Source organism: Panthera leo, chromosome C1 (genome assembly GCF_018350215.1).
Source record: "Panthera leo isolate Ple1 chromosome C1, P.leo_Ple1_pat1.1, whole genome shotgun sequence".
Taxonomy (NCBI): domain Eukaryota; kingdom Metazoa; phylum Chordata; class Mammalia; order Carnivora; family Felidae; genus Panthera; species Panthera leo.
Window position 1 is genome coordinate 111,369,553 of NC_056686.1, and position 71,498 is coordinate 111,441,050.

Below are 71,498 nucleotides of genomic sequence, written 5' to 3' on the forward strand. Positions count from 1 at the left end.
TTGTATTGGTGGATGCTAATGTATTAATCACTGAATATTAAGAAATACCTAGGGAAATATGGTGAGGCACCCAGGGAACATATTTGTGTGCTATTAAGTTCTTTTCTGAAGAGAACATATTCTTCTCAATTAGGGATTTTAAGAAGTAGTGGCAATTTCCATGACTTTGGCCTGTGGAAGGAGAAGAGTCCTTCTAGCCCATCTGTCATGACACTAAAAGTGATGTTTTTAAATTTCAAGACTGATTAAGCCTCCTCCTGTCCAGAATCTTCCAGGGTGTCCCAATGATTATTGAGTGAAATGCATACTTCATAGCTTGGCCCTCAAGGCTGTTATTGAACATTATTCTAGCACTTTAGGCATACCAGACCCATTTCTGTCTGTCACCCACCTCTTTTCAAGATTCTCTTTTGTTAATTCAAATGATGGTAACTCAGTAATTCCTACTTTTTTTTTCAGACTGACAAGCAGAGTTCTTCTCCCAGGGACCTTTGCTTGACCGATCCCTCTCTTCTCTTCTATCCCTTCTCCTTCCTTCCCCTTGCTTCTCTCCCACATCCCACTGTCTCCTGGGTCACATACGGAAACATCCTGTGGTCTCCTCTGTCTCTGTATTTAGCAAGATGTATTGAAGTTTTTGAGTTCCTTTCTATCACTATTGGTCTTTGTGACCTCCCTCATTCATCTCTGTAGACCAAATGTCCACATAAGAGCAGGCCACAGAAGGTTCTCTGTACATGCTCTGTGACTCAAAATGAAGGCCTGTTCTACTATGGTGTACAAGTGCTGCTGTGTTCTCTCAGGGTCTCAGGTTTGCTTTGCCTTGGCTGATGAACAAAGCTCCTCAGCTTGCCTCTTGCTCAACACCATCATCAGGGTTTTCCGTTATTCGAAGAACTGAGTGTCTGCATCCAGGTAGGATATTTCTGGAAGGCAGTACCTTTCCCTCTTCTAGTGCCCCATCCCATGCAGACATCCTGGGGGAAGCAGGGCTACCCTGAAGGAACATATACCTTGTGGGGTGTCTCTGAGAATCTATTTGCCTAGCCTCTGGGAGTCTGCTTGGGAAAACACTTACATCAGTCAGAATAAATGCTAGTTCAGGGGCTAGAGATGCTGGCTTGGTTGGGTCAGGGTTGCAGATGAGCCCACTCTCCTCATGCCAGACAAAAAGAGTATTTAGACACTCTTGGATCAATTCTCCTGCAGGCCCACAAACATCAGGCTCCCAGAAACTCAGTGCAGCCCTTTCATTTCAGAATCAGCCCTTTCTGAGAAACTGTGTGCTGATTAAGTTCATGGGCTGAAGGCTGGGTTCAAATCCTGGCTCTCTGCCATGCCATGTCATGCAATCTGGATGACCTTCCGAATGTCCCTGTGTCTCAGTTTCCTCATCTGTAAAAGGGGTTCCTACCTCAAAGAACTGCTGTGAGAGTTAAGTGAGTCAGTAGATCACAATGGGTACACAGTCAGTGATTAGTAAGCTTATAAATGTTAGTCATAGCTCAGTTCCAAGGCATTGTGTTGTATCCGACAAGCCTGTACCCTACGTCTCCTTGGTGTCCCCATCTGTTCAGTGAGAGAGCTGGGCTGTATAACCTCATCTGTGCTTTCTAACAGCAGGGGCCCCCATTGTCTTCTGTCTTGCCACCTCGGTGCGCAGTACTTCCAAACATGGATGGTGTGTTCGTGGAATAGTGTGGCTGGGCATAGGTCTAAATCAATTTTCACAAGGTCTTGTTTGTGGTTTGGGCAATACTCCTGCCCTGTTTCTCTGTTTGGCTCTACAGACCACCTCTCCTGGGTAGATAACCTTCACTGAGGGAATTCACATAGGGATTTGCCCGGGGCTCAGGGAGGAAGGTGGGCTGTAGAATACTCTGCATTTTACAGCAGAGCCGATTCTTGGCTGAGGCTCATTTAATTTATACTACTTTTTTTTATCCTGATTATATAATTTTCGTAGAAGACTTGGAAATGTACTTGATAGGAAAGAAATAGCCGAAAATGATGACTCATACCTGTAACTGCCTGCAGCAGAACCTCTGCTTGTCCAGAGGAGCCAAAGTCCTCTGCAGTCACTGAGACAGAGAGGGAGACTTCCAGTTTGCAGTCTCTCTGTGTGGACTCATGATGTGACAGTGTGGAGCCCTTGACAAGAGACACACAGCAGGGTGAGGGAGCCCACGAAGGTACCGAACCCCGAGGGCGAAGACTGAACAGGCCGCAGTGAAGCTCTGATCTCCACCTCCAAAGGACGAGGAGTCTCAGAAAAGCTTCCTTGATTCTTGTGGAAACTTCTCTCAATGGTCTTAGCACCCGGAGTGGTTATTGTTAGCATGCAGGTGGGCTTTCCTCTCTTTTCTGTGCCTTTTTAGCACGCCTGAGTTTGCACAGGGCAGGGTGGGGGGTGTATCATGTATTTTAATGTGTTCCTCTTAACATTATATCACAAGCATTTCTTGAACTTATTAACAATTCTCTGTAACATCATCTTATTGCTTCAGAATATCTAATTTCAAGTTCACATCATAATTTTCTTAACATTCTCCTAATGATAAACACTTAAGCAGTTTTATATTTCCCTTACTGTAAATAGAGCGATTAAAGATGCTTTTTAACTGAAATCTTGGTCTGCATTTCAAGATAGTTTCTCAGGATAGACTTCTAGAGAGAATTTCAGGGTCAAAGAATGTGAACATTTATGAGATTCTTGGCACACTGCCAAAGGGACTGCCAAGTCTACTCCTTCCAGTGTGGGCCCTTTGTACCCTTAGTGGCTTTGAGTAAGCTTCTTTTAGATAATCTCTGCCTTAATTAATAAAATAAAATGCATATACATATTTCTTTGATTTGCAACTCAGCGGCACATTTTTTCCTCTTAGAATCATTTTTCAATGGCAGGTGATTAATAATAAGTGGGATAAACAAGTTAGAGAACTTCCTTCTACCTCCCTTGGCGGGGAGCTGCTGTTGGCTGCCAAGAATTCCAGTTCAGCTTGGCTGTTGAAACTCTCCAGCTTTGTTATTTTGAAAATCGAACATGTCTGTGTGTAGGTGGGGGGACCCTCCATATGTTTTGCATGGTACGTTTCAACAGGGTATTGGCAAGGACAGGAGGACCGGTGGTGGAGGCTTTCCACCCGTCACACATTAGCAACGCTGTCTCAGCACTGGCTATGCCTACTCCTAATAGTTTCATGAAGCAGGGAAGCTAGGGCTTTTTATTCCCTTTTTACTGATGAGAAAATGAAGACTCAAAGAGGGGAGCCTCCTGATTCGGCTCCACGTCAACTCCCAGGAACCAGCTTATCTTCTTTAGATGGTGGCAAGATGACAGCAAGGTCACTTCCAGTCTGGCTCAGGCTGCCGAGAGTGAGGTGTGGGGAAGATGGTGAAGCCCAGCCTGGTTCCAGTGGAAGAACAACACAATCAGTCAACAATGACTGCCAGGGACATAAGGAGTGGGAAGGCTTCACAGGTGCCCACTTCTGCCCAGGTACCCAGTGGTGCCCAGCTGCCAGTTTTGCTCAGATATCAGTATTGCATATATTCTAGTATTGCACAGGTGCCGGGCATTGCCCAGAGGCTGGTATATGCATAGCTGCTAGTATGGCACAGGTGCTGGTATTTACAAAATATGTGGAGCCTGCCCCCTTTGGAGGCTCCAGTACCCCATTTCTCCTCTCCAAGGGAAATTAGAAGGTTGGACATAAGTATGCAGATTGGTTTCTGTGGCCTTGTCTGGCACATGTGCAGCTATTTTGCTGGACTTCAAGGCACAGCCTCTTTTCTGTATCATAGTCCTCTGTGGGCCAGGGCAAGGTTCTGACCGGAGAAAGGCTTCAGAGCTGAACCTTTGCAAAGTAATTAAGTCAGAAATGTCTTCCTTCTCTGCCCTCCCATCTCTATCCCACCATGCACCGCGCAAACACGTCTCAGCTCCCCATTCTGCTCTCCCACCTCCAGGCTCTCATGCCCTATACCTCTGGTCAGAGACAGGATGTGCAGAGGCTTACCCACCATTTCTCCTGTGCCTGGAAGGATGTGTGTGGCAGAAGGCTTTGCAACTTTTCATCCTAAAGAATAAAACTTGAGTAGCAGAATTTCTGACTTCCTTGGGGTGGGAAGTTTGGGTAGAATGCCTTCCCTGGGCATCTCAAGTGCTCTATGGGCAGGCTTTAAGAGGTAGCCCTTCTGAATCCTTTGTTTTTCTTTCCCCTCTGGGGTTCTAGTCAAGTATCTTTTGTCCCAGAGGAGTTGCAGATGTGACTGTAGGATGCCAGAAGACCTTGATTCATTCTTTGTAGATTTTAATGACAATGGCTGATGAACAGTCTGCATCTACAAACCCAATAAATCTGGTATGAACTTCCGCTCCAGGGGCTATAGTTTTCTGTGTGCATGGCATGCCATAACCAATACAGAGTCAGGTGAATTCACAACTGTGTCAAGAGAGAATTTTACTTTGATCCCAAGGGATCTGTTACAAGGTGCTTTTCCTTATCCAGGCCTCAACAATTTCTAAGCCATCTTTCTCCCCAGGCCTCTAATTCATCTTCACCTCTGGCTACCAATGTAATGTGCAAATCGGACCACATCTACACCCCATTTCCTCCTGTAAGCCCCTCCAAGGGCTCTCCATCACCTACAAGATGACATCCAGGCTCCACAGTATGATGGCCAGACCCCTCATTACTTGGTTCTTTGCAGTCTCTGGGTCCAGCCTCATCCTTCACTTCTGCTCAAACCACATGCTCCAGAAGAACATGGCACTGGCAGTTTCTGGACTCACCTTTATTTCTTTGCATTTCTGACCCCTGTGACTGGCTGACTCCTTCAGAACTAGGCTTAGAGTTCCTCCTCCAAGAAGGCTTCCCTGGTCTCCATTAGGCTCTTCAGTTTTCTTCCAGTGTGGACCCCATGCAACCTGAGCAGTTTTAACATATTTCCTGTTGTGATGAGTGTCCTCCAGGCAGTGGCAGTGCCTTGCTCGCCCTAAGTCCCTGGCATGGTGCCTACTGTGTGGTATAAACTCAGGGGACATTTGGGGACTGAATGAAGGTATGTCACTGCCTGGATGCTGAGTTCTGGATGCTCACCATCATTTTGTCCTAATGTCTCCACTTGTCACCCTTAGAGGACAATGTCCGACAAGCAGCGGCTGTGACCTAAATGGTCCTGCTCCAGAGGAAGGGGCGGCCTGCCCTTGGGGCAGCCAAGGGAGCCCCCAGAGTGTTGTATCTTTGGAGAGCTGAATGTAGAACACCTTCCTACTCTTTGACTTGGGGGGAAAAGAAGAACGATTTCAGCTATCTGAAAAATAAAAGGTGGCCAAAGTGTTTGGTTTAAAGTTAAAGATTGGGTGGGGGGTTTGCCTATCTTAAGCATCCTCTGAGATCTATAATGTTGGTAAGAGAGACCTCTTGATCACTGGGTGACCTTAGAAATAGAAGCTGGAGAATTCTATTGAGTCTCATTGTCAGGGCTCTGGATTTATGAGTTCACCCATGAACTGAGACATTCCCACGGTGTATACCTCTATTTGTTCCTGTGACAGCAAACTAATAAAACCCACAAAACTTGAAGCTACATCTCTCAGGGATTAGCAGAAGGATGGAGAAAAGTTTTCCCCTTGAAACTCCCCCACGTGCCTTAGGAAGCAGAATATGATTTTGGTTGGCTGGTGACAAGGTGGGGATATTTCAATGGGCTCTGAGCCCAGCTACTTAGCACATTGCTAGAGTTTAATGTATGTACACGCTTATTCAGTAAGTACCGAACACTCATGGGCCACCAGGTACTGTTAGGCAGTGCCTACCTTGTTGGGGTAAAAATGTTCTGTGGGTCTCTCAAATTTCTTACATCTTGTGAGGCATGACCTGGCTGTTTTGGACTATCTTTTCAAGGAAGTTTGCATAGCAAACAGCTTTGGAAGACTGAGCTAGTACATTCCTCCAGATCAGAGGGGCAGACATGCTTACTGCCCATCAGAAGAGACTCTGGTTCTCTTAGTTCAGGGTTCTTCTTCTGGAATTCAACCTACCATGTGGACAAGTATCCATTGGGGACCACCCACATTGTCCACCTGGGGCTACGGAACAGGAAGTGCCCACACAAATATGCCAATGTCTATGCCCTTGCTGTGAGTAAGAAAGCCCTCTGCCCTGTGTCTTCTGTCAGCACCCATGGAACTGTTACAACCTTGGCTTACCTCACAAGCAGGTAAAATCTCAGTGCCCTCACAGTTCCTGACAAGCTTATATCCTTATTGAATTTCACATTCAAAACACCATAAATTAAAATAGTTTAATCTTCATTTTGTGGATTAGAACTGAATCAGAGAAGTTAACTCTTCCTAGGCTACAGAGGTGGTTAGTGCTAGTGGGGAGGTTTTTGTTCAACTCTATCAAATTCCAGAACCACAACTTTCCATAACATGTTGACATGATCGCAGATGTTCAAGTGCCTGTAGTTCTATTTGTGGCACAGCTCCTTCCCCCTCCCCCAAACCCCTTGACCTTTGAGGCATCTCTGTTGCTATGATGATAAGAAAGCTCAGGTGAGAAATGGAAAACAATTAAACAGCATCTCTTCCAAAAGAACATAAACAAGATAAAACCATCAGGAGTTGCTTCCATTGAAGAAGTTTTTCTCTGATATTTATGTAACAGTTGGCTTGCAGCTCTGACCTACTGTCCTTTCTTCTGGTGAGTGGATTGGATCCATTTCCCAATGAGCAGGATGGGCTGAGTCACGTGAATTTCAGATGGGGCAATGGGGTGGCCAGAGTAATGGGCTACTACTCCAGGATGACAGAATGACCTTGTACATTTCCACAATGCATTTTCATCCTGTTTAATTTGATCATTGCCTTATCTTTATGATAGAGAGTGACCTGTTTTTCCGGTGGCTTCCTGTGGCCTGTGACACAAAGCCCCATTTCTTAGCTGGGGCTTAAGACCCTCCATGGTCCATCCCTAGTCTACTTCGTGGACAACACAACCTTCCCTTCTCCTCTGAAGGCTTCCTAATCCATCCCATGCCTCAGGTGGAACTGGCCTGTCCTTCCTTTGTGTTCCACATTTGTCTGTTTCCCTTCTCTCACAGAATCTGTGACACTTTGGAGCTATCTACACTGATATGTTTATCTTTCCCACCAAGCCATGAGCTCTTGAAACAGGGCTGCTCATATTTGTGGCTTGCAGTTAAAGACTCAGAAACACTCACACACACACACACACACACACATACACACACGATCTATCTCTCTATCTGAAATTTTACCATTACTCTTATTTTGGGGTTAAGCACTTTTTAAAAGCACAAAACATCCAAGGAGGATTAGTACAGATGTTTTATGGATATTCTGACAAGATGTAATCTACCCAATCATTTTCCTCTTTGATAAGAGTGACCTGGATGGCAAGATTCTTGGGTCCTAGCACATGAATCAAGTGTGATCAACCTGAAAACACTTGCTGTCTTTATCTTGCTAATCATCCTGCAGAGCGCCAACAGCCCAGGACTCTAGGGCTGCCTCTGTCCCAGGCCGGCCCTTGACAGGGATGGGGATGTTAGTGTAAGAGCCCAGGTCATTGCTGGCACAGAGCCCCGACCTGGAGTGCTCTGACCCCAGCACCGGGTCATTCCAGGGTCCTTGAGTCCTGGTGCCACCTGCTCTGTTCCCAGAAAGAGTCCTCGCTGATTCACCTCAGCCTACAGAAGGAAAGAGTCTCCTCTCTCCAGCCTTCTGGTCAGACAGGCCTGGGCTCAAATGCTCCCATGGCCATTAGGCACTGTGTCATCCCCAGCAAGCCCTCCAAGCTTCCTGAGGCTCAGTTTCTGCAGGTGCGAAGGGTGAATGAGGCCACTCGCTTGCGAGGATTGTGGTGAGGCTAAGAGGAACATGCGTGGGGAAGGGGGCATTGCATACAGAGTGTGCTAGCTCCCCTTCCCTCTTCTTCCAGCCCTCCTTCTCTCCACCTCTCCTGTTTTATCTGCCCTTTTGGCCTTTCCTCTCCACTTCCTTCCTCCTTAATGGCTTTTGGAGAATGGGCGCATGCATAGGAGTGCACACTCGCCCCAATCCACATTTGTTGCAGACATGCTACACGGTGACTCTACGCATCGCTGGGGGAGGGATAAAAGATAAGGAAAGCGCAGTCCCTTACCAGAGGGAGCACCATTATTTGCACACCAGTGTGCACTGGATGCCCATGGGGGGTGTGCATGTGCATGCTCATTGGTAGGATGCTCTCGCTCACCTCTACAGTTAGCCTGTGACAGCTCCCTTCTGGGGACATTTGGATAGGCCACCTTGGATGACCCAGCCTGGCAACATCCATGTCACCTCTGCATCTGATTCTGGTTGGGACTGAGGGCTGGGAGTGGGCTATGCTTCAGTACGGTTTTCCAGGACATTCGGTGGACATGGAGGGCAAGCACCAGGGGAGGGAGGGACCAGTTCTCAGAGAGCAGTGAGTAGGGGGTCCCTGGGGCTGCTGCAGAAAGAGTGGGGAAGAGCCACCAGCATCTTTTTCCAGCACAGACACCAGTGGCAGCATCAGGGGGCCCAGGTCCTCTGGGCTGACCCTCTCCCTGGAGACTTTTGTAAAGCAAGGCATGCCTGCATGTGGATTCTGGGTGCCTCCTCTGTGCCCATTGGGCAGTGATGAGTGCTCATCATCCTTGAACATGAGGACATATGCCTGTATGTTCTCAAAATCCTGAAGTGATGTCACAACAGGAAGGGATGTTGGGTAGCTGGTTGGTACAGTTGTTTCCCAAATGTGTTCCGGGGACTCTTGGCCCCCAGGTTTGTAACAGGTATTCTGGGAAGCAATGGGGTGTCTGGAAAAATACATTTGGGAAATGCTGAATTCATCCCCCTATGCCCACACCCCAAGAGTCATGGCACACATTGGAACACAGGATGGCAAGAGGCCTCACATGGCTTTAGATTTGCTTCACATGTCATTTTACACATCTATTTGCACATGGAACACCCTTTTTGTTTGGGCTGTTTATCACCATTTTTCCAGGCTGGTATTTTATAGATCACACTTTGGGACACATGGGTGTAGTCAAACCCTTGGTTTTACAGATGAAAAAGTGGTGGGGCAGCGAACTTGGGTTACTCCACGGAAGGTCTCACCATTTGAAGATCACCAGTTCCTTTCCTTCTATTTCTCCCCCCTGTTCCCATGTCAACCCTATAACTTCCAGCTCTTTTGCCTGGTGGCCACTCCTGGCAGGGCTTGGATCCTGTTATCCCCTAGGGAGAGTGATGGGGGACCTTTTTGCTGACTCCTGGGCATAGATGGTGCAGCCTCAAGAAACCTGAGTTGTAGGGAGTTCAGGGAAGCTCAGGCTGCAGGCTTAAACTTGGACCTGCTGGTCTCTGAGTGACTGCTGAGTTGCGGGGAGTCTAGAAAGACACTTATGAAAGAGGATGGTTAGTAAGTTCATCTTCTCTCCCTGTTGTTCATTTTATCTTTTAAAAATGTTTGTTTGTTTGTTTATTTATTTATTTATTTATTTATTTATTTATTCTTGAGACAGAGAGAGACAGAGCATGAGCAGAAAAGGGGCAGAGAGAGAGACACAGCATCTGAAGCAGACTCCAGGCTCTGAGCTATCAGCACAGAGCCCAATGTGGGGCTTGAACTCACAAACTGTGAGATCATGACCTGAGCCAAAGTTGGATGCTTAACTGACTGAGCCATCCAAGTGCCCCATAAAATGTTTATTTATTTTTGAGGGAGAGAGAGAGAGAGAGAGAGAGAGAGAGAGAGGAGTGGGGGCAGAGAGACAAAGGGACAGAAGTTCTGAAGCAGGCTCCACACCTACAGCAGTGAGCTTGACATGGGGCTCGAACTCATGAGCTATGAGATCCTGACCTGAGCTGAAATCAGATGGTCAAGTGACTGAACCACCCAGATGTCCCCATCAGTTTAAGTGACAGTTACTCCTCCTCAGGAAATGTTTAGAAGTGTTACAATGAGGAAGTTTCATTAACCAATACATATGCACTACCTATGCAGCACTAGTAATTAACATCAGAAGACAGCACTGAGCACCTGATGCATCTGTTCCCACCATCAACCCTGACACTTGGTACTAGAGGGTTTCAGAAGGAGTCCCTCAGGATGGGCCACTTCACCATGCAGATTATTTTGAGCTGAAAGTAATTGGTGCCCAAAACACCAAGGAAGAAACTCTGACCTTCCCCCAACTATCTCTAAGAATTTAGATAGAGGACCTACTCCAGGAATGGAGCTATCATCACAATTACATTATCCAGAGGAAGTAAAAGGAGGAGTTTAGCAAAGTATCTTTGTTAAAATTCCTCTCCCTGTCCCATTGTTTCTGAGGGGCCCAGTACACATTTGTTTACCAAATAATTACCCTTTTTCACCTTCCAGTGAATTGCCTTCCTTCCCTTTGAAGTCCCAGACCCCTACCTCCTTCCCCTTAGTTCAGGATGACATATATATCTCATTTTGCCTGTCTTTGGAATCCCACGTTTATGTGGATCCCAGGACATACAAAATTAAATGTGATTTTTGTGGCCAATCTGTCTCATGTCAACTTGATCCTTAGACCAGCCAGAAGGACCTTGAAACATAGAAGAAAATTTTTTCCTCCTCAACACTACCATGGAGCCATGTCCACTTGAGGGATGAGAACATTGAAGCGAGAAAGGTCAAGCAAGTTGACTGAGGACCTAGGATCAGGAAAGGAGGATCCAGGGCCCAAACCCAAGACAATGACACTCTGCAGTCTGTGCTCCAGCCATGGTCATTAGGGGAAGGATGGGTTCACTCACAGTTATTTAATGGGGCCAATTTCTCTAAAACTGTGCCTTAGAAAACCATCACTTCAGCCAGTGTCCTCACAGCCAGGGCAACCTATCTTGAGGAACATTCCATGTTTACATTTGTTTCATGAAGCTGGTACTTTTGTGGGGAAAAGAAGGCTGGTCACTGGGCCCTCCTCTCCTGGGAGGCCCAGAAGCCCTCTGCACTGTCTATGCTGAGGACAGGCCAATGGGGCCAGAAGTGGACAGTCCCAGCCTCACACACGCAGACTGTAGTGGAGAACACAATGTCACACTGGTGAAAAGCAAGGCCTGGGTGGTGGTTATCTTTCCCCAGACAATTACAGTAATGCTGTTTGACTCTGAATGCTTGGTTACATTTCAAATTTATTTCCAATCATTTAGAACTGGATCGATGGGAGACAAAGGTGCCTTTTAGTGCTGGCACCTGCTGTTCCCCCCAAATGTCAAGGACTGACATTTGATGCCATTATCCCCAGTCAGCTTACAGATGACTCACTTCCTTGCTTCCCCAGCCCTCAGGCCCACCCACCCAGCAAGGACTTTCACACCATGCTGATGACAAACCACACTGACCAGGAGGACCTAGATTTTCTCCCTCTGGCAGAGCAAAGGTGGGCCTCCTGGGTGACCACTGCATCCCTGGGTGCCTGGGACAGGCTTCTCCTGGCTCAGTTTCTCCTTCTTTCTTTCCTGTTCCCAGGCCGGCACCCAGAGTTCTCAAGTCAGGTGCATATCTTGGGATGAGATGGGTGCTCTCATGGTCTGCCTGGTGGTCCAGGTAGCAGAGTGGGCTGTGGGGTGTATCTTTTCTTGTGAAGAAGGCATTGGGGGAGAGGGGACCTGGTGCCCCTCAGATAAAGTACTCCTTTCTGCTGCTGTCCCCACCTGCGTCCTGGAGGGAGAGGTCATCCTGCAGGGCTGCGTCTGCACTTTCAGCAAACTCCGTGCCCTTGGCCTCATTGGTGTGGTAGGTGCCCTTGTGCCCGTACAAGTAGCGTAGAGTGATGACAAGCAGGCAGATCAGGATGATGGCTATCGCGGTGATCACGCCTGCAGAGGGAACAAACGCATGGCTCTGTCTGGGGCAGGCGCCTGGGACTGGAGTCAGGACTCATAGGGCTTGTGCCAGGACAGACACTGCTACAGTCAGCACCAACCCCAGACAGGCTGGCTCATTCCTGCCCTTCTCCTTCCTGCCTGGCATGTGCTCACCCTTATCCGCACCCATCTGAGTTACTCTGATCTCCCTTCCTCTTTCCCCCTCCTTCCACTCAGACTCGTGCAGACTGAGGCTGGGATAGGATTCCAGCACTGACCCTTGCTCAGGGTCACTCAGTCTACTGAGGAAACAGACTTCTGTGCATACCCTGCAGAATCAACTACATGAGTTTACCTAAAACTGAGAGGTTTATGGCCTCAGGACTTGCAGTTTTAAATCCAGAACGATCTCAACTGAGAAGTTCCCCAGGGCGTGAGACTTGGTACTAAATCTAGGAAAGTGCCCCGAAGGCTGGGCCCTGGTGGCCGCCCCCCCCTTGTGCACTGTTAGGAGGAACAAGACAGGGCCATGGGAAGCACTTGGGACAGGTTGGGGGGAGTGTGGCTCACTGTTCATCACCCTACCTTAGCTCTGGCACGCTCTCTGGAGGTGAAGGCTGCATGGGTTTGCCAGAGGAGCAGGGGCAGCCAAGCAGAGGACTGGAGAGGGAGGGGGTTCTGCAGGACACCCAGTAAAGGCGTGGAGTGTCAACAGCAGTCAGCCCCTCATTTCTGTTTGGACTCAGGAGCGGTTGGGAGGTGAAGCTTGGAGGCTGGGCAGTAAGGGCCAGGTCACTCAGGGTCTCTGAGTGTCAGGGTCTGGGAGTGATGGGGTGAGGGGACACCAGTGAGTTTTAGATGGGCTTATGCAGCCTCACCCTCATTCAGGCATTTGCTCTGAAGCCTTGGGTGGATTCTCCCCTGGGCACTCCCTCTGATTCTCCTGCTTGGAAGCCCAGGACAGCTCACCTGCAATGATGGCGATGTTCACACCCAATGTCATGAAAATGTGGTCAGAGTCGACCATTTCTGTGAACAGAAGAGAAGAGCCTAAGTGGGGAGAGGAAATCTTCCCATGCTCAGCAGCGCATCTGCACCCCCCCCCCCCCCCCCCCCCCGCTCACAGGTGCACAGCACTGTGAATGGGCCGAGTGGACAGAGGGCAGTGTGTGTGTGGACAGGCTTCTGGCTCTGCCTGGCCACTGACCAGCCTGGAGAGGACGTGGGAACCACAGTGGAGGCTGACCTGGTTCCCGCGTCTCTGAGTGGGGTGAGGGGCGGACTCCTTGCATCGGGCAGGTGTTCGGTAGACACGTTAGGTAGGCTAGCTCAGTAGTGCGCATGAAGGTAGGCAGTCATGTGCCCGGTACCAGCAGCATCTGCCTTTGGGCCTCAGCTTTCTCACAATAATGGTAAAAACAGACCATTTGTGAAGTGTCCCCACACGTGGAGGGTCCAAACATGCCAGGTGTTGGTTCAGTTGCCTCTCACCCATCATATCATGTGGTCTTCCCAGCAGTCCCATGCGGTGGATGGTATTACTAGCCTATTTCACAGGTGGGACCCTGAGAGTGAGGGAGTAACGTGCCCAGGTCACACTGGCAGGACGGTCAGCCCACACTCCTGCATCTGGGGGGCAACTTTCTCCTTTCTCTGTTGAAGCTGCCCTCCCAGGAGGGCTCCTGTCTGGTGGCTCCTCCCCGAGTCCCCTCTGTGGTCTCCGATTGGCTCTCTTGTGGGAAGGGCTGCACTGGGGCACTCTCAGAGTTATTGACCGGTTGGTCTGGCCACAGGGCTAGCATCTCAATTGGAATAGGAAGCTGTACATCACCTCCAGCTGCTTCACAGAGTGTCTCCTCTCTCCTCTGGGAGATGAGTGAGGAGAAGGATTTATTAGACCACAGAAATCTCAGTGTTAACATGGAAATCTCATGTTCCCATTATAATGGCTACGCATATTAAAGCAGAGAAGGCTACTTCATAATAGTCCTTTCCGCTCAGATAATCACTTTAATTATAGTGGGATGAGGTCATTCTCCCCAGCTTCCAGACGCCTCTTTCTGAGAAGGGACTGGCCGTGGTGCGAGAAAGGAGAGTGTGGTGAGTAAAGGGAAGGCTCCAGGCTGGAGGCAGAGGAGGAGGAGAGCCCGCCTAGAGTTTGGAGGTGGTGAAGAGGGTAAAAGTGGTCCCTCAAGTCAGCAAAGAGACAGAGCAAGCACACAGCAGGAGTCAGGGCGGGGGAGGGAGGGGGAGGCAGGAGGAGAGCTCAGTTCAGCCTTCTAAGTGCTTCATAGTACTGAGAACTGAGGCAGGAGGGGCAGGAAGTGCAAGTGGCATCTGACTCTGAGATTCAGGGTGGACAACAACAGCCTGGATTTCAGCATGTAGCACATAGTATGTCCTCAATAACCATCTGCTGAATGATGACTGCATCCATAAATGCAGGCATATATGAGTGAATGGATTCAGATGCTGGCACTGCGGACCTTATTCAATCACCAAGAACTTCAGAGTTCAGGAAGAATAAAGAATGGCCCCCTCCTGAAGTTGGCACGGATGGCCATAGAAGTTCAAATACCTAGAATTGCCACTTGGGATTTTCCAGGTTGAAGACCAGCATTTCTTAGGCCAGTGTGTCCAACCCAGTCAGGGTTAGAAGGGATTGCTGGTTCTTCCTCTTTGAAAAACACCTAGCAACGGCTTAGCCTGTGACAGGTGCCATCCTCAGCATTTACCGGGCTTGGCCCCCATGGCCATCCCATTTGGTAGAAGTTACTATTATTCCCATCTTACAGATTTGGAATCTGAGTGCCAGAAAAGTGTTACTGTATTCCCTGGATCTTATAGCTGAAAGAGAGTCAGAGGTCAACCAAGTCAAGCCCAGGCTGCTCTGGGTCAGTGTGCTGAACCCTGCCTGGCACTGCCCAGTACTGCTTAAGTGCTAGATGAGGTATTTGGCTTGAACCACTTGGGGTGAATTTCTTAGCTTGTGTTTAGGGACCTTGCACCCAAACCTATATACTGGAACACTGGAAGCTCTCCCTGCAGGCCAGTGGGGTGGGAACAGGAGGGATCTAAGGTCTCTGAGGGGTCAACAGGGCTCCCTCTGAGCTCATGTGTGCCCGGGAGCAAGGTGGGCAGGCATGCCTCATCTCCATGCCCTACCCCTCTGGGTGTGTGGAACTGAATTTGCACAATGTGATTGATCCCAGGGAGGTGACACTTCAGCATGACCAGAACTGCTATAGAACTCAGAACTGGCACAGCAGAGGAAGCTCAGGCCTGTCTGGGAGGATGGAGATGGTGTGAGAAGTGGTCCTCAAAGCGTGGTCCTGGGACCAACAGCATTTCCTACGAGCCTGCTAGAAACGCAAATTGTTGGGCCCCATCTCAGACCTGCTGTATCAGAAACAAGGACCCAGATCTCACAATCTGTGGTGATAGGCCTCTAGGTGGTTCTGATGCATGCTCTGTGCTGAGAACTGTTGGTGTATGAGAAGGCTTCCCCGAGGGAAGTCGTTAGGATTGGCCTTTGAAGGATGAATAGGAGTTTGCTGCACAGACAGGAGCATAAGTGTTGTAGGCAGAGAGCTCAGCACCCATAACAATGCTCACCTCTCTGTAGCTCTCACTTTCCCTCTAAATGTCTGTTCACCATCCATGACACTGAGGCTTGTGAAGCTTACGTTTTCATCTCTTGCCTCTGGAGATGGAGTTAGAATGCTTATCGGCTATGCTCTCTTGTCCTGGGTCCCTGTCGCCGGTGGTGATGATAAGGGATATTTGGAAGAGTAGCTGGAACCAGCTCCATCCTGCCCAAGGAAGTTGATGGGCTAGTGTGCAAGCAGATAAGGACCCTGGAATAAAAGCTGCCCCCCCCCCCCAGCTGGGGTTGAAGGGTGAGTATGTGATTGGAGATGGCATCATTCTGAGTTCAGGACTTGGGGCAGAGGGATTTATGGGAAGCCTTAGGGAGTGCATTTATGGCAGAGGTAGGTGTTATTTATGGCTAGGTGGGGGTCCGAGATCAGAAAAAAAGTAACTGTGTAGCCCTCAGATTGGACAGGCACTGGAGACCTCAACCTTTTCACAGAGATCCCAGGTACCCTGTGGTTTTCTTTCTTGGCTCCCTTCAAGACTGCAATGCCCTCGCCAGAGAGAAAGCTCTACAAACCCCAGAACCACATTAGCCCTGCTCACAGTTCTATGCCCAGCATCGGGCTGTGTACCTGGCACCCAAGAACGGTTGTTGAATATTATTTGAAACCTGGCCTCTTTGGAGGAACTGAGAATCAAACTGCCCTTTGAGCTGTCCACATCATTGTGAAGACAAGCTTTGGGTTCAAGTCTTGGCTCGACCAGTTTCACAGTAGTGCATCCAGCAAAATATTTAACATTGACTGGCTTTAGTTTCTGTGTATGTAAAACAAGATTAACCATACCCACCCTGTGGTTGGGATTAGAAAAGATATGCATGATAATGATATTTTATGTATGTTGTGTAGACAAGACCTACGTGGCACATAGCTCAGAATAGGTATTTACTAAGTTGTCATCATTTTTTTTTTTTTAAAGAAAAGCAGACTGCCATGTGCAGCACCTCATTTGGGTGTATCTGCTCTTGGAAGCTTGATGAGCCTATGTTCTCCTACAAATGGACCTTGAGACCTTGTTTGGAGATTCTAGCAAGACACTGCAGCCACTCATATGCCCTTGACTGAAGAGCAGTCCTCCTCTATCGGGGAAGGTCATCGTCTTCAACAGAGTGTGCAGCTTTCGGAGGGATGCACAGGGAGCAGTGAGGGAGGAACGGGATGCCTGCCTAGCCAGGCAGTTTTGCTGAATCAACCCAGGCCATCAATGGGTTGCTGTCACAGAGGTGGCAGCCAGATGGTCCTCATATCCTGTCTCCACTCTTTTGATCTCATCCTCATTACTACTCTGGTTTGCACATAATTCAGTGCCAATCACCTAAGTGACCCACTCGCAAATGTTTGGAGTCCATGGAGAGGATGGGCACTGGTCATGGATTCCTAGGACGGGCCTGGTGGACAGTAAATCAACATCTAGGTGCTGAGTATCTCTGTGTTCCTGGGATCCCATCGGCACAGAGGAAGTTCCAGGAAACAGAGAATGAGTCTCTCTCTGGGAGATACGACTGTGACATAGAACTTATTTAAGGCAGGGTTTGTCAAACAGTAAATCCCAACCCACTGGTGGGTCCTAACTAGAGAGAGAGAAATAGAGAGGGGAGAGGAAGAGAGAGAGAGAGAGAGAGGAAGAGAGAGAGAGGGAGAGAGAGAGGAGAGCTCAGAAAGCATTAGGCTCTATCATTCAGCCAGGGTAAATACTGTTTGGTGGGGCTTTGGTTTCATTTGGGCACACACACCAAATGCATTCACCATACTGTTTGGAGGCCGTGACTTAGACCACAGCACCATAAAAGGGAAAAAAACAAATCCCTAGTCCTGCAGCATTGGGCTCAAGGGAGCCCAACTCTGAGCAGGCAGATGGCGAAGAAAACACAGCTTCACTCTGACAAAAGCTGACGTGGGCCAAGGTGGGAAGGTGGCCACGGGTGTGACAGCTCTGGGCTTCTGAACCCCAGTGTGGCCAGCCAGAGTCCTTGCCACAAGGCCAGGGCCTGGGCCATGAGCCAAGTGCAGGGATAACAGATGCTTCCTGTGAGCTGAACTGGTGGGTCTCTGTGGAGAGAGGAAAGGGAAGAGCTGTTACTGCCCTAAACTGTTCAGGGAAGTTGCCCTCCTGTGGGGGCAGGGGTGGGGTGGTGAGTGGGAGGAACATTCCCTCATGATGGGGATGAGGCCACGTGTCCTGGGGGTTTAGCCTCGAGAGGGTGTGGAGGAGGAAGGCCACTCGGCCGGCATAGGCACTGGGCACGGCACGGTCTCCACGGAAGTCCCCGCATTTCATCCTGCAGCAAGCCTGCAAAAGGGAACTTCCTTCCCTTTCTCTAAGTTACAGAAAATGACATGCGTGCCAAAGAGGTCAAATAATGGGGCGAAACTCACAGCCAACCAAGGGCAGAGCCTGTGTTCAATCAGAGGATTCTCCAGAACCAGAGTGTGCACCCTCCGAAGTGCTGGGAATGGTTTTCTCCTGTGCAGTCTGCAATCTGGCTGCAGCCAAAGGCTGTCGACCCTCCATACGGTTCACAGGGTGGCCGGCCGCCTGTCTTCTGGTCAAAGGCAGCAGGGCACACAGGAGCTGCCCCTCACTGAAGGTGATGTTCCCGGTTCTGGCTGGCAGCTTGGGCACGGCCAACAGGACACAGGACTTTAGCCGCAGCTGGACCCTGGGGGCTGGGGGCTGGGGGTGCTTCCCAGATGTTGACAGAGAGCAGAGGTCAGGTGCCGGCCCCAGGGACACAGGTCCAGAATCTCCCTTCTTTGGTGTTTTCTGATGAAGCTGTGCCAAGGGCAATCTTCTTCCCCTAGAGGTGTTATCTTCCCACCTCCCGCCCACCTCGGATGGTTTTCCTGGCGCCTCAAGGTTATGGAGGAAATGCCTGCTCCCTGCTTCTCTTGCCCAACTGGGGCAGAGGACTCTGGGAGAGTGAGTTCCTTCGAGTCAAGGGGGAGAATGCCTTCAGACTAGGCGGCCTACATGTTCCGGGAAGAGGAGATTGTTTCAGCTTTAAAACCATGAAGGGGAAGTCATAGAGTCCTTGGAGAGTTCCTCCCATGACAACCGTGTCAAGGACAGCAGTGCAGAGGCTGCCACACCACAGCCTACGGTTTGCCAAGTTCCGTGCCACTCACCCAGACTTCTATTTCAAGGAAACTATGGATCTGGTTAGAAGAGCTGCTCTCCCCTGGCCGTGACTTTGTGTGAGTCTGATTTGGGTTCAGGATGAGGCCAGCGACAGGGGGAGGGACAGGAAACTTTGTGGCTGCAGAAAGTTCTCCTTGGCTCCCACTGGGGTTTCTTCTTCCTGCACTAGATTCATGCCTCCAAGTCCTCATGCCAGTCAAGCAGAAAGCAGTTGACGGCTGAAGTTTATGAACTGCCTTTTTTTTTTGGTGAGAAACAGGTCAATCATATTTCCTTTTCTTGGATGGTTTGTTGTTATCACAGCCTGAAAGGTTGTAACACTGAAGCTACAACTGGGGAAGAGTTGGTCTCAGGATGGAAGTGTGACAAAGCAACAATTACATATTGTCTGTCCATGTCTCTCGCACGGCAGCCATGTTGGCTGTGTAGGTGGCATTCACCCAGCCCCAATGGCACGTGCCCACAGGGAGCTCAGGACTTGGTTGAGGACACGTGACACATTTATGTGAAAAGGGACTGCCGACACTGTCTCTGTCGTAAGGTGTCAAAACAAGCAATAAAGATATGCCTGGGGGTGTCACAGAGGGCACTCACCCATCAGACCCTGGGCTGCAGGACTCCCAGATTCTGTGACAGTGGTTTTGATTTTGCTCATGCTTTTATTTGTTCTTTCTTTCCTCAGCAAAATGTCTCTAGCACCTACTTTTACAGCAGCAAGCTCTCTACTTGAGTCCAGGCCCTTGCCTTTAGGGAGCTTGCTGTGTGACAGACTGAGAGAAATGCATCTGTGGATAAGTTCAGAAAGGGTAGTTTAAGGAAGGGCTTCCTGGAGGAGGAGACCCCCCCCCAAGACTGGCCTGCTCAGATGGTGGGATGGACAGGCCAGCAGGGGGACCTGCGTGCAGTGGTGAGAGAAGAGCACGGAAGGGAACTTCGCAGTGGAGTGGCCAGGACTTCTGTGTGGGCATAACTGCTGTGGTACCTGGTCATCGTATGTGAGACGTAGGGCCCTCTTCCTGTGCTTTTGCGGGAGGTAGAACTTCTCAGGCAAGTTAGCTCACCTCTTGGAGCTCCTTACCATTTCTGTAAAGTAGGGAGTGAAACCTGCTCCTGATAGGGTTAGTGGGGGTTGCCGGCAAGGTGTGGGGTCTCAATCTGAGTGTGCCTCGCGATTTCCTGGGGGCTTTGTGACACCACAGATCCCTGCACTCACCCCAGATTTTGACACCTAGTGTGGGCCCCAGAATCTGCATTTCTCAACATGTTCCCATGTGCTGTTGATGCCGCTGGCCCTGTGAGGACCCCTGAGCTCATGACGGTGAGACTGGCTTATAGGTCACGTGCCCAGTTCCAGTGCTATCACACAGCTCTTGTTTGCAAGGAGGTGATAGCAGGCTCCAGTAAATGAAAGTACGGAGGGTGGGTCGTACTTTCTTAGTGATGAAGACAAGAAGACACAGTCACAGCTGCCCAGGCCACAACTCTGAGCTTTGTGTGCTTTCTTTGAGGACCAGTGGATGTAGTTTGAGACCTGGTACAGTGGTTACTCTGCGGACTTGTCCCCTGCGCTGGCTCCTTTGCCTGCCCCCAGCGACTGGAGCTGGGAGACAGGACAGAAGGCCCTGTGCCAGCGTCTGGTAGGTGCACTGGCCTCCGATGAATGCCTGATCAGGAGACTGTAGTCTCTTTTGCCTCGTTCTTTGGAAACTCCAAAAGTCTCAGCTATCCCCTGAAAGGAAAAGTAACCTCTGCTGATTTCTTTCAGTATCCCTGGGCTCTGATGACACACCAGGGAAGCGCTTCTCCAAAGAAAGGTGTCTGGGGCACCAGAGTGGCAAAGGAAATGGGTGCTTGGGGACATTTTGGGGAGTCAAGAGGGGACAGTGTATCCCAATCAGCATTTGCTTGGTTTTCCAGCTCCAGTCAGCAGAAGTGACTGGAGCACAGAAGGCCCTAGATCCACCTATTTCCAGCCCCAGCTCTGTCCAGACTGGGGGAGAGTGAGGGTGCAGAAAGCCTCCACCTGCTGGGCTCGGGGTGGGGGCCTGCCCGCCTGCCTACACTGGCTGAGTCGGCCAGGTGCGAGAGTGAACAGGTGAGGGAGTGAGGTCCAGAGCAATGGGCCATCCCGCAGCATGACTGAACTCCCACTTAGACCACACAGGACCATCCTGGAGAGTGCAGTGGCCAGCACAGGGCAGCAGTGTGATTCTCACTGTTGGTAACACCATTGTCACCATTCTGACTGTTGTCAGCAATGCCAAAATGGCCTCCAAGTGTGATTTCCAAAAACGGCACCTTTAATTCTCTCATATGCTATTTGGCAAATGTGTCACCCTGAGCATCAAAAACCTCATTTCTAGCAATGGGCCCTAGAGACATAACCTGAAAAGGAAACAAAAATTCATGCTCAGAAATGTATACTGCAACTTGGTGTAAAATGGAAAATAAAAGAGAGAGAACCATCTAAATGTTCCACATTAGGGAATTGGTTATGTAAATTCCAATACACTTATGTGATAGAATAGTATGCAGTTATTGAAGTGATGTGTGGAAATTCTCAGTGACAGGAGGAAATGTTTACAGTGTGATTTAAAGGAAAAAAAAACCCAGGACCCTGTAAATATAAATTTTGTTAAATATTAAAAAAAATTCTTGGATAAAAGAATGAAAGGAAATAACATGTTGAGGTGGTGGCTTTTGGGTGGTGGGTGGGGGTTGGGGTGGTGTTGCTTTCTTCTAACATGTAGTTTCTGTACTTTCCAAATCATCTCCAACAAACATGTTACTTTTCAGGTCAAGAAATGGGAGTGGATCTTCAGAACTGGCTCTCGTCACAGAGTCTTCAAAGCCTCAGACTGGAAAGTCCATGAAGTTCCCCCTGAATCTCCCGCTATGGTCTCCCCCGCCCCACCCCAGTGCAACTATGGTTGCACTTTCCCGAATATCTGAGTCTTGTTCTCACATACCTTTTGCCTGACCTGGTCAGGGACAGCTCTGTGTAGACACTTTCCCTTCCAATAAAGAGGTGCATGCCGGGGACAAGTGCAAGTGCATTCGACACCCATAGCTCACCCTGCCTTTTCCCTGGGCTGCAGTTGTGGATGGGGGAGTTCCAGATGTGGCTTGAGTCCCAAAGTGCTCACAGACACCCTTGTTTCTGCAGATGGAAATGGAGCAAGCTCTGGCCCTCTCAGGAAATGGGTCAGAGCCTGGATTTTAGCAACCTGTGGCTGCTCGAGCCCAGGTTTTGCTTTTCTGGAGCTCCTTGAGTCATTGTGGGTGTCCTACTCAGCTGGGCTCCCAAGGATCCTCAGATTTGAGTATCTTCTTAAAGACCCTGGAAGGGTCCCTCTCACCTCCTGGACTGGTTAGAGCCCTCTGGACAGGATTCTCTGAAGGGAGGCCTCAGTTGTCCCTTTAATTTCAGTCTCAGGGGAAGGGACCTTATAATGGAAATGCACAGACTCAGTTTCCCCTCTTGGCCTCCTCTTTCCTGCATCTCTTCCTTTTTTCTTATCCTTGTGGCCATTGTCAGTCACTTCACACTCGTCCATATCTCTTGCTTCTTTTTCTCAAGCACAATGAATCTTCCATCAATGATTTTGCCCCTATACTTTTGCAGGCTGTGTCTATTCTCTTACTTATAAAGAAGTAGTAGAGTTTAGCATCTGGAATAACGACTTCTAGCTTGCCTTGCAGAGAGGTGCACTTAGCTGTGTGGGTGTCAGAGAGCTCAATCTGGAAAGATCTTTGTAGTCCCTGAAAGCCAAACATTAGAACCTCAGGATTGTTAGGACTGGGCCTCAAGGTCACAGAATGTCTTGTCTTTCAAAGTGCCTGCGGGGAGGGTGTTGGAGGAGTTAAAATCATCTATTGTGGGCATGCAGTGAGCATGTACTCATCAGTTGCTGGGATCACAGTAGCTATGGGTTGGAAATGACCTTGAATGCTCATTCCGGCTATGACTGTCTTGTTCTTCCATCACTCTACAGCCTCCTTGACCACAACGCTTACACTGTGTCCACAACTTCTTGGGGTTATCAACTCAGTCCTGGATTCCTCCTCTTTCCACCTGAGCTGGGTGGCTCCTTGGCCTCAGGACACAACCCTCCATCTGGCGTTTGTCTTGTGGCCTGATGTGTCCGGGAGAGTTTCATGAGCTGGCATGGGGCTGTCGCCACCACTTCCCATTGTTTTGGGTAGAAAATGAGATACATATGGGGTACGGCAATGCTTTGTTAGCAAGTTTACACATTCTCTCACCCTGTTAAGCACATGGGTATTCAAAGCAACCACTCATTCACAATGTAATTTTTATTCCGGTCTCCAGGTCATGGCTGCAGCAGGGAGGCCCTGAGTTGAGAAGGGACCTCGGGAGACGGAGGGTTCTGTGGTGCAGGAGAGGCAGGCAGGAAAAAGAATGGGGCCCTACAATGGGGACGCAGCTTATGTCCTTCCTGTGAGTTGTCAGAACAGGCTCTATGTGGCTGCTCTTAACCTGGGACTGCATTGTGGGCAGATTCTATAACTTTCCAGTCCCTTCTGGAAAAAAAACCAGTCAGAAACAAAAGTTAGGGTCTCACATCTATTTTAAAGCTCCTAAGTGAAATAAGCAAGTCATAGGAATACAGATGCTACATGATTCCACTTATGTGAGGAATCTGAAAGAGTCCAATTCATAGAATCCAAGCAGGGAATGGCGGGTGCCAGGGCCTGGGGGGAAATGGGGGCTTGCGGATCAGTGAGCACAGTTTCGGAACAGGAAGGCAGGATGCTCTAGAGATGTGTCCTCGGACATTGTGCCCATGGTCAGTTATAATGCATGGTACACTGGACCATTTGTTAAGGGAGTAGATCTCGTGGTAAGTGTTCATGCCACAGTGAGATAGGGGGCCTGGCCTGCTCTCCTTAATTCCTCTCTCCCCACCAGTTCTGAGCTCAGCCCCTCAGAGCTGCAGTGGGAAAGGGATGTGAGGCTAAGGGAAACCATTTTTCACCCTCATGGGTGACACTGGTTACTTGGTCTTGGTGGGGGGAGCCCTAGGCTGGGCAGGCTCTTTCTGAGGACAGAGTGATAGCCTCTGGGGAGAACTGAGGCAGGTGTGTCCACACTGCACTGCCCCTGACCCTGGGGGGCCTCAAGCTGACTGACCCTTCAGCAACTCCCTGTGCGGCCTGGACAGGGCTCTTGGGAGTGGGCTGCTTTGAAGATGGTTCACACCCAGCCCCTCTGGGCCTAGTCCTGCACAGGCGGGGGTGTCGAGGATGTGCTGCTGCTTCCAATGCTTCATGGACAGACGGACGGGGAGCTGGCTCCCCTGTGGCGCCAGCCCTGCTTGCTCTGGGGCTCTCTTGGGCCCTCCTCACTTGGCTCGAGGCAGAGAGAAGCTGAGCACCATGCAGACAGATGAGGATGATGTGGGATTCTCCCGCAACAGCCCTCAGGGATGCTCCGGGTGGCTATCTATCCACTCTGCGAGCATGGCTTGTGGGTAATCGTGCTTGCACCAGTGTGGACTCCACTCAGGCTATGCCTAGTGTGCATTTGGCATGTGAGTGTGCTTACTGCTCCCCATCCTCAGTTTTGAGTCTTCATGGCAATTCCTGCATTACATCACACACGCAGGTGCACAGGCACAGACACACATGTACACACACGCGCGTGCACACACACACACACACACACACACACACACACACAGCCTTCCGGGACCTGCAGCCTTGTCTGGCCCCTCCTTTGGCTGATGCAGCTGCTTCTCTGAGGCACAGGCTCTGGCACTGGTTGGCAGGTTGTCAGCTTCCCAGCTATGTGACTGTCCCAGCCCAAGGTCAAGTGCATTGATGATGAGCGAGAGCCATGTATGGGGAAGATAATTCTGTAAGGAGCAGTTGTGCCTCTCAGTGAGGTGTGAGGCTCAGAATGACAGTGCTCACCAAGGAAGTGGGCCAGTGAGACTCTCCCCAATCCTGATTTCAGGCAAGGGGACCTAGGGAGCGCCTGACGTCTCCAGCTTAGGACACAACAGAGGTTGGTGTTATAAAGCTTCTCTCTACAGCAACCCAGGGCATCTGGCTACATCTGAAGCTTTTCTGAAGAGGATGTCACCTTCTCCAGACTTGCCCAGACCTCCAGAGGTCTATTTGGCCTCTGTTTGCTCTCCCCTTCATGCCCTGAAGCCTGGACCACCCCTCTGGCCTCCACACCCTCTACTTCCCCTGGGATCCCGATTGCCTACTGATCCAGATTGCCCGAGTCTCTCTTTTTCTACTTGAAACCCTCCTTTCCTGATATGGATAATGATGCCATTGCCATCATTTTGTGGGCTCACTTTATAATTGCCTGTATTGTTCCAATTTCTCACCAAAGTCATTGAGGAGGGTGTTATAATGCCTATCACTTTAGAGTTGAGGAAACTGAGGCTCAGAGAGGTTGGGTCACTTGCCCGAGGTTACATAATGGGTAAGAGTGGGACTGAAACCCAGGTCTGTTGATTCCAAAACTCCTTCCAGAATCATCTGTCTAACAAAAGTCTCTGAGAAGCTACTGTGTTCCTGTTTTGGAGCCCAAGGATCCAACAGTGCACAGTACAGAGCCTTCTATTCTAGGGGAGGGAACAGTCAACAGCTCATAAAAAATGTGGACCCATGTTGTTAGGCCAGGTGGTGATAGATGCTATAAGACATAAAGAAAGGAGAAGAGAGGGAGTGATCAGGGAGGTCTCTCAGAAGAGGTGTTTTTGGGCTGTGGTAGAGACTGAATGAATGTTTGTGTCCTCCCAAAACTCCTAGGTTGAAAGCCCTCACTGGATGGTATTAGGATATGGGGCCTTTGGGCGGTGGAGCCCTCGGATTAGTGTCTTTAGAGAAAGACTCCAAGAGCTCCCTCACCCCTTCTGCCCTGTGAGGGCCCACAGAGAAGACAATCGTCTATGGACCAGGAAGCAGACTCTCATCAGATGCAGGTGCTGTCAGTGCCTTGCTCTTGGGTAAATGTTTGTCATTGAAGTCTACCAGTACTCTGTGGAAGCAGCCTGACTCATACAGGGTGAAGCAGGGACAGAAAGAGGCCTGCTCATTCTGAGTCTGAAAGAGGAGTGTTCCAGGAAGACATGGGCCAGTGTGAAGGCTGGGGCAGGCAGGCTGGGTGAGCTGCATGGTGAGCCAGAGACCGTGGGGCTAGAAGGTACAGCATTCAACCATAGAAAGAAGTGTGGCCTCCATCTGAGAGGCCAGGGAGGGTCCATCATAGGAGCCTTTTGGGTTGTGTCTATTTGAGAAGCATCTCCATGGCTGTTGTGCTGGGAGCCACTCTGGCCACGGTCCAGGCAAGTGCTTAGGCCTGCACAGTGGTGGCACTGGTGACGAGGAACAGAGGTATTTTGGACATGTCTGGAATTGAGGTTGACAGGAGTTGCTATTGAATTAGCTGTAGGGCAAGCAAAGATGTAGGGTGACCTCTACTATGCCCAGGGATCCCGTCAGATGTGCAGCACAGGTGCAGGGTAGGCCACTGGCACAGAGTCTAGGGCTCAGGGGACAGGTGAGGGCTGGAGCCCCAGCTGGCACCTCCAGCATCTCAAAGGCACAGACAGCCATGGGAAGGGACAAGAAAAGGAGCCGGGGGTCTTGCATAGGGCATCCCGGGGGGAAGCAGGCAGAGGGCCAGGAGGAAAGCAGGGAGCACCATGTCAGGAAGATCCCAGCCTTCCCTCTGCTGCTGCCCAGAGCTTCCTGTGCTCCAGGCCTCCATGTCTATACTAGCCCCATTTCCTCTCACTTTGCCCAAACTCTGCTAAGATCCTGCCCTCTCCCATGTATCACGGAATCTTCCCCCTCCACCAGATCACCTCTGGCAGCATGTCTGTTCCCGAACTTAGGAAAGGGACCCCCCTGCCCCCCACCATGGCCTGTCTCCCTCCTGCTCCTGGCCTCTTTCCTGTTCCCTTCACAGCAAAGCTCTGCAAAAGGCCTTCTCTACATACTTTTGGTGTTTCAAGTGCTTCTTTTTCTTTGTCTTCTGGTGACATAAACTGAAACAGAGCCTTCTACAGAATGTGGGAGGCTTGGAGAGAGTGGAGGCAGGGGGAGGCCTTGGCCAGAGAAAGGTGGTGGTTTGCTGGACAGCGCACTTGGGCTGTGGTTGTAGCGCTGAGGTGAGGCCGGTCAGTGTGAATGTGTGTGAGTGTGCAAGTGTGTGTGTGAGTTTCCAGCCATGGCCATGTTTGGGTGCAGGCATGCAGGAGGGAGGAGCTGGATGAATCTAGACTGAGCCAAGACAGAGAGAATAAAAAAGGCTAAGAGTGTATTCAACCAAATCCAGCTGGGTTACAGCAGGGAAAAACCAACTCAGAGGTCTTGTCCTCCTGGAGTGCACATTCTAGGGAAGAGATACAGATGATGCAAAGGAGAAATAATGAGGTGTGCAGTGTGCTAGATGGTGCTAAGAGGAAAAATGAACTAGAGAAAAGGATGGGGCTCTGGGTGGGAGCTGCAATTTTAAAAATGTGGCCGGGAGGGCGTCAGGAAGAAGGCGGCATATGGCTAAGGCCTGAGCCAGGTGATGGCGGGAAGATGTGGGTATCTGGGGAACAGTGTTGCACACAGAGGTGCAGCAAGTGCAAAGGCACTGAGGTGGGAACAGCTCTGCATATTTCAGGAACAGCCAGAAGGGTGGCCGTAGTGAAGTGAGTTGTAGAAGACAGTCAGAGCATGAATGGAGGCCAGATCACATAGGGCCTTTAGAGCACTGTGTGGGCGTCAGCTCTCACCCTGAGGTAGACGGGAGCCATGGGAGGATTCTGAGCAGAAGAGGGACACAAACTGACCGACATGTTGGTAGGATTATACTATGCAGGGGAAGGGACCCACGTGGGGCGGGGGGCGGGGGTGGCTGTGGTAAAACCCAGGGTAGAGAGGATGGTGGCTTGGACTCCAGCAGAAAAGGTGAGAGGTGGTGGGCTTGAATATACCTTCTAGGTGGTGCTGGCAGGAGTTGAGGACATACAACAAGGGACCACAATGGTGGGCTATGGAATCTGAGCTGTGAGAGGGAGGAGGTGAGGAAGGAAGGGAGGCAGCCAGGCCATGGAGGGGAGGTGTTCCTGGGCTGAGGAACTGAGGGAGGGGAGACGTGGAACGGACAGCAGCACGAGCTAGCAGTGCTGTGGGCCGTCGGGGGGCGAGGTGGCCAAAATGGAGACTGGGGTCCCTGGCACTGCCCCCATGGCAACGAGGGAGTGCAGGAGCAGGGTGCCAGAGGCAGGAGTTGAAGTAAGTCACCTGTGTGTGCACACGGTTCTAAGGATGGCGGTGGCGATGTGTGCGAGGGACGGCAGAGGTGCCCGTCTCACCCAGGAGGACAGGAGGTGTGCTTCGTGGAAGGAAGGAGCACTTGGGAAGGAAGGGTAACAGTGCCTGGGAAAGGCCTCTGTCTCTATCCTGAACCCAGCGCACAAGAGTGTGGGACAGAAACGCAGTGTCCTCGGGGAGCCAGGCTTCCTCCCCTGGGGAGGAGGTGAGGCTGTGCTCAAAGAGGTTGAAAGGTGAAGCTTGGTGATGCAGTCCGGGGCCCTGTGCGGGGAGCACTGAGCCACAGGGAGAGGGCCGGGGACCCTCACACAGAGTTATCTGTGTGTGCCTGTCACTTCCACTCAGCCGCTCTTCTCTTCCCTGTCATTCCATCCCCAGAAGGGACCCTCGGATGATTCAAGGGCTAAATCAGTGGCATCTGGGCCACAAGGGGCCTAAGAAGCTGAGTCGTCTGTCCCTCCCCTCTGACTGGCATTGGGGGCAGGCCAGCTGTGTCTGGCCGGATGCCTCGTGCTCCTTCTGCTGAAGATCCAGTCCAAGTTCCATTGCCTGACATTTCAGAACCTCTGGGTGCCTACAGCTCTTATTTCAGGGGCAAGTCTTCTAAATTTGCCTCTTCTTTTTTCTCATGTGCTGCTGGCCGCCTGGCTGGCAGGAGGCTCTGGAAGGCCAAGGTGCTGCACTATGCCACAGTGATTGCGGGCCTTTGCAGACTCCTCTCTGCCATCAAGTTTAGACCACGTCACCTCCGGGAAGCCTTCCCTGACTTCTGCAAATGGCTTGTGCGCTCCTTTCCTCTACCCCTGCAGAAGGCTGCAAACTTCCTCATAAATATTTTAGGCTTTACAGACCACATATGGTCTCTATTACATATTCTTCTTTATTTTATTGGTTGGTTGGTTTGTATGCTTTTTTTTAATACTTTAAAAATGTAAAAAACATCCTTAGCTGGTTGACTCTACCAAAGCAGGCCACAGGCTGGGTTTAGCCTGAAGGCTGCAGTTTGCGGAACAACTCGTTCAAATCGCCATTAAAATGCTTTGCAGTTGTCTGTCTCTGCACTGACTTTTAACTACTAGAGGGCAAGGACTGTATTTTATATACCTCCACATCTGACACAATGCTACATGAATGAATAACTGATGTTGCATAAAATATCCTCTGACGTGTCCCAGCTGACTCTTTTATCATTTTTCTGCACACCTGCCTCTCACATGTTAAATAAACAACCTCCCTAAGAGTCTCTAAGTCAGCCATTAAACAGTCCCTCCACAGATGCATACCAAGCTTTCAGTGATATTAATGGATGTCATTTATTAAGTCCCCGGTATGCAGCAGGCCAATGTAGAGTCCTATGGACACAAAAGTGAAGCCACCATACTGTGCGTGTGCATGTGTGTGCGTGCGTGCGTGCGTGCGTGTGTGTGTGCATGTACATGCATGTGCTCATGCATGTGACTTAGGTACAGATCACTGGGTCGCTGTGCAGCTCAGGGTCACGCTGACATGCCCTCCATGCTCCCTGCACTCTAGCTGGATCACGTGTGCTAATCCTTCCCACTTCTCTGGAGGACTTAATTCACTTAAAAAATCATATAATTGCATTTTCAGCATAATTAGGTACCTAATTACATGACTAAATGTCCTCGATCAGGCTGCATGTGTAAATAATGATGATTTAGTTAGCCGTGCTTTGTTATTGGCTTTCCAGAAGGCTCATCAGTTGGTGAACAGGATGTGGAGAATGTTTTTCTCCTTCCCTCCCCAGGTTTGACAGGCAGGAGTGGCAGGAGGGGAGCAGGGTGGAGAGGGGAATGGGAGCTGGGGGGATTCCTGTTGCCTGGGGATCTTGGTTCAAAGCCTCAGGTAGAGCCTGTCAAAGTACCCACATTCTAAAGCCAGACAAGGTCACTTCCCCCCCAGGACGTGCTAAGGGAAGCCAAAGTGATCCAGAGACAGCTGGACCTCCAGGTTATGGACCAGAAGGGTAGAGATGTGGTAAGGATTTTGGAAAGAAGGCAAGCCACAGGAGTAAGAGGCATGAGTAGTTCCTCCCCCATTCCCTGGAATATTTCTCCTCCTCCTAAGCCAGTGAGGGCACCCACACTGAGGGATGCTGCTTTCTTTCCACACTGGATGGAGGTGTGCTGATACTCACTGTTCTTCCATGTGCAATGGGACCATAAGAGAACCTGCCTCGGAGGGCAGCTATGAGGATGGCATGAGATGATGCATGTCGATGGCGAGGTATGATTTGCTACACGATACCTGTTAGCTAGTATTGTGAGTGATACTTCTGTGGTTTGTTTTTTAGGCTGGACCAGTGTTTGAAAGGGAAGGTTCATTTTGACATATATATATAGGAAGCGTAATCCTGGGGTGGTAATGAAGAAAAGGGCAAATGCATATCAATACGCCATCTATAGAAACCATCTTACAGCCCTTGACGGGGGCACTGTCATGTGGGTAGTGATGCCAGAGCTGTGGGTCCTGGCTTCTGAGTCCCACTGGCATGTGACCCTCTCTAACCCTCAGCTCACTTGCCAGAACAGAACGATGCACCTGCATGGCTCCAAGAGAGGCGGTCTCCAACACATGCAAGCTCTTCTCATAATCCCCATTTATTTGAGCATGGTTCCTGCATGTGTGTACAGGCCCACATGGCCCCTGGATGCAGGGCCCCTGTGGGGAAGCAGAGGGGCCCAGTTCCTGTGACTTGGGGGGCAGGGAGTGCTTGTTTATCTCCTGGGATAAATGGGCTTCCCAATGCTTCCCACTTTGCTTTTACTCCTCCTTTGTCCTCTGGGTATCAGGGCAGGAAAGGAACTTTAGGAAGGCACCAATTCACCTCATTTTGTATCCAGCACCAGAGCCAGGAGGCTGACTGCCCCCAGTCAGGCCACTGCACTGTTTTTGTGCTTGGGGAGGAAAAAACATTTCTCTTCACTGCACACTCCCCACCACCCCACCACCCCATCCTCCCACTGTGTTTCTGACTGATGGAGACACTTTATAATATGTCTCAATCCATCACGCGGGCACACTCCTGTTCTATCTTCCCAGCCCCCGTTAAGGTCTTGTGATTTATATTTCTCCAACATTAATCTTTTAAAAGCAAAGAAGCTATAAACACATACATAATTCTTCCTCCCGTCAGTTGAAATCCCATGACACAAATCAACTGCCATCTAAATTAAATGTTTCTTTCACAGAAAGTGATAAATGCCCTGGAGACCAATCAAGAAAGCCAACAAAGTTAGACTTTGTTTCACTTCGGAATTTTGCAGGTGGTGTGGTTAAAGTCCAACAACTGGTTACATCGCATGACCAACAGGACTGGTGAATTGGATGTTTTAATACAGCTGAGATGGAAAGCAGACTTTGTGCATCTTTCCTTATCAAGGTTTTTAGCATTTCAAAATGTGGGGTTGAAATCTAACATGTAACCTTAGGGGAAAAGGGTAGGTACAGACACAATTTACTATTCCGTCAAACTGATGTACTACTTTCTTAAGCAAACCAAGTAACAGAGTGAAAATGGAGTTACCAAAAGAGACATCAGCCACTTATAGACTTGGATCTGTTTGAGTGGTTAGGATTAGGGCTCCCAGATATGCCAGATGGTCCAAGGGCAGATTTCAAATAATTTTATCCCTTTTTTTTAGCAGGGATGGTTTCATATGTAAACCAATGCAAATTGTCAAATTGTAATTCTGTGCCTTCCAAATATCTATTTTTAACTTTTGAGGGGGAAATATAAAAGCTATGGTTTAGGAAGGAAGGAGAGACATGAATGGCTAAATCCAGTATATATCTTGGGTTTATTTTCCTCTCTTCCTTTTCCGTGTCTTATTACTTCTTCCACCATCACTACCACATTTAGTATTGTTAATAAACTTCATTATTCATTATTCAACTCATTATGGGAAGTAGAGAGTCCTAAATATCAGGCTAAAGAAGCTGTGTCTACTACTGTAGGCCATGAGCAAATGAGAGATTATGAAAAAAAGAGATTCTCTAGAAATCCTGAAGTAGTACAGGGATGGAGAGAGGGAGAGCATTCTCTCTTCCAAGTTTAGAAGAGCAGTTGGAAGACAAGAAAGAATCAGCATGACACAATGAGAGACCAACAAGGCTGAGAGAAGTGGACATGAGCGGAGAGGTACGGAGGTGAAATGAGGGGCTAGCAAGGCCCAGTCGACAAGGCTAGGAGTCTTGAGGGTTGGAGAGTTTGAGATTCTGACAGGAGTATGATTAGAAGTTAAATGAAGGAGACAGTGTAATTGAAGAGGTTGGAGGGTTATGAACAATGATTTATTATTTTGTATTAAAATATATCCATTTAATGACTAACTTCCATAATCACACAATAATTATATTGTAGTTACATAACATAACTTATTATCAAATAAATATACCATTTAAAGTATTAAATATTAGGCTGTGTTTCAGATTTTCAAATTTACATAAAAAGTACGTTTTTGACTATTGCGCGAAGCATCCATGTATGGATGGGAAGAATGAATGACAAGGGGATCTCGACACTGCTTGAAACGAGGATGCTTTTGAAGATTACGATGGCTCCATCCACATAGAAGGTTTTGCACCCAGGCAACCTGGCCTGGGAGTTGGGGCACTGAGTGTGTGTTGGTGGTTCTAAACTCTGGCTGCACATTAGAACCACACAACACCCTTTAAAAAACTCTCTTGTCCAGGTCCCACCCTCCTAGGGTTGCCAGACAAAATACAGGGCACCAGTTAAATTTGAATTTTAGATAAGCAACAATTTTTTTAGTATAATAAGTATGGCCCAAATATTGCACGCCAGCTCCACAGACTGTTTAGTTCTTTGTCAGCTTACCAGGTAGACTGGGGGTCTCCTACGGTGGATACACCCAGAGGAGAGCCCTGGGATCTCCTGGGCCTGAGCCCAAAACAACAGGCATAAGCCAGTCTGAATTCCTACATTATTATCTCACACGCTCACATCCCTCCTACTTGTCCCAGGTGAGCCTACTGTACATAACACGGATTCTAATTCTATTCCACACCTCCAGACTTTGGCTCATGCTGTTCCCTCTGCCTGAAATGTCCACTCCACCCAGCTTACCTGGTGAATGGATGTCTACCCATCAAGGAGGATGTCTGTCCTGACCTCCCAGTGGAAGTGACCTCCTGTTACTACAGACAGACTCGCAAAGCATGTCAAAATAACTCTGGGGGTGCAGGAAGGGCCATGCCACTTCATCTCGGTATCCTGGCATTTTGCAAGGTGGCTTGCACATCGTAAGTAGGTGGTCATCAAAAGCTTACTGAGAGCAAGCTCCTCTCAGCAGACCACATCGAAATGCAGCAGGCAATGGAAGCAGGAGTGTGCTAAACCAACTTAACTGAGCACCTACTAGGTACCAGGTGGTAAAACCATCTCTTGCATCTATCTTTCCACACTGTAGAGAACTTTTTTAAAATGTTTTTTTAAATTTATTTTGAGAAAGAGAGAGAGAAATAGAGGGAGAGAACGAGCATGGGAGGGGCAGAGAGAGATGGAGAGACAGAATCCCAACCAAGATCCCGTGAGCTCAATCCCACCACCCTCGGATCATGACCTGAGCTGAAATCAAGAATGGGACGCTTAACTACCCAGGTGCCCCACAGTGCAGAGAACTTTTTACATACACTAATCCTTCAGCACTAGTGATGTCTGGTGATGGTTTGGCTCGTTCCAGGGTAGAGATCAGAGGAGTCCCTGCCTTGTTCCTCCCTTATGCTGTCAGTCCTTCTGCCCTTGCCCTTGATCTGCCCTTTCTCTAGCTCGTCAGGCTTTGTCAGCCTTGGGGTCTGAAACTTGCTCATTTCTCCACAGTCCAGCTATAATCCCAGGCCTTGAGCTCAGTCTCCATGTCAGGGCATACCACCTGTATGGTCCCAATTTGGGGATTTGAGTCAGGAGACGCACTTTTCCTATCAGGTCTGCTGTGATGAACCGTCCTGGCAGGTGGTCTGAAGGCTCTCATTCCGCCCGCCCCCTCTGGGTGGCCGCCCCCTCCAGGGAAGCCTCTAGTCACTGGGCCAGGGTGCCAGGAGGCCCTGCCTGACCCGCCTGCACAGAGGCCGCTGTGTCTGCCTTGTCTTGGAGGGTCCTTCAGACTCTGTTTGTATCCGTGTGCATCAGAGCCTGGGGCAAAGGGCAGCTAGAAGTCAGCCGGGCCCATGCCACTGCTTTGTATGGTCTGTTCCATGCTGGGAATTCAACTGTACCTCCAGCCACTCATGATGCTTCTCTCATTCAAAATACTGTGTCATGGGACAGACATAAATCATGAGCACCTCTCATTAGCTGAACTCCCCCAAACAACCTGCTTTACATATGAAATATATTTTTTAATTTTTAATTTTTTTATTATTAAAGCATTTTTTAATGTTTAGTTTTGAGAGAGGGAGGAGGGGGAGGGGCAGAGAGAGGGAGACACAGAATCCGAAGCAGGCTCCAGGCTCTGAGCTGTCAGCACAGAGCCTGATGCGGGGCTCGAACTCTTGAACCATGAAATCACGAAACCATGAAAACCATGAGCCAAAGTTGGACTCTTAACCGGCTGAACCACCCAGGTGCCCCCAAAATATATATTTTTATATTCCATCCCTGCTTTATATATGAAAAGACTGAGGCTCAGAGACATTTTCAGTTGCCGAAGTCAGAACCAGGATTCAAAGCCCAAAGGTCTACTGCTGTCCACCCCTGAAAGCCCCTGGCCCTGTCTCCCAGTGTAGTGTTGAGTCTGGGGATGGAACCCTGGCAGCCAGTGACACAATATGCCCTTCATCTCTGGAGCCTGTGTGCTCCTGGCAGGGCACTGGACACAGCGGCTCTGTGAGGCAGGGGTGACCAGCCCATTTTACAGACAGGACAACTAAGGCCAGAGAGACAATTTGGTGAACATCACAGTCTGCTAACCCAGTCTGCCCTATCCCAACGATGAGAAGTTTAACAGCCTAAAGGAAAAGTAGTTAACTTTTGAAGGTAAAATTGGCTGTCATCCAGAAGGTGTGTGTGTGTGCGTGTGCACGTGTGTGTGTGTGTGTGTGTGTGTGTGTGTGCGCGTGTGTGTGTGTGTGTGAGGGGTGGTGGGATGAGTCTTTGACCTCCTTCAAACCAGAGCTCCCAGGAAAGAGGGAGGCTACCTGAGGTTTTGGGGTCAGCCAACCGGCTTTCAACCTGACCACACCACAGTCAACGAAGTACCTGAACACCTTCCCTCTCCTAGGTTCAGTGTCTGATCCAAAAAATGGGAACAGAGAGCGCCTGGGTGGCTCAGTTGGTTGAGTGTCCGACTTTGGCTCAGGTCATGAACTCATGGTTTGTGAGTTCGAGCCCCGTCTCAGGCTCTCTGCTGTCAGCATGGAGCCTGCTTCAGATCCTGTGTCCTCCTCTCTGTCCCTCCCCTGCGCATTCTCTCTCTCTCTCAAAAATAAACAAAACATTAAAGAAATGGGAACCCTTGTGTGCCTCCCAGGGGGTCCTGAGGGGGCTCAAACCACAGAAGTACTCTGAGTATGTCCAGGAGAGGTGTCTACTCCCGCTGCCATGTCCAAGTCCCCAAGAACTCTCCAGCATCCCCTTCTCCATCGACCCTCCTTGCCAAACCTTTGCCCCCAATTGCTTCCTATCGGGTCCTGTTGCCTGTGGCCACCAGAAGTCTGCTTTGGGGAAGAACGGAAAGAAGCTTCCTGGGTCTCACTGGCCCTGTTTCTGAGCGGTTAGGCCCTGGGGACAGGTCTGAGAGAGCAGCTGGTGAGCGCCTGGGCCCAGATGCACTTTATCAGCCCCAGGCCTGCCAGGCGGGGCACTGGATCTCCTCTCGCTGCAGCTGCCTGATAAGAGGCTCAACTCTGCTTTCTTCCCGCCCAGAGTCCTATCTGAGGCAGGCCTGGGTGGAGGCCCCATTCTCCTCCATGCCATGCGAGTGAAGGGGAGAGAAAAAGGCCCCTGGAAGAAATATAATGTGCTCGCACTCAGATGCAGTCAAGTGCAGGTGGAGGGGGACTCAGGACAAGGCACCACAGGCTTCCCCATGCTGGAGTGAGTGGGGACCCTCCTGCACACCGGGTCTCAAGCTCACAGAGACCTGAGCTCAGTACTGGTGTGTGTGCTGCCTTTCAGGTCTCCTGGACTTGTGTGTGTGTGTGTGTGTGTGTGTGTGTGTGTGTGTGTGTGTATGTGTTGGGGGAGCAGACAGTGCTTAAGCATGAAGCATTTATCCCTTTGAAACTGTAGCACATAAAGTGCATGGTGTCATAAGGACGGCACACTGCCTGCCCGCCCATGAGCCTGGCCAGGGAGGAGGTTAGCGGATCAGGTAACACCTGAATCACAGTGCTGGCTGTGCCCTGTGCTATCCGTGCGTCCTTGGGACAGACTTTATATCTTTTCCAGGAACACTCAGGATACCAACTTGTATGGGGACTCTGGGCTTCTCTTCTGAGCAGTGTGTAACAGCACTGTCCTTCCCGGTGGGCACGTGGATGGTCCGCCCTGGCACCCTGGCATACAGAGAGCTTGGTAAATGCCAACAGCCTCTCTGGCCCTCCCCGCTCCGCTGTTCCAGGTTGGGTGAGGACAGAGTGAGGTAGGAAATGTGAATGGCTTTGGTGTGTGCCAGCCATCCCGAGTACAGCCCAGGTACAGCCCAGGTGGCCTGACTTCCAACAGGCCCTCGGGTGGAGCAAGTGAGAAGTCAGTCACTCCAGCAGAAACTGGATTCTCAGGGGCACCTGGGTGGCTCAGTCAGTTGAGCATCTGGCTTCGGCTCAGGTCATGATCTCGCAGTCTATGAGTTTGAGCCCTGCCTGGGGCTCTGTGCTGACAGCTCAGAGCCTGGAGCCTGATTTGGATTCTGTGTCTCCCTCTCTTATCCCCCTCCCTCGACTCATGCTCTATCTCTCTCTGTCTCAGAAATAAACTTAAAAAAAAGAAAAAAAGAAAGAAACTGGATTCTCCCACTGGGATCATATTATCTGAGGAGAGGAGGCACACAGGATGAGCTCCTGTGTCCGTGTTCAAGTGGCTTTGGTCACTTAACTGAACTGCTGTCTGGACTGCTCATCAGACTCAACAGAGAAGCGTGCAAATATAAAGCAGGTGTAAATAGCCTCTCAACATCTTTCCTGGTCTTATGAACCGGACCTCCGGGGGTGCAGGGAGTTGTATGAATTTGCACCTTGCACATGGGTGGTGGGGGTGTGCTTGGGAGAACCTGAGGTGGTGGAATCCTGGGCTCTAACCTGAGCTGTCTGAGCCTGAGCTGTCTCTTCAGTTCTCTGATTTCAGGGAGAAGGAGCCTGTATTCTGGGCTGTGCTCTCATTCTGCCAGGAAAGACTGGATGAGGCTGAACAGGGCGCAGCGACGTCCTTCCCCAGCAAGGTGGCAGCCTGGACCCCAGGAGCAGCAGGGCAGACCACCCTTGTCCACACCCCTTCAGGGTCGTCTTCTCTACCCCCTTCCAGGCCAGACCCTCCACCCCAGGGGAGAAGGTTGCTGCTCTGTGCTCTCTGCTGGGTGGCTGCCCCCAGGGCTTCTGTGGACCCAGAGCTGCAGGTGTGGGGCTGATCCACATCCTTCTGCTCTGAGCTGCTCCTCTGGGGTCCTAGTGCCCTGGGAACTGCAGGTGCATGGGGCCTGCCCCCCACTGCCACCCCGCACTCACACTCAGTCCCTGTAGGGCCCAGCACAATCCAGCAGAAAACCTTCAGACCCAGCAGACGCAACTAGCAATTTCAGAGAGGCTTCTGGAAGCTGGCCTGGGTGTGCGTGTGCCTGTGCACTCCACTAAGGCACCTCTCAGGACGGCTGAGGACAAATGCAGCTCTTGGTACAGTCCCTCCTGTCTCCCACTTTCTTGTATTTCAGGCACCCCTTAGAAGTTCCTTACCTCCTTCTTCCCTCCTGCTCACTCTCACCACTTGCCAGGGCTCGCCCAGGGCCTTGCTCCTTAGTCTTTTGCTGGAGCATTAGCTGAGGTGCTCAATGGCTCCTTTCCTAGGGTCTGGAACATTCTATCAGGAGGTTTGCAGGCCCCAAGACTCAGGAGGATGGTGGGCTTCCAGCTGCTACAACAGGTGCTGACAGATGGTCCCACTGTCTCTCTGCCACCTCACCTGTCTGACTTCATCTCCTTCTGACCACTTCCTGCCCTCCCCTCCCCCTACCCAGTCACACTGTCTCCTGTGATCAGACCAGCCCTCCTCCTACCTCAGGGCCTTTGCACTTGCTGTGCTCTCTGCCTATTATGTCCTCTCTCAGATATTCCCGTTTGACTCACTGGCTTTCCTTTAGGTCTTTCTCAAACATCATCTTTCCCAGTGAAGACTTCTCTGGCCATGGTCTTTAAAATGGTACCTCCCTCATCCCTTGGTCTTCCTTATATCCCTTCTTGGCTTGGTTGTCCTCTCTAGCACTCAGCACTATCTGATGTACTGGGCATTATCCCCATGTGTCTGGTATCTACCTGTCCAACGCCAATAGAATATGAACTCCCTTTTGGGATTACTGCTGGTTTGTTCACTGTCATTTCCCCAGAACCTCAAGTAGGGCCTGGCACACAGTTGGTCCTCACTACATGGTCATGGAATGTGACTCCTGGCCTACTAGCTAACTAGTGTAGGTGGCACAGGAGAAGATGGGTGAAGACTCAGGGATCCACCATTTTATAACTGGTCAAATGTGGACACGCTTCTGAGCATCCAGCTCCAAATCTGAAAAGAGGGGTGACAGGATAACCCCCCAAAGGGGTAGGAGGTTTCAGTAAGGTCAGGAGGCAATGTACTTGGCCCAACTCCTGCCCAAATTGAGAGGTGTCCCTCTCCCTTGCCTGGGCCCTGGGTGAGAAGCACTGTTTTCTGAACTCAGGAGGTGAGCTGGCTGGCCCTCCTTCGCTGTAGGTCCAGGGGGCCCTGTCTGATATATTGCCTTTCCTCTCACCCCTGTCAAGGTAAGGTGAGGATTTTCTGCAGGGCAGCAGCAGAGCTCTGAGTGCCTGTACTGACAGGTAGATGATTGGAGGACAAGAGAAAGTAAAGACTATAACAAAGGCCCTCTCCTTGGTGGCCTGGGCATTGGTAGATCAAGTGATGGGAACCAAGGCACTTTGTGTGTCCCCAGCCTGGCCCATTTGAGCCTTCCTGGCTGATGTCTGGTCCTTGACCTTCAGCACTGGTCTTTCTTCCATGGGTTCTTGTCAGAAAGAGGGGCAATGGGGCCCAGGTGGGCTCTAGGCCTGGAAGTTGAGCCATTAGAGATTTTTCTGTTGGTTTAAGTCAGGAGTCAGCAAACTTTTTTTTTGATAAAGGGCCAGGTAGTAAACAGTTCAGGGTTTGAGGGCCATATGGTCTCTGTTACAACAAAGCAGCTATGGACACTATATCAATGAATGGATGCAGCTGTGTTCCAATAAAACTTTAATTATAAAAGCAGGTGGCAGGCTGGATTTGCGCCATGGGCCTTAATTTGCAGACCCTTGGTTTAAAGTCTGTATCACTAAGTCTCTCTCTTTCCACTCAGGCTAATATTTATCAAGAATTTGTCCCACCCTTGGCCTGGGCCTTTACCCACATCTTCTCATTTAAGGTGCCCACAGGGAGGAAGCTATCGAGTGACCCAGTTCCACCTTGAACCCAGGTCTGTCACACCTGAGGCGTGAACTTTAACCTGTGCAATGCTCAGCTGTTCGAATGCAGGCCCTCTGTCCACTGCCATGGCTGCTTCCACAGATTGCAGAGTTTGGTGGCACCTGGGGCTCATTGCATCCCGGACATCCCATGAAGTTGTGAGGACATAAGCATCAGGGACACGGAAGCCAAAGGGGGCGAGGTGACTATCCCAAAGTCATCCTCACTGCTTAGTGGTGGAGCCGACAGTAGCTGACAAGGTGGCATGGGTGGGGTGGGGTCCTGCCTCTGAGTTAAACCTTGCATGGGGTTGAAGCCATCATTGCTGGTGAGGGCAGTGGCCTGGGCCTCTCTGATTTGGCCCTGTGTACCTTCTCTGGTCAACTGCACTGATTGTCCCAGCCCTGTCACATAGGGACTCTCCAGGGAGTCCTGAGCCCCCAGGGTGTTGGGTCCCAGAAGAAGAGAAATGGCCACAGCCTGGCTACATTCTAAGGGCTGGGTCGAGGGAGGCCAGAGGAGGCCCAGGCAGTGGCCTGCTGCAGTCCGAACATCCCTGAGTAGGGGGTTGTCGGCTCAGAAAGAGACATCATGAACTGAGCAGAGGAGAATGCTGCCAAGCACTCATTCCCCCTTGGGGAGGGCCCTCTCATAGGAGCTCAAAGGAAAACCATGAGGGACCCTGGTGGGGGTGGGGGTGGGCAGGAGGCAGGGCAGTGGGAGGTCAGCCTTTTATCTGCCTAGACAGTCAGCCTTCTGTTTCCACAGCCCCTGGACAAGGAGGGCAAGATAAAGCCAGGAACTCAGATAATTGTGCCTCCAAGGCAGTGGAATCTCAGAGTTGGCTTGCCCCAGAAGCACCACCCTGGAAACAAAAGGAAGAACAGGGAAAATAGGCAAGACCAAAGCCTCAGGAAACAAATGGCCCAGAAGGGCTCAAGAATGGGAAACACAGCCTCAGAGCTCTGAAATTTGAAGGAAAACTGTGGATTCCTCCCCCTTTGACTGCCCTGTCCTCCAAGACATATTTTGACTTTTCCCAGAGTTGTTTGCTTTTTCAGTGAGTGACAAACGTCACTTCACTCAAATGAGTTGTTTAAAAATAGCACATTCTGAAAGGTCTTTTCGGAAGCTCCATGATTCTTAAATAGGAGATGACCTGGGGTAATTACCAGAGACCCACATCCAGAAATGTAATTAAAAAATCCTTTGGAACCAACTTTCTTTCCCTCCTCCTATGAAAGAAAACTTTGTTCTCCTTGCAAACTCCCCATTTTCTGCACCCACCGATGGTGGCAGTGCGCATGGGTTAAAAGACAGCCCAGGGGTCCACCCCTCGCGTTCAAATCACAGCCCTACCACTCACGGCAATGTCTTGCATCCTGAAGATGGGGGTGTCACCCACAGCACCCACCTCACAGTGATGGTGAGGATGATGGCTACTGGTGAGTATGACCAGTGAACATTTTCTCAGCTCTTCTGACAGGTCAGATCATCCCTGCACATCGTGGGGACCGCATACATTTGCACCAGTTTTCCTTTTTACATCCTTGCAATGTATCTTTCCCGAAGTCATTCCCCGAAGTTAGAACATTCTCAAGAATCAATGTTGATCATTGACAACTTGTTTTTTCAAGCACAAAATCTTAACCTGAGATAAAACTCTATCTGGTTAAAGTAGAAATTCATCATAATTTAATATTACCTACCAATATTAGCTAATATTAGGTCATAATTTACATCTGAGGGCTATATTACTTTAAGTTACTCTTTAAATATCTCGATATCTATTTAGCTATTTCAGTGAATAATCACAAGATATAGGCAATTTGGTTTGCAACCTGAATTTATGTGATAAGAAATTTCCCCCTAGGAGGATGGGTCGCTTTTTATTCCTATTATGATGTGTGTCTGTTTGCTCCAACAAACCCAAAAATACTTTGAGGGCAGGGATATTGTCTTATACTTTATCTGTTTCCTCCTTAATCCCTAGGACAGATGACAAGATGTGTGTTTCTATTGAAGAACCAGGAATGTATATGGTGGTTGGTAAAAATTTGTGCATAAATCGCTTTCATAATGGACACTTCCATCCAATTTCCCTTCCCACTTTTCAGGTTTTCATGGAGTCTGAGCATAGTGGTCCTGAAGTTGGTAAGAACTGTCCCCATGGAATTCATTGGTAAAGTGATTGACCGCTAGGCATCCATTACAATCTGGCCATAGGCAAACATTTAACCACAGTGAGAGCATTTTCTGGCTTTATGTGATGGAAACATCCACGATGGAAAGATCCTCTGAGATCCAAGCTCCCAGGTATCATCACTGACAACCAACAGTGACTGGACATCAGTGAACCATTATGGCTTTGGCACCAGGCAGGAGGAATTTGCAGACTGGGTTTCACAAAGCCCTCGGTGTCCAGTGATAACTTGAGAGTGAACCATTACAAGGGGCCCCTGAAGTGTGGTCACTCACTTCTTCTCCTCAAGTCAACAGACATCAAATAAACTTTTATCTCTTTTGTATTTCTAGACTTTATCTGATAATTTATTTTGGGGGAATGTCCTTTCTGCTGAAAATAACTGCAATGGAGATTTATAGTTGTGACACCATTTTGTGTGTGTCTCTGTGTGTGTGTGTTTGGAGTGGAGACCCGAGGTGAGAAGCTACTTCTTTTGGAATTTCAGGGATACATGGCCTTTATTCCAGAGGGGACTTGCACAGTTGCATGAACCTGAAGGGTGTTCTGAATTCCTTTGCCCTCTGATATTCCTGGGTCTTGCTTCCCCAGTGAGGCTGAAGACCGTTTGAAGACAGGGTCCCCTATGTCTCCTGTGTGGCCCCTTGCACGGTGGTGCTCATTGGATCAGAATCAAAGTGCATCAGATTTGATTATGGTGATCTGAAGATTGTGCTCTGGACTGGATTCACCAGAAGGCTCATGGCTTGTGTCACCGGCTACCCAAGGGATCCCTGAAGACATGATCCAGATCATGTGATAGACTGGGGGTGAAGAGGGTGTGTGTAAAGATCAAATCTGGAAACCAGCCCTAAATTTAACTACTGGTACATGTATGGGCTGCATAGATAACCCACCAGAGAGAAGGCTGTCTTTATTAATGGACTTACTAATAGACTGTTGCCTTTGTTAATAGACTTGGGATGGGTTCAATGGGGAGAGGCAATGCTGAGTCCAAATCCCAAATAACCAAAACAACCTTGCTGCCTTCTTCAGACCTGTGTGTCCCTGTCTGCCACAATGGGGGGTGGGTGGTGGTAAAGGGGATCTGGCCTGGACATCACACTGACCTCAAAAGAGATCACAGACAGAACAGACCGCTGATAGTCAGATGTATTGCAGGGATACCAGACCAAGGCAGAGAAATGGGATGCTGTCTGAAAACTAGTGGAAGAGGAAATAGTTTCAAAAGCATGCCTAAGGCCAAAGATGCTTGTAGACAGCACTTCTCACATTTGTCTCCAGCTGTCTCTGTGAGGTCATAGGACCCATAGACTAAACGCCTGTCCACGCTGCCCCAGGCCAAACTAGAACCCAAAAGAGCTCCTCCCCACCTTGAACCTGGGGGTGACACCAGTCTGTTGCTGATGACTGTAAGGAAGTGGTAAGGACTGTGTGTGTGTGTGTATGTGTGTGCACCTGTTCATGCACGTGTGTACGTGAGTATGCGTGTGTGTGTGTGTGTGTGTGTGTGTGTGCTTGTGCATGTGTGTACATGTGGATATACAGGAGAATGTAGGGTCAGTGTCAAAGTGTTTCCCTTTTGGTGACCCTGCAGTCCTTGCATCCTATCACCCCCTTCAGAACCTGATGAATGAGTTTCTGTGGCACAAACAACACACCCCCAGAAGATTCAGCCTGCGTCACAGCCTTGTTCCATCTACTACCCCTGGCTGTGGGAACTCTTAAAAGTCACTTGACTTCTCCGAGGTTTACTTTGTTTCCTCATAGAGAGGGAGAACAGTCTCTCTTGAATGAAGAAGGGGAACAGATTTGAAAGTGCCTGGCAAAGTACCGCACAATGCAGGAAAGGTCCTGCGGCTGCTAGTATCTTAACAGTATCTTAACAGAAGACAAAGCTGCCAGCCCAGGGGTAGTTCTGTGGTGGAGGCATCCCAGGAATTGGTGAGGAATTGGTGGGGGCTTCATTCTCTCCCAGTGTCCTTGCGGTGAACCTGAGAGGCAGCTGCCCACTGCTTCCCTGGGGGAAAGCGAGACCTATGTGTGGGCTGGCCTTGGCTGGCAAGGCACTCACAGCCACAGCCCGGCCCTTGTGTGCCACTGCGGGCATTTCATTAGCAGCTGCTGGGCTGGCAGGTGTGGGCTGGCAGAGGAGGTTAGAGCTGAGCACAAGTGGCCTGGGGTGGGTGGATAAAAAAAAAAAGGCCTTTTTTTTCTGATAGTGACCTCGGAGCTGCATAGAGCTGAGCAGAAGGGCACGGGGTCACGGGCAGCCCCCCTTCTGCCCTGGCGGGGAGCCACATCCAAGAGGCAGAGGGAGACACACGGAGCTCAAGGCTGGACAGTGCCTGTGGTGCATGGCAAGGGCCTGGGGACACGACTTTTTAAAACTCAGTTTCCGTATTCCTAAACTGGAACAAACAACATCTACGTGTGTGCAACGCCTTCAGGATGAAACAAGGTATCCCGTATATGGTCGCTGGGTCTGGAGGGGAACAGAGACAGCATGGAGCAAAGTGCTCTCCGCCCCCCCCCCCCCCCCCCCCCCCCACCCCCGGCCCCTTTGTGCCTGTGTGAAGACCCACGTTGTCTGGGGTGATCCGTGCAGCCCCAGCAGGCTCTTCACAGCCCCCAGCTCCTTACTGGGGCCCCCAGGCCGTCTTTATCTTTGCCCAGATCTCTCTCTGAAACTGCCTTCCAGCTGTCACCTGCCTGACACACATGCATCTCCAAGTCACCTCCGCTCTAGAAACAGTCGTCCTATACCTTTCCTCTTGGTCATACACATAGTTCTCCAGCGAACGTGATTGTTTCTGTTATAGTGAAACAGGGCAAAGAAAACTTATTCTTTTCAAAACTTTTTAAAGTGGAGAACAACCTAATTTCATGGCTTAAATAGCCAAGAGAGTAAGAGAAAGATAGAGAGATGGGGGGTGGGGTGGGAAAGAGAGACAGAGAGAGAGAGACCTAGGTTCCCTCAAGCATTTACTTTTGACTCTAAATCTCCTGAAGGCTGGGGTACAGGGCAGGCCCAGAAGCAGCCACTACCGCTGCGCAGCCCCCAGGGCTCTGCTGGGTTAGGCAGGACTGCCAGGGGAAAAAAGTGTGAGGATTTGAGGCAGGACAGATGCGCAGAGGGGTCACAGTGCTGGGAGCAGGGGTCACAGTGCTGGGAGCAGGGCAGAGTCCGGCGGGGAGAACGGCAGTGCAGGGAGCAGCAGGCAGGCACCCGGTCCCTTGGCCTCAGCTGTGCTGAGCCAGGCAGGGCTGCAGGGTGACCGTTTTGGACCTCGGTGCTTTATGTTTATGGGTCCCTTCTCCCCCAAAATACCAAAAGCTGTATTTTACAGTGGCATAGGTATAAAGACAAATGTAATGTTTAGTCTCAAAAGTTCATTTTTTCCTTTTCTTTTTAAAATTTCTTAAATGTTTATTTATTTTGAGAGAGAGAGAGAGAGAGAGAGAGAGAGAGCAAGTAGGGGAGGGGAAGAGAGAAAGGGAGACAGAATCCCAAGCAGGCTCAGCACTGTCAGCCCAGAGCCTGATGCAGGGTTCAAACTCATGAACTGGGAGATCATGCATGATCAGAGCCAAAATCAAGAGTCAGATGCTTAACTGACTGAACCACCCAGGCACCCCTTTCTTCCTTTTCATTGTAAAAGAAATGTACATTTTTGTGGATATCTAAAAGCACCCTGGGTTCTAAGCACTTGCCTGCTATGTGGGTTAATCCTGGCTGAGCCTTCCTAGAAAAACTCGCTGAACGTGAGCCTGAATCCACCGTATGTGAGCCTGAGTGTGAGGGGTTGGCTGTGGCTCTCTCCGCAAGCCACGCTGGTTGCCTCTTAGGTTTCAGTGCCATCATATGCAAGATGGAGATAAAAATACCTCCCTTAGTTAGGGTGGCTACAAGGCAAAATGAGATAGCATATGGGAAGTGAAGTCTACTTTCTGTCCTTTGAGTCAGGGAGACCATCACCATAAGAGGACAGTGAGTAAGGATAATTTAGAGTTTGTAACAAGAGGGAAAAAAAAGAGATTGTGAAATTAAAAAAAAAAAAAAAAGATCACTCGGGATTGTCAGCCATAGCTGAAATTAATTCACTAAAACGAGAATTTTGGTAGAAGTGGAAGGATGGCAATTCAAATGACAAGCCAGTCTCAGAGGAAACAAGGCTCAGGTCCCCTGCAGGAGTTCAGGGGTGGGCTGTAGGCTGGACAAGGGGAGCCCTTCCAGGAGAGAGGGGAGCCCGGGCATTAAGGAGCACCTGGCAGAGTCCTGGCTGTGAACCCACACAATTGGCAGCGTTGAAGAAAAAGAGAAGGGAGCCAGGAGAGAAGGCACTGAGAGGTGGTGGGTGAGATGGGTAGGGGGGTAACACAGGTTAGGGTGCGTAAGGAGTGCAGGGCTGGGACAAGCTGGTGGGCTCAACCAAGAGGAGCTCGGAGGCCACTTTAGGGGATGGGGGTGGGGAGGTGAGTACTGGGACCCACTGCACTTTGTGTACATCAGGCTTGGCCTGCATGGGCTAGACCTTTTCATTCATTCATTCATTCATTCATTCAGTGTTTTTAGGAGTCTACTCTTCCCCATGGAGAACAGGACAGCTGAGCCCCTACTGTTCAGGGGCTGGTGTTCAGATGAGGCTAATGGAACAAGGAGGGTCCACCAGGCACCATGTAAGGAAACCCATTGCTGAGGCCACAGCTGGTGTTGAGGTCACAGTGGTCTGCACACCCTCTCTGGGCTACCTTCCCCCTACTGCACCCCCTCTGATTCACTCACAGCTCGGGAGGGAGCAGCTTGCCAGAGCTATTGGAGAGGTCCTCGACCAGGCCCTACAGACCTGGGCAGACTCTGCCATCTTGGCCTCAGGTACTATTTTCAACAGCAAATGGGCAAACCTGGACAGAGTCTGAGGAGCGTGGAGGGAGCTGGGCAGGGGGAGTGAGCCAGCATTCATTTACAACACACTCAAGCACTCAGTAAGTGGCAGTGATTAACATACACCAGGTGCTACGGGAGGAATTTTATCTAGGCTAATACATTTAATCCTCAGAACAAACGCCTGAGATAGAAATTATTATTATCCCCATTTAGTGGCTCAAGACTGGCTATAGAATTTGTGGGGCCCAGTGCGAATTGAAAACAGGGGCCCCTTTACAAAAGCGAAGAATTTCAAGGGAGTGACTGCAGAGCATTGAGAGTGTGGGGCCCTCTGAGGGTGGGGGTCCTGTGCGACTGTCTAGGACAAAGCCAGCACTGTCCTGGAGGAAGAACTTGGACGCAGGGAGCCCAGCGACACGTTCAAGGCCACAGGCAGGTCAGAACGGGTTCAGATTCAAACCTCTGACCTCTTCAGTCTGACCTCTTCATCACCAGCAAATTGGTACAAAGTGAATTTAGTCAAACGGTTTTCAAAAGTGCAGAAGGGGGACCTGAACGCGAAGCCTCCGCTGGCTGAAGGTGGCGTGCAAGGTCCTGGAGTCTGGTGAGCCTCTCAGGAGCAAGTACCATGTCATAGCCAGTGGGCCATGCTGCCTGGTGAATGCAGAAATCACAGACTGGGGCCCAACACAAAAGGCAGGCAGGCATGACTGCATTATCTGGGTTTGATTTAGCAAACCGTAATGTCCTTCACTCTAAGACTCTGGTGAGAATATATGTGCCCACGGCTAAAACGCAAAGCTTCTCCATTCCAGGAGAAAATTTTTCCAAGGGGAAGAAATGGCAGGGCTCGGCCTGGGGTCAGCTGGGCGGCTGTATGCTTGTACCCCTCTTAAAAACATGCTTTGTGTGCAGGTAAAGGGGACACGGGCTCTGCAAGTGACGTGCGGGTCAGCTTCCAACATCCCTGCCACGTCTGGTTCTGAGGCTTGTTCTGTCTCTTCAATTTGTATTATTTGCCTTTTAGTGGGTCTTGTAATTTTGTTGACAGTCGGGCATGACCTATTGGGTAGAAGGAACCGCAGTGACAGTGTGGTGGGGTGGGGCAGAGGAAGTGGCCCACGGTTCTGTGAGTAGGAGCCTGTGCCTCTGGACCGTGAACTTCACAAGTGTTTCTCATTCTTTTTTCACCCTCCAGGTGGGACAGGATGGGTGGGGTGGGCTGGTGTTGGTTATGTCCCTTCCTCCAGGTCAGATAGGTTCTAATGATACCTCTGGGGGGTTAGCTGACCTTTGAACAACGTAGGGGGTGAGAGGTGCTGACCCCGCACACAGGTGAAAATCCATATGTAACTTTGGACTCCCCCCAAAACTTAACTGTTCACCAGAGGCCTTACCAATAACCTCAACAGTCCATTGACACAGATTTTGTTATGTTATATGGCTTATGTAGTGTTTCCTCACAACAAAGAAAGTTAGAGGAAGGAAAAGGTTATTAAGAGAATCATAAGTAGGAGAAAATGCATTTACAGCGTGTACTGTATTTATCGAAAAAAATCCACGTAACAGTGGCCCCACGCAGTTCAAAGCCCTGGTGTTCAAGAGTTAGCCGTAGCTTCTGCTGAGGGAGGCCTTGTTAACAACAGGTGCTCTGGTCGATATCAAAATGTGAACCTTTCCCTTCCCCGGCTAAGAAGCTTGAGGGAAGTTTCCTCTCTTTCCTGTGGGAACCAGGTCGCGCTCTCAGAGGTAATTGTGGGGGCTCCCTCTGACCGGGTCCCCCTGGAGTTTCTACTTCTCAGAGTGGTCCACACTGAGCCTCCAGCAACCGGTCAGTGTCAGAGTTACCAACAAGAGGGGTAAAGATGCCTGGCGGGGAGGAAGGGCTCAGACTGCTGTGCCGGGCCGCTGGGCCACTGTGGCTGGGGCCACAGGGGCTGTGTGTGCAGTGGTGACAACCTTGCAGGCTCTCTGAGGGAGTCATGCAAAGAGCCTGCCACGCCCGCCTGACCTGTGATGGAATCCAGTGTCCTGGGCTCAGCGCCTGCTGGCACGAGAGGAAAACCGCTCTTGTCAGCATCTGCCATTGGCTACACTTTTGCACGCTATTTGTTCTGGAAGAATGTGCAAGAGTGAAAATGCGTACTAACTAAAGGCAGGAGCCAGCACTGCCTCGGAAGTTCAGATGACAGAGAGATGTGGAGAAAACCCTAGGCAAGGTGTTGGGGTGTCGGGGGAGAACAGGAGGTGAGAATCAGTGCAGGAGTGCGAAAGAGCCAGGCGGTGAGTGCCAGGGCCCAGCAGTCCTGTTCTTAGAGTTTGTTTCGTTTTGACTTTCTGTCCATTTTAACTTATTAGTCACTGACCTCCATGTATATGCCAAGTGCTGGACTAGGAGCTATTGAGTGAATGATTTTTTTTTTTTAATGTTTATTCATTTTTGAGAGAGACAGAACATGAGTGGGGGAGGGGCAGAGAGAGAGGGAGACAGAGAATCAGAAGCAGGCTCCAGCCTCAGAGCCGTCAGCATAGAGCCCGACGCGGGGCTTGAACTCACAGAAGGTGAGATCATGACCTGAGCCAAAGTCTGTCACATAACTGATTGAGCCACCCAGGAGCCCCTATGATTTTTAAAAGGCAATTTCAGCGTGTGGAATGGATGCAGACCTGGGAGCATTCACCTCTCTGGACCAGGCCTCAAGGAGGGAGTGGGTAAGGTCATGGAGCCCCTTAGGAGGTCAGAATTTCCAGGAAACAGACAGATCCAGGAATCTGGGGGGTGGCTACAGTGTCCCCAGGGCCACGGTGGGTGGTCTTCTAGTGTTCAGGGAAGGCCCAGGGAGGTTGGGGGTCATAAACTTGGCTTTATGGGATGAACAGGAGTGAGGCAGGCAGGCTGTGTGTGTGTATGTGGGTGTGAATGTGCGTGTGCACGGGCATGGGTACATGTGTGGTGGGGATACCCAGAGAGCCCTGGAAATGAAGCTAGAGAGGCAGGGCAGTCTGGGCATCAGGAGAGTCCAGAGGAAAAGGCTCCAGGGGACAGCCTCAGCAGGCTGTGGAAGGCAGGGTGAAGGGCAGCAGCTGGCCTGGTGTGGGTCGGGCCCAACCACAGAACAGGGAACTACAGTAGGCAGTGGTAGACTGAGGTCATAGACTGTGGTTAGAACACAGGCTCGGCCGAGGAACTGTGCCTGGTTGGCAGGTTCTCAGCGCCCGTGCCACACGCAGTTCCTCTGTGTGCAAAGCTACAGTGGTGACTTCCCAGGCACAGCCCCCACAGTGCCCTGCCTGCACACACCCCTCAGGCTGGACCCTGCTGGCTCTCGGGTCTGAAAGCCTGTGTCCATAGCCTGGCTGTGCCCTCCTCAGTGCCTGGGGGGCCTGGGGTACATCGTCCCCCAAGCCTGCAGTGTTTCATCTGCAAAACAGGTAAGAAAATGCCCATGAGACCAGGCTATGGAAAGGTGACCCACGCAAGGCCCTACCACAAGGCTCAGCACGTGGGTACTGATATCCTTGTTATGTTATCAGAAGCCAAAACAGCAACTGTCTGTAAAGGAGACTTTGGAGATTACCAGCACTCGCAGGTCAGGTCTACTGTGATAAATTCTGTTCACAACAGCAGCCACAGTCACCACCATTCTTGGGCATGATGCCAAACCCTTATTCTCTCATTCATCACGTGACCCCTGCGAAGCCACTGTTATTATTCCCACTCACAGATGAGAAAACTGAGGTTCTGCTATAGTGTGTACCTCCTCAAAGCCCACAGGTATTGGAGGTGGGATCAAATCCAGTATGGAGATATGAAAACATGCAGAACCTCACTTAGAATTACAGAGGCACGTTCAAAAATGGCAACCTGTTTCACTTACTAGATTGGCTAAGAGGTAAACCACACAGGGTGAATGGGGGGCGGGGAATAATGACTTTCATGGGCTACTGGTGAGTATTAGAAATTCATGTGACTTTTTAGAGGGCATTTTTTTTTTAGTATCTTCAACATTTTGAATGTTCACACTCTTTGTCCCAGAAATCAAATTTGTGTGTGAGGGCATTTGCCCGAAATTTATACAAACACATGTATTTATACCTATTGGTGTAAATACATAAAGCCTGCTTACAAGGGTTGTCATGGCTGCACTGTGTCTGTTTTTTTTTTTTTTTTAATCAAATAAAGATTGTCCATAACCTAAATGCCCATTGGTGTAGGAACTGGTTAAATAAAATAACCAATTTATTTATATATTCATACAACGCCCTGAGAAGAATGAGTTAGTCTGTATTTGACGATGAAGTATAATCTTCAACATATATTCTTATGAGAAAAAAGCAAGATGAAGGAGAATATATAAAGTGAGTTTTATTTTGTAAAACAGAAAGTAGCTGTGTATACACATAACACTTTAGAAGGATTCTCACAAATTGATAAATTGCTCTGGAGGTGGGATGGTATCTTTCTCTTTCCTATTATTTACTCTTGATTTATTGTTCAAATTTGTTCTTAGTTTGAGCTTGCTGGGCTCACTGTGGCCACACAGTCTCTGGAAGGTGTTTTGGTTGGGGCTGCAGAAGGCCATTTGATATATGAATATCTGCCATGCAAAGAGGGAAACTGATCTGGGGTGCCAACCTCCCTGCACTGCCTCTTCCTCCTCGTTATCGATGGGCTCACGTGTTTCCATTGCAAACACAGAATGCCTCTTACCCCACACCCCTCTGTTGCCCAAACACCCAGGAATAATTGCCCAACCCCAGACACCCTTGGAAAGGTCCAGCTGCTGATTGTGCCAATGCCTTGTGACTCCTCCTGCCATGGATATATCTGGAGCCGTTGGGCAACGTCTGAGATGGAATTTCACTTGGCACTTAACGCAACCCTTTCCGCTTCTGCCGGAGGCAGTGAATTCTGAATAAAGTCTACAAACCTGACCATCTCCTCACTGAGCAATCACCCCTTCCATCCAAGGGCAAGGCAATGGATTTCTGCACATGACTCCTACGCAGTAACTGTGGCACTCTGGCTTACGGGAGTTGGCTGAGGCCAGAGGGCAGGGGACAGGCCTGGCAGAGCCCAAGCGGTCCTCTCCTAACCTCTGGTTCTGAGAAGCAGTGATGTAAACTGACACAGGATATAGACACATCCTGCCTGAGTTAGCAGCAAGAGAGAGGGCCCCACAGTTCTCTCACGGCAAAGAGCCTGCCATAAATGGAGTCCTAAGGGTAATCTAGAATGGCATGCAAGTGATGGCTGCATCCTTCTGAGCTCCAGAAGGGAAGTGTTTGCAGCCATTGGTCATGGTCTGAAACTTGAAGCCTAGAGAACTGCTTAAGGGAGGGGGCGGGGCAGGGCTCCTGGGGAGGGAGCCAGCCTCTCCAGAAGGGGGAGTGGCAGCCTGCCTGCACTTCCTCAGTGGCTTTGCCCTTCACCCCTGGCCCCAACACACACACACACACACACACACACACACACACACACTAGTGTCTGACTCTCACACTCACGGACACACGTAAACAGGAGCCAACATGAGCTCCCAGATCCAGTCTCCTGTAAAATGAAAAATGAAGATGACTGACATTTATGGGGCCCTTAGCGGTCCATCTCCATGCTGGGACCTTTACACAGAGCTTCCTTCCCAGGACCCAAAGAAGAATATCCTATGTTCCCATTTCACGGATGATGAGGACGGTGCTGGAGCTAAGACAGAGGCTGGCTTGCCTCAGGCCCCTGGCTAATCAGTGGCACGCCTGATGCCAATGTAGGCGGAGGGGCCCTCCCCCCAGGACTCCTGTCCCCACTCACCCCCAAACAAGCATGCCAGTGGCCACACACACACAGGCACATAGTGCACAACCACAGACCTAGCCACAGTACACTATGCTCCAGTTCCGCTGGTGAGGCCACAGAACCACCTGGATGTTAAAGACTTGTAAAGGAGCGGGTGTCCCCAGTACCCCTATTATCACATTAATTATTTAACAGGATGACACCACTGACTCAGAATGTCTCTCCTCTGACAGTTTCTAATGAGCAGACCTGGGCAGAGTTGGGGATAAGAGGAATAAACATTCACTTTTTTAAGAAGAAAATTTTAAGTTTTTGTTGTTGTTGATATTGTTACTGCAAAAGCCCATTGGCAGAGGAGGGGTGGGGGAGGCCAGGCCAGGTCCCCCAACACCCTTACAGAGAAGCTCGGGGTATCCGATTTCTCTTTCCCGTCAGCAGGAAAGCATGTGCCTTCTTAACAAGAAAAAGGAATTACAACGCCCTGGGGGTCAAGGCCAGAGATGCCCCCGCCGCGTGCACGTCCCTCCCGCCGCCCCAGAGAGGAGTCAGGGCACCGGCTGAGTTTCCTGAAGTTTACTCGGAATCTGCCCCCACGTCCCGGGGCGGCCGAGCCACATGGCGGGCGTTGTCCCCTCCCTCCGCGCAGGGGTTCCTTACTTCCCGGCCTGGGGCAAGTTCCCGCGGCGGATACGCGCGGCCACCGCACACAGGCACGAACGGAGCGGCAGGACCCGGGGGCTTGGGGCGCAACCCCGCGGGGCGTCGGCGGGCACTCACCTTGGTCGGGCGGCGACGTGCTGTTGAGACTGCTCATCGCCAGCGGGTGCGGGGCGCCGGTCGGGCCAGGGGCACTGAGAAGCCGAGCGGTGGCGAGGGGCGCGCGGGCCTGCTTCTGACCCTCAGCAGCCGGGAGGAAGCGGCACCTGTGTCACGGTCTCCGGCGGCCCGAGGGGAGGGGCTCCGGCCCCAGATAGGCAGACTGCATTTATTTTTTTTCTGCAGACTTGGCTGGTGGGGTTTCCACCCTTTTTTTTTTTTTTTTTTTTTTTTTTTTTAAACACACACACACCCGCCCACGTCTGAACTCTTCTCTGTTCCAACTTTCCTGCGCAAGAATCACATTTTCTGTGTTTCTGTTTCCATCTGCAGCTATCAGACTCAGAGGTTGTGGTGGAGAATTCCCCTGGGTGAGGACTGAAAAACTCCCAGATGTGACAGGATGGCCTGCAGGGCACTGTTAGGGCCAGTGACCAAATAGGGACAGACCTGTGTTTGAATCTTGGCAGGCTGCTTGGCCACTCGATGGCTGTGTGGCCACTCAGGGCTGAGGGGCACCGTTGGCCTGGGAAGTCCCTGCCTGGCTGGCTCTCCTCAAGGGCGCTGTCCCCATCCGTGGGCTGATGTTTGGAAAAGATTCTTAGAAAAAGGGATTGCTTGGACAAAGGTCGTATGATTTATTTGGATCACTTTTGTCTGAGGCTTCCAGACATAGTTGAGTTTGTAAAGAATTCACTTTACTTGGACAGTTAAAAACTTTGAGATGGATTTTGACACTCTGGTTAGTTAAATGGAGTCTGCCTACCTCACAGAGAAGGAATGCTATGTTATATGCAAAATTTGATCTCTCCCCTCTCCCCACCAGGGAGAAGGGCAAGGGAGTTTGAGACCATGTCAGGCTGGTTTTAAATCTCAGATCCAAGACACATCCTGTCCTCATGTCTGATGGTCCTTCCTGTGGGGCTTTTCATGTTGTTTACTTGATGGTCCTCCAATGCACCAGCTGTGACACCTTCTCCCCTTCTCCCAGGTAAGGATGCTCTGCTGCAGTCCCGGGGCACCATTTCAGATGTCTGCACGATGTATATGCCCTTGGGAGTACCAACCAGGTTGAACACAATGTAAGGCTGCCCCCTGGAGGTGTGCAGAGCAGACTCCTTGCCCAGCTCTATGTGGGCTAGACCAACTCCAGGCATTAAGATGAGGACGGCCTGTTTGACACAGTGGGCAAATGTTCATAATTCTCATTAGTTAGATGATGAAGAAACTCACACTGCTTGTAAATCCTTAGTGAGACTCCCATGCTACATATACATGTTGATGTGAAGGGAACTATTCAACGGAATGCTTTGGGCCAGGTGTGGAAACTTTGGAGTCTCCATTTCTTCGCCTAGAAAATGCAGACAGGAGCACTTGCATTTCAAAGTTGCAGAAGCAATGTCTATAAATAACGGTGGGACAGAAAAGGCATTTACTAGAAACTAGCAACAATTTAGCATATAAGTCCTTGTTAGATGATAGAATCCCCTGTATTCAGAGTTCATAATTTAAAGAACTTCAATGATCTGAAATGCAGCTGGGGAGCCCAAAGGAGGCCAAAAGAGCCACTAGGTAACCAAAGAACAAGTCCCCAGGTCATTGCATCTCACTTGTGAGAACACCTGTGGGGAGACTTTTAGATCCTCACTGACAGCCAACTGGCCTTTAGATATAATCATAAGACATTTGCTTATGTCATTTCCCAAAGTAGGACAGGTTAAAAGCACCAAAATGGGGCACCTGGGGGGCTCAGTTGGTTATGCGTCTGACTTTGGCTCAGGTCATGATCTCCCCTTCTGTGAGTGCGAGCCCCGCATCAGGCTCTGTGCTGACAGCTCAGAGCCTGGAGCCTGCTTCGGATTCTGTGTCTCCCACTCTCTCTTCCCCTCCCCCACTCATGCTCCGTCTCTCTCACTCTCAAAAGCGAATAAATGTTAAAAAAAAATTTAAAGCACGAAAATGTAACAAGAATCCTTTACAGAGAGGAAGCCAAAAAACTAAAGAAAGGTAGCTCCACAAACTCTAAGGTCGGATACAAAAACAGAGTAGCATTTATTATACAACGAAAGCTTCTTGGATCCAGCCATAAGTGGAGGATGTGACTGCACCATGGACCGTCAAGGAACCTAGGCTTTGGGACTCCATCTGGGTTTGAGTCCTCATTGCCTTCTATGTGGCTGACCTTCAACATTTTACTCAAATCCTCTGAGCCTCAGTTTTCTCATCTGTGAAACTGGAACAATCTGCAAAGTGAGGTCGCTGTGACTGATGCATTAGATAATAATGTAATAATACAATATCTTACTCAACAAATAAGTTAAAGACATTAAGTGTAAGTTATCGAAGACATTGGTCCTGTCCCCTGATGGACACACTTTATAGTAAGGACTTCAGGCCATTCTGAAAAGAAGATAAATAGTGTTTAATAGTGAGTAGTCATTTAGCTAGCAGAGAAACATTTGATATAGTTTAGAAGGCTTAATCCTAAAAGTGTCTAATTTTAAAGAAATGAGGAGTATTTTGAGAAGGTAAAATCATAACATGAAAAATTAGATTCTATGGTAAGGGTCTGATACTAAGTCACAGAAATGCAGTGTATCTTGATGTGTTGGGTGCTTATTAATGGAGTAGCAAGAACTCAGCTATATCTTATAACAATAAAACAGTTATCTAATTCACATAAGCACCATCGAAGAGAATATTGCCAACGGCCCATTTGAAAGTGAGAAAATTGAGGTTGGCAGCAGTGACAAGAACTTGTTTGACGGAGTGCAGCCAGGATTGGGACTCAGCTCTGGCAGCCTCTGTAATGTGTGCAGGACGTGGTTGGGATACCCTGCTGAGCTCACCACAGACAGAGAGGGTGTGATGGGGCCCCAGAGGGGAACTTTCACTTCCTTCCCAGAACTACATAGGGTGGGAGTTGTGCATGTGAGGGGGATTCCTGCCTGACTTATCCCCACCCAAACACACCCAAATACACGCATACACACGCACACACACACACGCATACACACACGCACACACGCATACACACATGCACACACACACACACATATACCCAAACACACACATACATGCACACACACGTACACCCAAATGCACACACACACATGCACACACATGCATAGTGCTGGTTTCCTCTTGGAGGGGACCTACTGCAGTCCTTGTCTGTGAGCTCTTACAGGTAGAGGCAGGCGGATTTTACTTGGGTCCTTTAAAATTTCTAATTAAAATTTTTGCCCTGTATCAAACTAAAAGATGTTCTTTGTTTAAAAAAAATGTAATGGAGAGGTTAAAAAAAAAACTCTAACAATTGCTCATAATGTCTAGCACATTAAGTGCTAATCTCTTTTACACATTTGTGGGCATTTGCTTTATATTACTGAGATTTTACTGAATGTGTGATTTTAAGTGCTGTGTTTTCACTACCAAACATTATGCCATGACCATTTTCCCATATACAAGTATAAAAGCTCTTTGATTTAATTACTAAGTTGTTTCCTTTTCTTTGCTGGGATAAACCATATGCACATAAATATCTACTTTTCATATATTTCTCCTTAGCTTGTATTCCAGCAAGTGGAATGGCTGGATCAAAGGCTAGGACTATGTTTTAGGGTTTTGATACATTCATGAGTTGTGGCTGTGACAATTTACCTTCTCCCCAGTCAAGCGTTCCTCTCAGAGCCTCTTGACAGAATCAAGCATTAGATTTTAAATCATTGATAATTCTGTGGACAGGAAATATGTAATTATTCGACTTTGCATTTTCTTGATTACTAGTGAGGCTGAATATACTGTCATGCTTATTTACAAAGTGCATGTTCTTTTGGCTGAATGTTTTGTTCATGCTGTTTCTCATTCAGAAAGGTGTTTTATGTTTTTTTTTTTTTTTATTGATTTCCTTGAACTCTTTATACACAAAAGACAACAACGTCTTTTCATGTGTATTGTGAACATTTTCTCCTTGGGCCCTTTTCTGGTTCTTTCTCATTAGCACAGAAACATAGCTTGACTTATCTGATTGGCAAGTTGGCAGCTTTTAAGAAAACCACACTGTGGCTCTGCATATTTTAAGAGGCGTGGAGAGAAGAAGCAGGGGGAGCTGTGAGTAATGAGGAACATGGGCTGGGAGGTGGGAGGGTGGGGTCTAGAGGAACACAGAGACATCAATGGCTGCAGCCTTGGCCAAGAGCCTCTCCCTTTTCCCCTCAGGACACACATCTTTCTGAGAAGAATCCATGAGTGAGGATGTTTGAAGGCTGAGAGAAAGAAGGTCTAAGGCTGTCTGCTACGATTGAGCTGCTAGGCTCTCTTCTGTCTAGACTTTACTAAAGGCTGGCTCTGGCCATGCCAGGCAGAACAGAGGGTGCCCAAGGTCAGTGAGGCTGTGGGACTCATGCGAGACCCAGAGCTGCAGCCTAGGCCCCTAGCTTATAGCAGCACCTCATCCGGGAGCAGATAGGTCGTAAGCATCCAGAATGGTCTGACTCTGTTAACTTCTAACAGTATCTTTAAGAGCGGAAGAGTAGCACAGAAACCCGGCAGGAACACTGGGTGGGCTGGGGTAGTTGGAAGTGACCATAAGCAAAATCTTATGCATTGGTGACAGCTCTGAGAGTCCACCTAGTACAGACTAGGATTGAGACACATGAAGAGGCTTCAGACTGTTAGTGGGGGAAGAAAAGAAGAGGAAGAAAGAAAGGAAGAAAGGAAGAAAAAAAAGGAAGAAAGAAAGGAAGAAAGGAGTCAGTGAAGGAAGGAGGGAGGGAAGGAAGAAGGGAGGGAAGAAAGAAGGAAAGAAGAAAAGAAAGAAGAAAGAAGAAAGAAAGAAAGAAAGAAAGAAAGACCACATAGAGAAATGTCAGGATGGGGTTGGTTTGAATCTCAGGCAGGGAAGAATCAGTGAAAAGGACACAGCCAGCACATAAGTCAGTCTGGGTGGTTCTAACACTTAAGCAAGTGTGATTTTTCCAGAAAAACACATCCCAGCAGACATAGGAATATACAGATAGTAACAATTTCCTGAGGACCTAGAATGTGCCAGGCCTGGTGCTGTGTTGGGCCCTCCCATATGAAGTTACTGATATGTCACAGTATCCTTACAGGGTAGGTGGCATTTTGTTTCTGACTTTTTTTTTCTTCCTTTTCCCTTTTCTTCCTTTTACAGAAAAGGAAACTGAGGACCAGAGAGGAGAGGTAACTACTCATGCTCACACAGCTACTCAGTGACAGCTAGAATTGGAACAAGGACTGTCCAACCCTAAAGCTCTGCTGTGGGGGAAATTCTACCAGTTCAGTCTCCTTGGCACCCCTCCTGTATCCCTGTATCCAGTGTCCCTGGTGGACCCCAGTGCCCCTGGAGGACCCCACTGTCCCTGGAGGATCCAAGTGTCCCTGGTGGATCCCAATGTCCCTGGAGAACCCAAGTGTCCCTGGTGGATCCCAGTGTCCCTAGAGGATCCAAGTGTCCCTGGTGGACCCCAGTGTCCCTGGAGGACCCCACTGTCACTGGAGGATCCAAGTGTCCCTGGAGGATCCAAGTGCCCCTGGTGGACTCCCTGGTGTTACTGCCCAGCTTGATGGCACTCTTCATGCTGGCAACCCTGAGACACAAGGGAAGGAGGCAAGGAGTTGCTAAATGAGTCTCCAACGGTTCCCACCAGCACATAAGGAAATTATTATCTCCCAGGAGGTAGAGAATGAATTACTAACTTTCAGAGAGTCCTGTTTGGGTCACAGCCCTTTCCCTTTGTGAGTAAGTTGTTGATGTGAACCTGAACTAAAAAATTGTACTCTAGCTGCTTCCAGCTGAGGTCTGGGGCCCACTAAGAGAGGAGGCAGTTTCCTCCTTAGAGTCTTTGCTGTGGCTTTTATTCCCTTTGGCCAAGAAGACAGAGGGATTTGGGGTATGTAGCTGTGACTAAGAAGAGGGAACCAGAATGGTAATTACATTTGCCAAACTTTTGCTACGAGCTCTGCATATTTTATCTCTTGTAATACCCCAAACAATCTCATGAGCAAAGAAAGAACAGGGTTTGGAATGTGGCAGAGATGGCTTCTCATTCTTGGCTCACCATGTGCGACTTTGCTCAGTGACTTTGCCTCCAAAATTTCTCACGTGCAAAAGGGGGTTAATGACCCCTACATCCGATGTGCTCTGAAGGGGTTGGTGCAGATTCCCCCCAGAAGCTCACACATTTACCAAGATGTAAATGTATGTACAGTGTTGTAGCACTGTAGAAAAAAAAATTAAAATAAATCATGTGTAATACACAGAGAGACATAGTACGCCATGAACACAACTAGGCATAACCATGTCTTCTGTCCAGGCCACAGGGACGCAGGTGACTGTGTACCTATTTCTCTCATCTTAAGTCCCTTCAAGTGTAAGGCTCGAGACAACAGAATTAGTGTATTTTGTACTCTTTATACAGCACATGACAATTACATTATAGGTATAGTAAAGAAATAAGCTCATAAAGTAAAGGGGCTCTAAGGGGATCCTTCAGAGTGTATGAGATTTCCAGAATTCCAGGAAGATGGGGTATGGAGTATGTCAAGGAAGGAAATAGAGAGATAGAGGTTCCAGCACAGGGGAAGCCCAGGGGAGGCTGCAGGGTGGCCGGTGTGTGTGTGTGTGTGTGTGTGTGTGTGTGTGTGTGTGTGCATGCGCAATGGTGCGTGCGGGCAGGGGGGTTGGGCTCAGCCTGTCAGAGCCGCAGGGGCCGGGGCTCAGAGTGGCAGGTTGGAGCATGGGGTTTGGAAGTGAGAATACAGACAAGGACATTGGTTAAAGGTTTATTCCTTGTGGAAGCAACTCCTCCCTGCTTCCCTACCTTTGGGTACAAAATGTCAGGCCAACCACAAAAGTTTGCCCCTGGGGACAAAAGCGTGTGAATGTCCCTAAGAAAATTAAGAAACTGTGTAAGTGAGTTAAGGCTACTAGTGTGGGAAGGAGCCTCTTTTGGTGAAACCCTCCTCTTTCTGGGATTTGTCAAGAAGGTCTTTTCCACACACCCTAAAGCAGAGACCATTTAGTCCAGAAACACAGATCTCCCAGCCAGATTTCTCCCTCCCAGAAGGAAGACTAATCAGGAAACATATTCAGACAATGGAAGAGAGAATCCTTAACAACGCTTTAGAATGATCGACCTGGCCTTTGCTTTTTAAGCATCGATAGACAGCTGTATATGACAACCAAGTCACATACAAGAGCCAGAACATGGCCGAGCCAAACAAAAGAAAAAAGCTAACTTCAATAAAGAAACAGAAATAAATAAGACGAGGATCTAAAGAAAACCAAGGGACAAGGCAGAACTTTAATACTCAGAAATTTGGGAAAATAATAAAACCATAAAATAAGAGAGGTGTTCTATGTAAAATAAAAAGCAAATAATGAGAAAGGAATTTTTGACAATTAGCAGTAACAACATATAGGTTAATTATACAATTAACGATGTATAGATCTTCCTCCACTTAATGGGGCTACATCCCCGTAAACCCATGGTAAGATGAAAATATAAGTTGTCAATGCATTTAATCCACTTAACTTCCTGAGCATCATAACTCAGCCTAGTCTACCTTACACATGCTCAGAACACTTACCCGGCCTATGGTTGGGTGAAATCATCTCACACAAAGCCTATTTTTTCATAAAATATTGAATATCTCATATAATTCATTGACTACTGTACAGAAGGCGAAAAACGGAATGGTGGTTAAGTGTGGGGGTTGTTTGGCCTTGTGATCATGTGACTGACTAGGAGCTATCACTGCCCAGAATCATGAGACAGCATCACCCTGGGAAGAGATCAAAATTCAAAATTCTGAATACTGAATGTGTATTACTTGCACCATCATAAAGTCCAAAAATCCTAGGTTGAACCATGATGGGTTGGAGACCATCGGTAATGGCTAAAATGAAAATCCAATCAAGAAGGTGAAAGCTGAAGGAATAACTGATAGTTTGTGTTTGCTTTTGTTTCTCTGGCCTTAAAAATGTTGTGATGGCTGGTGTGAGAAAAATTACTATCTGTGCTCCCTTCTGGGATTTTTATGATTTTAGGTCTCACAATGAGGTCTTTCATCCATTTTGATTTTATTTTTGGATATATTGTGAGAAAGGATCCAGTTTTATTCTTTTGCATGTTGCTATCCTGTTTGCCCAGCACTATTTGTTGAAGAGATTGTCTTTTTTTTTTTTTTTTGTGCATTTGATATTCTTGCCTCCTTGTCAAAGATTAATTTGCCACGTAAGTGTGGAGTTATTTATTTCTGGACTCTCTAATTCTGTTCTGTTGGATCTATGTGTCTACTTTTGTGCTTATACCATACTATTTTGATTATTACAACTTTGCAGTTTAGTTTGAAATCTGAAATTATGATACGTCTAGTTTGGTTTTCAAGATTGCATTGGCTATTTGGGGTGTTTTGCCCTTGTACACTAATTTTAGTATTATTTGTTCTAGTTCTGTGAAGATGCTGTTGGTATTTTGATAGAGATTGTACTGAATGTGTAGATCGTTTTGGGTAGTGTGGACATTTTCACAATACTGATATTGTTAAATATATGCTTATATTCCATCAGCATGGAATATCTATTTGTTTGCATCATCTTCCATTTCTTTCATCAATGTTTTATAGTTTTCAGAGTACAGATCTTTTACCTCCTTGGCTAAGTTTACTTCTGGGTATTCTATTCTTCTTGGTGCAATTGTAATTTTAGACTAAGAACAAAACAAGAGAAAATTGGAGAAAAAATGAGTGATGAGATCAGGAGGTCCAACTTATATGAATTTCTCAAAGAACAGCAGAGAAAATGAAAGAGAGGAATTTACATGTAAATATGTATAAGGAAGACAGAGAAGAATGAGCAGGGAAAGGAGGAGGAAATCATGAGGAGCTAAAGGAGTATACAGGTTTTCAAATAGAAAGGACTGCATTTAAAAAATTATATATAACTATGTGTTATATAATTTCAGAACAGCAATGATATGGAGAAGAGATTTAAAAGCTTCCACAGACAGGTGGGTGGGGGAGGGTAGCTGGCATCTTCTGCAGAAGATTCAAGTCAGACTGGCATCAGGACGCCTATCAAAAATACAGAATGTAGAAGTTAAGAGGCAAAGATGACTTCACACCTTATATCTTACACCTGGTCAAAAAATCAACTGTCATGCCTGGGCACCTGGGTGGCTCAGTCAGGTAAACATCCAACTTGGGCTCAGGTCATGATCTCACTGTTCATGGGTTCGAACCCTGTGTTGGGCTCTGTGCTGACGCTCAGAGCCTGGAGCCTGCTTCTGCTTCTGTGTCTCCCTCTCTCTACCCTACCCTGGCCTGCTCTCTCTCTCTCTCTCTCTCTCTCCCAAAAATAAACATTAAAATTTTGTTTAAGTAAAAAGAAATAAATAAATTATCATGAGAGAAGAATAAGAGGTCTTTGGATATCTAAAGGCTCAACAAGTTTAGTTCTTATGCAGAAGAAAGCTGTTGGAAAATAAGATCTGTCAGACTAAGGGAGAATGACCAGGCAGAGGAGTCCCAGGATGCAGAGGACAGTAGGTGTGGCTGGAGGGAGGACAGTGAGGTTCCAGGGCTTTTGCTGAGTTCCGGAAAATGGTGACATTCAGGAGGGAGAATGCTGTAGGAGATGAGATGATTGAGCAGCTGGATATAACTGAAAATGAACTAAGAATGCATACTTTGCTTTTCCACAGAGGAAAAAAAAATGTTGGCTAAAAACCCAGAATAACAAACAAAAAGCTGTACAAGTAAGCCAAATACAAAGCTTGCTAAAATATGGCATTTTGGGGGACTGTTGATGGAGGACAAGAAAAGATTACTCCTTTACACCCCAAGTCCCTCCTCTGGGTGTGAGCAGGGGAGAATGGGTCTGGGAGATGGGTAAATGGACAGTAACCATTACAAGAAGTCAATGCATTGTCTGAAGTTGGCAAGTCACAAACCAGGATAATGAGCATATTATCTAGAAAAATGATGTGGCCAACTGGAGACCCGCTATCTGTGATGGTAAAAAGAGCATTTGGAGAACAGGCCTGTGGGTAGGGGCATGGGGTGGGAGGCGGTTGCTTTTAAGACAAAAGCCCTCTGTGCTATTTGAATCATGTATGTATGTATGTATGTATGTATGTATGTATTTATTTATTTATTAAATTTTGAAAAACACTTGTAAACCACAGGAAAAACCTAAAACATCAAAACAAAACAAAACAAAACCCACCCAAAACCAAAAATCCTTCAGGCGGCTTAGAAAATGGGCTTAACCTGGAAAGATGAAATTTAGCAGCAAATTAATTTAAGTCCCTGACCTTGCTTCAAAATCATGCACATGGATGGTACCACGGAAACATAATTTAGCTCAGTCCTCAGCCTCAATTCTGCTCGCGGCATGATTTACAGGGTGTGTGCTAAGGGCGGTGTCTCAATCTCTGTGGTCTCCTTAAAGGACTGGCCCTGAGCCCCTCAACGCCCCCCCTCCCCGCTGCCCCACCACCAATCAATTCCAGCTGAGGCTCTAAAGCAGAAACCTTTTCCTCCTCCCAGTGGATCACCCAGATCAGTATCATTGTGCATTCTTGTTTCCTCAAGTTCAAGCTTCCCAGGCTCTTCACCTACCCAGCTCTTAAATCCTTACTGGGAGCCCATTGCCCATTCCTCTGACTCTCCCAGCCCTTCTACTGGTGCTCCAACACTCACATTCCTAGCAGCAGATTTCCTTGTATTCTTCAACTTTTTGTCAGATGTTACTTTTCTGTTCTTGCTCTTTCAGGAGCGTGGCTTTCTTTAAGGGCATTTCTTCCTCTTTTGTCCTTTTAAGTGAGGATTCTTTTCTTTAATTATTGTTTGCTTGTACACACACACACATACATCAATACCTACTTCTATATTTATATCTATACGCCTACATCTATATGTCTACATATTACATAGTGTATTTAGGAGGAGCGGGCTTGCTGGGTATTAACACAATATGCATTTGACTCTAATAGATAATGTCAAATTGATCCCTAAAGTGCCAATTTCCATTGCCGCCAACAGTGTAGGGAGCTGTTGATACTCTGTCTTCCAAACACTTGGTATTTTCAGTCCTTTAAATTTACTTACTCAGTTGGGTGTGTAGGAGTATTTCATTGTGGTCTTAAATGACACAAATAAATAAATCAGATAAGATGATCAGTGAGGTTGAGCGTCCCAAGAAATTTTAAAGGGCCCATGGTCCGTGAGTTGGGCTGCTAGAATGGTCTTGGTGTCTATCTCTGGCATGCACTTCGTGACATTGGATGTGATACTTTCTCTCTTGGATCTGTAGGTTTCTCATATGCGATACACATAGCATACGCATAACAACTCTTTCTTTGTAGATCTGTGGTGAGAATTACAAATGATACATGTGAAGTGGCTGAAGCGTAGTGGGTACTCCAGAAATAATGACTCTTTATGTTGTTATTTTTACTCATTGAATTAAAAGTCACCAAAGCATAAAAAGTGGGCAGAGCTCCAGGATACTGTAAGGAAGCAGCAGGGAGTTTGAGAGTTAACTTTTGAATGACCCCCTGTGATAGCTTGTATTACTATTCAGCAAATATTTACTCTTCCCTTCCCCAGCAAGAGCCCAGTATGCTGTCCTGCCCTATGGATATTGGGATTGGTCCTGAGATTTATTTTGGCCAATGGAATGTGAGTGGACATGACCTAAGCCGCATCCCAGTGGAGGCTTGGAATAAGTTTGCATGGTTTGGCCTGACCTCTTGTCCTCGAGCCCTCCACCATGGGAAGAGCGTGCCCCTGGTAGCTGATGACTCTTCAGCCTGAGTCACGCTTTGGAAGCCCCACTGGCTCTTACTATGCCATTTTGATGCCTTGATTCAGCTGTGAATGCCTGTGTTGAGATTTGCTCACAATGATGACAGTCTGAAACATATCAGAATTTCATTGTATATGGCAACAATAAAAAATAATAAACATGAAATAGACTTTCTTTGCAGAGAGGAATTAATATGACAGTGGACAGATACTCTCATATTCATCCCTGAAGCTGTTAGTGCTTGTTTTCTCAGAAACAGGAAACAATAAATACAAAGAGCTTTCTGCTTGGAAAAGAGAAAAAAAAAACGGCTAAAGGAAACAGCACCGATTTAATTATAGTTTTCTCTGTGCTGATGATGAAACTTATAGGGTGGAAATAAATTCCACAAAACTGGAATCCTGAAGTATGGACACAAGTTAGATCAGAATATAGAACTATTTATAGTAGACTTTAGACATTATCTAGGGTGACCCTCTCATCTTCTTGTCATGAGGAAAGGGTTGATACTTGGTAGGAGGTATTCGCTTACCCTCCCCTCCACCCATCCACTCAGCTTTTCATCTGCCTATCCTTGGATCCAATCATTCATTTATTGAACTGATTGCCCACTGTCTGCCAGACACTGTACTAGGTGTAGAAGATAACAGAGATGAATCCAATAGAGAGTTACCATCAGGAAGAACATAGACAAGCACTGGAGAGAAACACGTGTCAGAACGTCCCCACAGTGTGCTGTCGATGCTGCTAGATATCTGGGCAGGGCTCCTTCTCTGAGAGTCTGGAGCAGAGTACACGCTATTCTTACATCACGTCCAGACTTTTAGACACAGATTAAGCCCTGTCATTCTTTCGTAAGTCCCCTAGCAGTTGGCACAGTGGAGCACACAGAGACGGCAGGTGATGGACATTATTTGATGTGGAGGTAGTGAAATCTTCTCCCACAGTTATCAAAATTTAGGGACCTGGCTAGCCCAGTCCTATGGCTTTATTTACGTGGTTCTATGCCATTGCCCTGTGACCCACCTGGGCGACATTCTGATCTGTGCCTAATAGCCACCACTCATCCATTCCTTTTAAGACATTCGCTTCTTCTACCTAGTGAGTGAGGCAAAAGCAAGCCCTACATTCCCTTTTCAGCTTTAGTGTCCTATTCAACTTACCATTCACACCGGGAAATATCTATTGCCTCTATGTCATTTTGAGAATTATATCTTAATACTCAAAAAGCACTAAGAGTCTAGCAAATAGTGAGCTCTGAAAAAATGTTGACATTATTATTAGCTAATATATCTTTGTGTGCTTCTATGAAAATTTCTGAAATGATAGAGCCTTAACAATGGAAATGCTGAAAGAGCAATAAACTTAAAACACAGAGAGGTACTTGGTAACCAAAACTTGTCATTTCCACTTCCCTAAGACATGAAAGTTCCAGCTTTACCACCATAGATCAATGATGTATTGTATTACTTTCAATGAAATGTATGAAAAATAGCATCTGATTGCTATTTTAACTTGCAATTTTTGATTAAAAGTGAGCCTGCACATCTGTCAGATTTATTCTTTTATAGCTTATTTGTGTATTCTTGTGAATTGCCCGTTTAGAACTTTTGTCCATTTTTCCTTGTGGTGATTTTCTCTAATCTTATTGATTTGTTAGAACTCTTTATATATTGTTAATCACTATTGTATCTCAATCTGGTGGGGGTTACAGAATATATATATATCTATCTCTATATATATATATCTATATATATAGAGATAGATATATATATGCACCAATGACATGTCCGTTTAAGATTTGTACACTTTACTGCATATTAATTATAATCCAGGGAAATATTTTAAAAATAGAAAATCAGACAATAGAAACAGACCCACAGAAAATTCAGGTATTGGATTTATTAGACGTGAACTCTATACTCATATATTCAAGGAGTTAGCTGACAAAATGAAGACTTTGATAAGGAAACTATAAAAAAGTTTATATGAACAGTCTAGAAATAAAAAAAAATACAAGAACCTATATTAATTTAGAGCTCAATAGATGAATTTCATAACAGATTGGATAGACTTACAACAGAATTAGTAAGCTGGAAATCTGGTCAGTAGAAAATAAATAGACTGAAGCACAGAGAGAAAAAACACAAAATACAGGAAAAGAATACGAGACAGATGGAACATGGTGAAAATATATGACACAGAGTTACTGGGGTCCCAGAGGTAGAAGAGAATGAAATGGAGTAGAAGCTATACTTGAAAACATCACGGCCAATAATTTCCCCAAATGACAAAAGACATCAAGCCACAATTTCCACAAGTGTTTTAAACCTTAAGCAAAATAAATGCCATAAATAAACCTATGTTTAAACACATCACAGGAAAACTGGTGAGAAAAAGGCAGAGAGAATCCTAAAGGCAGCTAGAGAAAAAGGGCATCTTACCTTCAAAAGAATAATACTTAGACTGAAAATTGACTTTTTTCCCCCTATTGGCAAAGAGGAAGCACATTTAAATGGATTTAAATATTTAAATGGATGTTCCTTTTGTCTGTATAGTTTTAAAATGATAGGCAGAAATATAATATGAAGGTATTTGTATTTAGGGGAAAATCCAGATGTAGAGGGGACAACCATATTCCAGTGATGTAGCCCATCTTTGAAATGGTCTTCTGTCTCATCTCAACTTGGCAAATTGCAGATTTACTTTACATGCCTACTAAGAAAATCAGGCCTTACAAAAAGAAAAACAAATATATCCAATCAGCTATGCTGTTCGTCAGTTTCAGTTCAGAAAAACTGGTGACTGCTCTTCAAGTCAAAACTTCCCAGGAGACATACCAATGCAGGAGGTAGAAAAGAACACCCTGTAAGTCTGACAGCAGCTCACGTGGAACACTGGAATAACTGCCAGGCTTCAGAGGCAACTATTTTGAAGGAAAAAAGTGCATCCTCGGACAAAAATATTAGAAAGTGTGATATGAAAAAAGTGACTTTAAGGATTAATAGACTTTAGCTTTTAGAGCAGTTATGGATTAACAGAAAAACTGAGCATATAGTACAGAGAGTTCTATATACATCCCTCCCTACACACACTGCTTCCCTTATTATCAAAGTCTTGTATGAGTGAGTCACATTTGTTACAATTGATGAACCAATATTGATACATTATTTTTATTTTTATTTTATTCTCATTTTTTTATATGTGACCTAAATACCAATTTTACTGTTTACCCCCATTACATTATATATGGTTTTTTTTCTAGTCTATGCTTTTATTTACATGCAAATTTAGAAGGGGTGGTAAATGATGTAGTAGCCAGTTGTAATTTTTTTTTTAGTGAATGTTTTCATTTTATTTACTTTTATTTATTTGTTTTTAATATGAAATTTATTGTCAAATTGGTTTCCATACAACACCCAGTGCTCATCCCAACAGGTGCCCTCCTCAATGCCCATCACCCATCCTCCCCTCCCTCCCACCCCCTACCAACCCTCAGTTTATTCTCAGTTTTTAAGAGTCTCTTATGGTTTGGCTCTCTCCCTCTCTAACTTTTTTTTTCCTTCCCCTCCCCCATGGGGTGAATGGATAAAGAAATTGTGGTTTATATACCACAATGGAATACTACTTGGCAATGAGAAAGAATGAAATATGGCCTTTTGTAGCAACGTGGATGGAACTGGACAGTGTCATGCTAAGTGAAATAAGTCATACAGAGAAAGACAGATACCATATGTTTTCACTCTTATGTGGATCCTGAGAAACTTAACTGATATGTTATTTTTAAATAAAGTCCATAGTTTACATAAAGTTTCACTCTTTGTGTTGGGCACTTCTACGGGTTTTGACAAACAAATAATATTATGCACTACCATTACATTGCTGTAGAGAATAGTTTCACTGCCATAAAAATTCCTTGTGGTCTACCTATTCATCATCCCCGAACACCTGACAACCCCTGATCATTTTTGTCTCTGTGATTTTGCCTTTTCCAGAATGTCATATTGTTGGAAGCATACAGTATAAGCCATCTTTTCAGATTATTTTCTTTCATTTAGCAAACATGCATTTAAGCTTCCATCATGCCATTTCGTAGCTTGGTAACTCATTTCTTTTAATTGTTAAATGATATTCCATTGTATGGATGTACCAGGATATCTATTCACATATTAAAGAATATCTAAGTTTCCTATAGTTTGTGACAATTATGAATAAAGTTTCTGTAAACATTTGTGTGCAGAGTTTGTGTAGATATGAGTGTTCAACTCAAATGGTAAATATGTAGGAGAGCTGGATTATATGGTAAGGGTATGTTTAGTTTGGTAAGAAACTGTTAAACTGCCTTTCAAACTGTTGTATAATTTTGCATTCCCAGTGGCAGGGAATGAGAGTCCCTTTACTTCACGTTTTTACCAGCATTTGGTACTGTTGATTTTTTGAATTTTAGCAATCTTAATAGGTGTGTAGCAGTATTTCATTGTTTTAATACTGAGCATTGTTTCATATACATGTTTTCATCTGTATGCTTCCATTAGTGAGATGTCTGTCTAGACTTGTTTGCCCATTTTTAACTGGGTTGTTTGTTTTGTTGTTGTTCTTGAGTTTTTAGAGCTCTTTGTATTTGGGGTAAGAGTCCTTTATCAGATATGGTTTTCAAAGATTTTCCCCCAGTCTGTGGCTTATATTTTTCATTTTTAAAATACTGCCTTGCATAGAGTAGAAGTTTTTAATTTTAAAAAGGTCCAACTTAGCATTTTTTCTTTTTAAGTCATGACTTTGGTATCATATCTAAAAACTCATCTCCAAACCAGGGAGCTTTGAATTTCTCCTATGGTATCTTCTAGAAGTTTTATACTTTTTTTGTATTTTATAATAGGTCTAGGATCCATTTAGGGTTAACTTTTTTGTGAAAGGTGTAAGGCGTAGAGCTAAACTTATTTAGTTAATTAATTAATTAATTAATTTATGTAACACATGGATGACTTATTTACTGAATTATTCAATTTATTTATGTAACCATGTAACATGTAGCCATGTAACACATGGCTGACTTATTTATTTATTTATTAAATTTATTTGTGTAGCACATGGATGACTATTTATTTATGTAGAACATGGATGTTTAATTTCTCCAACACCATTTGTTTAACAGCCTATTTTTTCTTCCTTGAATTGTCTTTGCTTTATCAAAGATCAGTTGATTATCTTTGTGTGGCTCTATTTCTGGAATCCCTAATTTGTTCCATTGATCTGTGTGTCTATTTTTTCACCAATAAACATGGTGTCATTTACTGGAGCTTTATACTAAGTTTTAAAGTTTGGTCGTATCTGTTTCCCAACTTTGCTCTTCTCTGCCAGTATTGTGTCAGCCATTCTGAATCTTTTGTCTCTCCATATAAACTTTAGAACCAGTTTGTCAATATATACTATATAACTTGTTGGGACTTATATTAGGATTGTATTGAGTAAATGGATCAAGTTGGGAAGAATTAGAATTTTATCAATATCAAGTCTTTCTTCCCATGAACATAGAATAACTTTCCACTTATGGAGATTTGTTTTTATTTCTTTCATCAGAGTTTTGTAGTTTTCCTCATATAGATTCTTTACATACATATTTTTACATTTGTAACTAAGTATTTTTTAGGGGCTAATATAAATGGTATTGCGTTTTTAATGTCAAATTCCAATTGTTCAGTGCTGATATATAAGAAAATAATTTACTTTTGCATATTAACCATACATTCTACAGACTTTCTATATTTACTTAGTTTCAGAAATTTTTGGGTGATGTTTTTAGGATTTTCTGCATAGGCCACTCATGTCATCTGCAAAAAAAAAAAAAAAGCAAAACAGTTTTATTTCTTCTCAATCTGTATGCCTTTTATTTCCTTTTCTTGTCTTATTGCATTAGCTGCCAATACAATACTTAATAGGAACGGTGAAAGGGGATATGCTTGTCTTCTTCCCAGTCTTAGAGGGAAGGCTGTAGTTTCTCAATATTAAGTATGATGTTATGAGTAGGTTGTTTTTGTAGATGTTCATTATCAGATTGAAGGATTCCCTTCAATCTCTATTCTTAGTATGCTAAGAGGTTGGTTGTTGTTGTTGTTGTTGTTGTTGTTTAAAGTTTATTTATTTATTTTGAGAGAAAGAGAGCACATGCTGGGGAGGGGCAGAGAGAGAGAGAATTCCAAGCAGGCTCTGCACTATCAGGGCAGAGCCCAATGTGGGGCACAAAGTCAGTAAGCGGGAGATCATGACCTGAGCCAAAATCATGAGACTAACACTTACCTGACTGAGTTGCCCAGGGG

General features: G+C 47.6%; 1 protein-coding gene across 2 annotated transcripts; it reads right to left on the reverse strand.

Annotated features, from left to right (window-relative positions):
* Nucleotides 1–11,583: 11,583 nt before the first annotated feature.
* On the reverse strand, nt 11,584–53,568 carry GYPC (glycophorin C (Gerbich blood group)). Of its 2 annotated transcripts, none has more exons than XM_042954124.1 (3): nt 53,313–53,568; nt 12,854–12,913; nt 11,584–11,896 (listed from the first exon to the last, which is right to left on the reverse strand). In XM_042954124.1, exons 1-3 carry the CDS (start codon nt 53,347–53,349, stop codon nt 11,697–11,699), a joined length of 297 nt encoding a protein of 98 aa, XP_042810058.1. In that variant the 5' UTR covers nt 53,350–53,568; the 3' UTR covers nt 11,584–11,696. The 2 variants fall into 2 exon arrangements, with proteins under 2 accessions (XP_042810058.1, XP_042810059.1); XM_042954125.1 differs by lacking the exon at nt 53,313–53,568 and adding an exon at nt 15,500–15,718.
* Nucleotides 53,569–71,498: the final 17,930 nt, after the last annotated feature.

Coding starts and splice junctions, on each gene's coding strand:
- GYPC (XM_042954124.1), bottom strand. CDS start 53,349: ATGAGCAGTCTCAACAGCACGTCGCCGCCCGACCAAG. Junction 12,914..53,312: donor CACGTCGCCGCCCGACCAAG/GTGAGTGCCCGC, acceptor TTCTGTTCACAG/AAATGGTCGACTCTGACCAC. Junction 11,897..12,853: donor GAACATCGCCATCATTGCAG/GTGAGCTGTCCT, acceptor TTCCCTCTGCAG/GCGTGATCACCGCGATAGCC.